At 37.0% G+C, this 57579-nt stretch overlaps 4 protein-coding genes and 1 pseudogene across 6 annotated transcripts; all 5 read left to right on the top strand.

Moving 5' to 3' along the window:
• Window positions 1-1650: 1650 nt before the first annotated feature.
• Window positions 1651-10318, top strand: LOC131319362 (uncharacterized). Of its 2 annotated transcripts, none has more exons than XM_058349582.1 (4): window positions 1651-2173; window positions 3702-4407; window positions 9305-9674; window positions 10180-10318. In XM_058349582.1, the coding sequence occupies exons 1-4, from the start codon at window positions 1882-1884 to the stop codon at window positions 10216-10218; spliced, it is 1407 nt and encodes a 468-aa protein (XP_058205565.1). In that variant the 5' UTR covers window positions 1651-1881; the 3' UTR covers window positions 10219-10318. The 2 variants fall into 2 exon arrangements, with proteins under 2 accessions (XP_058205565.1, XP_058205563.1); XM_058349580.1 differs by having other exon boundaries at window positions 10177-10315.
• Window positions 10319-10412: 94 nt separating this feature from the next.
• Window positions 10413-13118, top strand: LOC131319363 (protein LITTLE ZIPPER 4). Its single transcript, XM_058349583.1, has 3 exons — window positions 10413-10552; window positions 10884-10964; window positions 12638-13118. The coding sequence occupies exons 1-3, from the start codon at window positions 10494-10496 to the stop codon at window positions 12882-12884; spliced, it is 387 nt and encodes a 128-aa protein (XP_058205566.1). The 5' UTR covers window positions 10413-10493; the 3' UTR covers window positions 12885-13118.
• Window positions 13119-16056: 2938 nt separating this feature from the next.
• Window positions 16057-29928, top strand: LOC131319361 (probable sodium/metabolite cotransporter BASS4, chloroplastic). 2 transcript variants are annotated; one of them, XM_058349578.1, is made up of 14 exons: window positions 16057-16315; window positions 16402-16507; window positions 19866-19973; window positions 20149-20216; window positions 20974-21052; window positions 22392-22450; window positions 22564-22632; window positions 23856-23969; window positions 24329-24350; window positions 25647-25714; window positions 26332-26417; window positions 29277-29406; window positions 29519-29620; window positions 29700-29928. In XM_058349578.1, exons 1-14 carry the CDS (start codon window positions 16124-16126, stop codon window positions 29772-29774), a joined length of 1278 nt encoding a protein of 425 aa, XP_058205561.1. In that variant the 5' UTR covers window positions 16057-16123; the 3' UTR covers window positions 29775-29928. The 2 variants fall into 2 exon arrangements, with proteins under 2 accessions (XP_058205561.1, XP_058205562.1); XM_058349579.1 differs by lacking the exons at window positions 16057-16315; window positions 16402-16507 and adding an exon at window positions 18989-19363.
• Window positions 29929-41823: 11895 nt separating this feature from the next.
• LOC131319359 (uncharacterized) lies at window positions 41824-53209 on the top strand (annotated as a pseudogene).
• On the top strand, window positions 46674-53255 carry LOC131319357 (uncharacterized). The gene is made up of 5 exons (XM_058349572.1): window positions 46674-46969; window positions 50075-50349; window positions 50449-50660; window positions 51805-52072; window positions 52525-53255. The coding sequence occupies exons 2-5, from the start codon at window positions 50086-50088 to the stop codon at window positions 52819-52821; spliced, it is 1041 nt and encodes a 346-aa protein (XP_058205555.1). The 5' UTR covers window positions 46674-46969; window positions 50075-50085; the 3' UTR covers window positions 52822-53255.
• Window positions 53256-57579: the final 4324 nt, after the last annotated feature.

The following is a 57579-nucleotide window of genomic DNA, read 5'->3' as shown; positions in this document are numbered from 1 at the left end:
TGGGCATTACCCATAAAACTTGATGGCTTAAATGTCCAAATAAAAACAAATAAAGCCCATAAAAACCCCTGAAAATATTGTAACTTGGAAAGTGTAATAGTAAATGATTTATCCAAATAACATGCCAAAAAATGAACAAAAGGGATGGAGCAATTGGTAAATTTTATTCCTACAGAGGGCACGAACGGAGCAGCTCGCAAACTCGACTCGAAATTTTGGCTCATTTAGTAAACGAGCCAACAAAAACTCGGTTCGTTAAGTGAGACTCTGCTCAAATTTTTGGCTCATTTAATAAATAGGGAAAATTTCAAAAAAGCCCCTGAACTTTTTGATAACTTGCAAAAAAACACCTGAACTTTCCCTATTAACAAAAAAACACCTAAACTTAGCATTCCGTTAGCAATTAAACCCCTGCCGTCCAATTCCGTCAATTTTTAACGGATGGAGCTAACGGAAGGCGTTAACTTTTTATTTATTTTTACTTTTTACATTCAAAAATTACTTTTAACTCTTTCTTTTTTTTATTGGTAAATAAATATGCAATAAAGTTCTTTTTTTTTCTTACTATTTATCAAAAATTACTTTAACTCTATTTTTTACTATTTACAAAAATAACTTTAACCACCATCTTTTTTGTTATTTTCAAATTTTACCTTTCCCCTTCTCTCTCTCTCTCTCTCTCTCTCTCTCTCTTTAAAACTTTAACCACACTTCACCAATCAACTGCCAAAGCTCTAGCTCTAATTTTAGAAATTCAAAATTATTCTTTTTTTTAGCATTCTTGTTTTTTATATTTTTTACTTCCAAAATTACTTTTAACTCTTTATTTTTAGTAGTAAATAAATATGAAATAAAGTTTTTTTTCTTACTATTTATCAAAAATTACTTTAACTCTAATCTTTACTATTTATAATAATAACTTTAACCCATTTTTACTATTTATTGCATATTTATTTATGACTAAAAAAAAATGATTTAAAAGTAATTTTTGGAAGTAAAAGTAGTAAAAAAAAGAAAAGGTTACAAAGAGGAGGTTAAAAGAACTTTTGAATTTTTGAAATTGTGGCTAAGGCTTTGGCGGTTGGTTGTGGGGTTAATTGGTGGTGTGGAGTCGATTCTAATAAGAAAAAAAGGGAGAGAGAGAGGGGGGGAAAGGTAAAATTTGAAAATAAAAAATAGGGTTAAAGTAATTTTCGATAAATAATAAGAAAAAAAGAACTTAATTGCATATTTATTTACCAATAAAAAAAGAAAGAGTTAAAAGTAATTTTTGAATGTAAAAAGTAAAAAAATAAAAAGTTAACACCTTCCGTTAAAAATTGACGAAATTGGACGGCAGGGGTTTAATTGCTAACGGAATGCTAAGTTTATGTGTTTTTTTGTTAATAGTGAAAGTCCAGATATTTTTTTGCAAGTTGTCAAAAAGTTCAAGGGCTTTTTTGAAATTTTCCCTAATAAATAAACTGAATTTTAGCTCGACAAAGCTTGGGGCTCGTTTACACTTTACGGCCCTCATCGGCATCCCAACTGACACGCCATCCCATACCTAATTGCCGCTAGTCCGGATAATTGCCACTAGTCCGTGTCAGTCAATCAGATTCCACAACGGAAATTTACTGTATATAAAAAAAAAATTCAGATTCCCCAGCTGCCCCAACATCTCACCCACTGCCACGTGCGACGTCGAAAATCACACGCTCCAGCCGCCCCTCATCGTCGACAAACCCTACCCCCCACGCCACCCTCTCTCTCTCTCTATCCTCATCCCCGCCGCCGGAATCCATGAACTCCGTCAACCCCTACCTGCCCGATCCCTAACTGAACGTCATTCTGATGGTCGATTCCGTACGGAAGCACTAGAAGAATACGGGTCACAAAGCCATGGAGGGCTCTGTGGAGGATCTGGGAGCTCCTCCGGATTCGTGGGAGGTGGCCGACATGGAGGCCTCCCTTGGCAGGTTGATTCTATCTTCTTCTTCCTCCTCCAAGAAAGACTCTTCTTCTGCTCCGCTTTCGAACGCGCCGCCGCCGCCGTCTTCTTCTTCTTCGTCGTCGAGCTCTGCTTTTCGTGATGGTTCGGGTCAGAGAATTGGGGGTGTTGCCGAGGACGTCGTCAACTCGGTGGACCAGTTTCTTCGCGAAGCTTTGCAAAATCCTCGTGAGAGGATTTCTGGTAAAGTGTTAACTTGGGTAATCAGTTAATTGCTCGTTTTTCACTTGATTGGACTCGGGGGTTTGCTTTGATATGGTTCATTATTTCTGTCACGTGTGGTTTTATGTAATTCTGGTTAATTGTTCGTTTTTTAGTTAATTGGACTTAGGGTTTGTTTTTAATATGGTTTGATTATTTCTGTCACGTGTGATTATGGATTTTTGGAGGACTGCTGGTGGTGATTTTAAATGGTGATTTTGGCACAAGTTTAGTTGGCTGGTTTTCCCCAGCAGTTCGTGTTTTTTTCTGACTCTCCAAGGGGTATTGATGTTGCTCTATCTGCTCAAATTCATACCATCGTGTCATGACCTCATAGATCTAAATGTATGTGTGTATACTATATATGTATACATATAGTGGTGCTACCCCTACTGCTGAACCGACTAACAAACGAACCGAACAGTACATTGTTCAAGCTTGGTTTGAGAACTTTGAAATATGTTGAGCTTGGCTTGTTTATGAGACGAACCGATCTCAAAAGAGCTTTAATTGAGCTGAACACAAACCGGGCTCGAGGAGCTTGAATTTGTTAGACATTGTAAGTCGAACGAGACGAGCATTAGTTTGTCCGAGCTTGGTTCAAAAGCTTCATGAGCTTCAAAAAAGATGCTAAAGCTGGGTTTGTTTATGTGGCAAACTGATCTCTAAACGAGCTTTTAACGAGCTAACATGAGCTCGAGATTGAACTCAAGCTATTCGGTTTGTTCTCAGTTGTAGACCCAACTGCCCTACAAATTGGTGTTCAGACAACTCAGACAACAGTCCGGTCTTCGGAACAGTCCGGTCTTCGGTGGTTCTGTTTACCTGTTACTGGGTGCTGTATTTAAAAGACATGACAATATGACATAAGGCATCCAGCCTGTGCGATGACTTGATATCGAAATGCGAATTGTCGAATCAATAGCAAATGTGCTGTCAATTTTTTCCTGTTGAAATTTGAAATCACGAGTACTCAGCAGCCCACCTGCTTCTAACGCCGGCCAGATCCTGCATGAATGATCCATTGCGCCAAAAAGTGAATGAGATGATTATGTCATTGAATGACGTAATATATTCGCACTCGGTATATTGCTACAGGTATAGTGATTATTAAAAAACAGAAGACCTCCATTAGATGGTTAATGTGCAAAAGTATATTGGTATCTGTATAGAAATATATGGAAGATGTATTGAGGTTCTGTAGCATCATGTACGTGTTATCCAGCACCTATTGTACAGTGGTTTGAGGAGCGTAATTGTAGGAAATTTGTGTATTCGTCTAGAGAAGCTGCTATAGACGCTCTCAAGACTGTCACGATCCTACATGTTCCTGAACTTGACACTCTTCTGCTCCTAGTTGTGCACCCGTATCGTACCACGAATTGGTTCTCACTTCGGGTGGTGTTTTTATACTTATCTTCTTTTTGCTATTATGTGAGTATCTAATTGACCTTAAACTGGTAATATGTGAGTGTCTAATTGAGCTTTTCTTTCTTTGAGTTTTGTTCAGTTCTAAGGATTGAGCAAGATGTTGAAAAGTTTATTTTAGATCCAACTCAACAGCAAATGGAGTTCCAGCAACTTCCAACTTCCTATCTACGGTTGGCTGTACACCGTGTTGCCCAACACTACTCACTGCAGTCTACAGTTTTGTTGGACAATAATTTACCTGATGGTTCTGGTTCCAGAATTATTGTCCACAAGACTGCCGAGTGCCGGCTTCCTTCAATTCGTTTGGCAGACATCCCTGTGAGCTTGCCATCAGAAGAGAAGGGTGCCGTCAAAGTTGCTATTAAGCAGAGACCACAGAAACGGTCACCAGCTGTTAGCAGCGCAAATTTGCATTCCATAAAGGCGAATAACTCGAGAAGTGTGGAAGAGAGGAAAGAAGAATACAATAAGGCTCGTGCTCGGATATTTAACTCTAGTAGTTTTAGTGGGGTTAGTGGTGGGATAACAGAAAATGTACCAAGGTCACTGGATAATATCCAGACTAATACGTTGGGGATATCAAAGGTGGAAGAGAAATCTGCTCCAGGAGGATCTGATATTAACAGTGGCAGGGGTTTGGTAGATTCTTCAACAAGTAACAGTAGGTTAGCTAGAAGTAGGGCAGAGGAGCCAGTTGGTACATCTAAAACTAACAACAGGGTTGCTATTTTTCGGGACCGTGAAGTTGAACGCAAGGACCCTGATTATGATCGAAACTACGACAGGTATGCTTTTGTTATTCTTTTCCTCCTGGCTCCATCTCTACCCCTTTTCTCCCCATTGTTGAGTAGCATCATTATATGCAATGTTACATTATTTGTTCGGCTTAGCGGAGCGGATATTATTGATCTTTTGTTGAGCAAAAATATATACTACGTATCTTTTTTCACCAGTTTCCATTCAATTTGGAGCTGTTTTCATTATTTTCATTAGTGGTATACTATGTATCTTTTTTCACCAGTTTCAATTCAATTTGGAGCTGTTTTCATTATTTTCATTAGTGGTGGCAGAAGTCTCCTCATACAAAATTAAAAGAGACATTTTAGTTTAAAAAGTTTGAATAAGTTAGATAGGCCTATTCAGGTTATTACTCCAACATGATGATAGGCATACAGCGACGTACATACGTGGGTACATACAGGCTTGTATGTGAATGAAGATTCGTAGGTACAGTGGGTAACATATGTTAATGTGTGATATATGTTTACATGCATAGCAAGGTTCTTGTGAATATTATCTAGGTGTGTCGGCACTTATAAAGTGTATAGTTTTGCATAAAGCTAGTATAGGTTAACGTTTATGTGGATATGGGAATATACTATCTATCTGTTATTCTGTATTAATCTGCATATACATACAACTATAATATGTTAAAGGAATCAACCTTCTCTGAAGTGTGAGGTTGGACTGCAGATAGCAATCCGTGTAATATCGTCTGTCAAAAAGTGTTTTTAGTGCTTCAAATTTGTTGGAAGACTCTTCCCAGGAGAAATGATTCCTCCTTCCCTGGGAAGTCTCGTTAAAATCTGAACCATTGATTGCCAAGATGGACGGCCTAGATGCAATTGGAGAGAAACCTCTGCAGTCCAATGGTATAGAAGCTGGTAGCTCAAATAGGGGTATAATGAGACAAGTGTATGCTGGAGCATGGGTTGTTAATTACTGTTATCAGTGGTAAAGTATATCTTTCTATGCTGGTGCACATGTATGAATCAAATTATATGTGAAGATGTTAATAGGTGTGCCCACATATTTTACACATACATGGCGTGCTATGTTTTCTGAAACCGAAATATGGAGTTAGCAGCAACCGTTTTGCTTCTAAAAGCAATTTATCCCCATTTTTCAGGGCTGGCCCTTTCGGGCACTTTTTTCCTAATTAATTAATCGGGTCTGTCACAATGCCTATCTAGACTAGAAACAGCACTATGCGCTGTTGGAAAATATATATATATATATATATATACACACACACACACACACACACACTCAGGTTCATATAAGGGATCCCTTAAATTAGGTTTCGTGCGGGACTTTCATCTCAGCCGTTGGGTAGAATTACCAGACTCCACACACGGTTGAGATGGTGACGGTGAGGATGGTGATGGTGAGACTAGTGGTATATCATCCAAAGACAGCATTCTACACACCAAAAGACAACAATAGCTATTTAGGTAACTACACTAGAAAAACAACGTTCTACACTATTTGTCTACACCAGAGAAAGAGATATACCTTTGAGGTGGTGGTCGAAACATAGGGGTTTCATTGACGCTAGAAATTTCTTCATGTTCCATTTCTGCTTCAAACATATAAGATCTGTACAAGAGTGCAAGATTCATATTCAGTAAACTACTATGCCTATTCCATAGCTAGTGGGCATAGTTTACGATTTATAAGCAACAAAAAATAGCCTAGTCATCCCTACATGTCAAATTGGTGAAGTTAATCATTTACCTTAGACTATATCCACTTAAACAACGTGAATTCAAGGATGGAAACAAGTAAAATTGATTGAAAAAGCACAACTCTTCCGCCCTAGTCGACCAACCCCGCTTTAGAAATTCACCAAAAATTGTATACTTAACCGAACCGAATCACTTGATTCCAACGCCAATCCCTTCTTAACTTAAATATGCAACTCCGGTCAGCATACCCAAATCCACCCATAATGTTCATCATGCCCAGAAAGGTAAAAGAAGACAGCCACGCACAGATTTGCACATCCAGGAAACAGCCGGTATACAAAAATTCATAACTAATTCTGTGATTATCGGTTTTTCATGATCTTGGTACCAAAATGTTCGTATTGAAACGTACTTTAACTGTTATGAAGACATAAAAAATTGATTCATAGCAGAAGGGCTCCCAAAAGACAGATTACCAAAACCCACGAAATTTTCAGCATACCCAAATCCACCCATAATGTTCATCATGCCCAGAAAGGTAAAAGAAGACAGCCACGCACAGATTTGCACATCCAGGAAACAGCCGGTATACAAAAATTCATAACTAATTGTGTGATTATCGGTTTTTCATGATCTTGGTACCAAAATGTTCGTATTGAAACGTATTTTAACTGTTATGAAGACATAAAAAATTGATTCATAGCAGAAGGGCTCCCAAAAGACAGATTACCAAAACCCACGAAATTTTCAGCATACCCAAAGCCACCCATAATGTTCATCATGCCCAGAAAGGTAAAAGAAGACAGCCACGCACAGATTCGCACATCCAGGAAACAGCCGGTATACAAAAATTCATAACTAATTCTGTGATTATTGGTTTTTCATGATCTTGGTACCAAAATCTTCGTATTGAAACGTACTTTAACGTTTATGAATACATCAAAAATTGATTCCTAGCAGAAGGGCTCCCAAAAGACAGATTACCATAACCCACGAAATTTTCAGCATACTCAAGATTTATTCAAGACTCAAATCAAGCAAAACAAAAATTCAACACTAAACCAGCTTACAAATAAAGCACAATTTTTGGAGCAACAGCCCTAACCCTTCAAATCAAGCAAAGCCCTAAAAGCCATAAATCTAGAGCAGAGAGAGAGAGAGAGAGAGAGAGAGAGAGAGACCTTGAGGTGTTCTTCTTCTTCGTCGTCGTCTGACTTCGTCGTTGGATCAAAATCGTTCTTCGTTCTCCTGTGTTCGAACACAAGGGGTTAGGGTTTACGGTTCTGTACGGAACGAGAGAGAGACAGAGGGAGAGAGAATGAGAGATCGAGAGAGACCTTGAGGTGGTGTTCTTCTTCTTCGTCGTCGTCTGGCTTTGAAATCGTCTGGTCGTCGTCTGGTTTCAAATCGCCTGTCTCGCTTCTCTCTCTCTCTCTTCTGCGTATCAAAATGAAAAAAGGGGAAAGAAGGATCCGATGCAGTGGCGCCGTGGCGGAATGACCCGCGTGTTAACTTTACCCATGACCCGCCCGGCTATTACCCGCGAATCCCTTCTTTAAAACGCCAGCCGTTGGATTAGATCCAACGGCTGAGATGAAAGTCCCGCACGAAACCTAATTTAAGGGATCCCTTATATGAACCTGAGTGTGTGTGTGTGTGTGTGTGTGTGTATATATATATGAGTTAGGTTCCGGTGAGAGATCCCTCATTTTATTAAAATGCGGGACTCCCCTTCCCGATTGAATTTCGATGATCTGAGCCGCTCAAAGTGATCAGAACGTGATTTTAAGGGTCCATGTGCGAAATCAGCAAAAAAAATGACCAGGAAGGGCTTCATCCGAGCAGTTTTCATTGAACGGTTCAAAAAAAACTGCTCGGATGACGCCCTTCCCGGTCTTTTTTTTTTGTTGATTTCTAGCAGGGACCCTTAAAATTACGTTCTGCACACATTGAACGGTTCGGATTTTCAAAATTTGATCGGGAAATGAAAGTCCCTCATTTTAACAAAATGAGGGATCCCTCACTTGAAAATTCCTCTATATATATATTTGTTGCTTAAAGTAATTTATAGTTGTCAAGCAAACGTTAGTTATTAGTTTTTCGTTGTTATCAAAGAGAGCAAAAGGCAAAACTCATGAAAAAGTGTTACTAGGTAGGATACTAGCTGATGTAGCTAGTCTCCTAATAATATTGTGAACATAAGTGACGGCATATGCCTTTTGATTCCTAATTTATCCCTAGAAGTAATAACTTTTGATTCTTTCAAAGTTACTTTTTATGAACATAACTGAAGGCATGTGCTACCCATTTTTGTTTTATCTGTATGCATGAGTAGGAGACTAGCTGATGTAGGAATAAGGAAAGTTTGGTGTTTTCATAGAGAATGTAAGGATTAGGTTTACGGTGTAAATAAATTGGAGAAACGGGATCAAATCAGGGCTGTTCTGGGTGCTCTGAACTGTACGCTTGAACACTAACTAGGGTTGCTTTTTACACAGAAAAATAAAAAGAAAGAAGTCAATTACTAATATTAATAAGACTACTAAGACCATTTCGTAGTTCGCTCAGACACAATCCTATCCAATCTTTAAACTAAGCCAATTTCCATATTTTGCACATTCTTTAAATTTACTTTTCCTTGAGCTTCTGGCACCCTGCATCACTAGCATCGTGTCTCAATCATCACCCGATTTCTGTACCTCAGCCTTTGGTGTGCAGGAGTACTAAAAGCCTAATAGTTGGTTCCATCTCAGTTCTGTGTTTCAAACCTTAAGACTGCTTGGGTTTCATGCAGGGCCTTGTTTTGGTTTAATATGTTGATGGCTAGATGGGAAACCACCAGCTATTTGCTTTAGTGGTATCTCCCGCCATCCCCCAAATGCTTTCAAACACTGTTTGTAGTTTGTACATGTTTGTGTTTATCCTACTAATCATTGATTCATTGCAAGTATGCAACTAGATATTCCTAGTGATGGACAATACATTATTAGAAAATGAACTTTAGAAGGTAAGTAAACTACATTGGCTGTTTATGGGATGGGGGACTGGTATCTTCCTTATTTAGTCCACTACCTACCTGCAACAAAATGATAATAGAAGCCGATCAAAGAAAACAAAATGATATTAGAAACATAGACGTGCAAAATTTAAACTTCATTTCAATGCTCTGTTGTTGGTTATGCTTTGTGGAATGAATCACTGACTGCTTTATCAGATACCTACAAAGATTTGACCCTGGATTTGGATTCAATGGAGGACCATACACCATTCAACCTATGTACTCCCCCGCAGTGAACTACAACACGGAATTCCCACAACTTGGATCTGGTCATCAGCCTTCTATATCTTCTGAACACCACCCTCGGCCAATCCCTCAACATCTACCCGGTTTATGGGCTCCACAGTCGACCCCTGCTGGAATTAGTTATGGTCATCTTGATGTCATGATGACCCCTTTCAGTCACAATCATGTTGGTGCACGCTCCACCTCTGCCTTATATTTGCACTCAGCTCAATATCCTTGCCAGCACCCTGGAATGCCGTTCATCAATCCTCGTGAACAGGTTCACCAATCCTTCTCACAGGTATGGCCATGTTTGTCCCTTCTCTCCCTTTTACTGTCAATATGAATTCCTTCTTAATTATGACACAGCATCAGTTACATTGAATATAGTACAAAGTTTTTCACAGTCACAGCCCAATCCCAATACCCAAGCGATTTACGTATGGAAAATATGTGGAAAAAGATAATTGTGATAATCTAAAAAGTAATGGTGGTGTTGAAACTATCACTTTGAAGGAAGAAAGTACATCGTGCTGTTGTAATCTATGGAAGCATACTCCTATTGTACCACAACTTAGTTCACGTGGTGCACTGTGTTCCCTTTCCAATCCTTGTAATGGAAAAAGCAAAACACGATATAAGAGTGCAGTCACATCAACATTTTGATGATTCCTAGCTGCAGTTTTAGGCTTTCAGCTAAACAGAAAGCTACTGCCACTGTTGAATGATAACGCTACTCCCGACTTCTCAAATGATTACATGATATTGGTTTTTTGTTGCATGTTTCCATGAAATCTCGTCAGCAGCAACCTGATGCAAGTTTTGGATTAGCCCGGCCCCGATAAGGGGCGGGCAATGCCTGCACCTTGCCAAGTGAACCAACTTTATGGAGTGCAACCATGTGTAAACCCAGCTGGCAGGTGTGCAGGCATAAGCAGCCGAGGTGGACTGGAATGGACAGTTCCTAAAAATATGCGCAACCTCTTCGATCCAATTCCACCAATCTCGGTTTTGGTATGGGCTTCTTCGTATTTGACGAAGCTCACTGGTCGGCGGCAGTTCCCTTGATGAGAGCTCCTAAAGAGCTTTGTTGGGGCATTGATGATGACGACGACGATGAATGAAGTTAGGAAAAGAATTGACCCAAGCGGAGAAAGCATGTCTTCTATTTGGAGGAAGGTATGATGCCCATTTGCCCTGCTTTATCTTCTATTCCCTCTGTTCCCATCCATGGCTTCTATTCCCTCTGTTTCCATTTATAGCCTTTATTTGGGTCAACATATATTGTATTTATATGAAGGGAAATATCAATGTTTTCCGCCAGTTAAAAGATCTCAACTATTTCTTGTAGACACCTTTCAAAATCATCTAACCCAAAATGACTTCAAAACATTTGACGACGCTTTTCCGATGTCCAAACTAGTGAAATGGACAAATGAATGGGGACGGAGTATCATTTATGCTATTTATATCCTCAGATTCAAGTTTTGTTTATTTTATCCTGTTACAGAACCATAAAGTCCAAAAAGCAAGCAGGTAAAACGATGTTTCAAGAGAGGCGGCTCGCAGTTTCAAGCCCTTTGACACTCTGGTAATGTTGTGCAATCCTGCTGTCTTCTTTCAACGGAGCTCGGGTCGTCACTCTTTGCTGTTTAATTGCAAAAATCACATGAGAACATAAAAACCGCAAACCACATAACGTGCACTGTATATACGTTACTTGTATGTGCTGCTGTAAACTAGTTATCTGTACCAGTATTTTCTATATGGTTTTGCTATTGGAAAAGAATTTAAGGTTGTGGTAGAATGTGGCTTTTGATGAGGCAATTGCTTTGTTTTACATGCATGCTACTTGTTACCACAGCTTGGATTCACCCATCGAAAAGTAATTACGACTGTCGGTACATACATACATACATGTGTATATACATGCATATGTATGTATGTATGTATATGTGGGCATATATTACGTTCAGAGTTTGTTATGAAGGTGCCCTGTCCTCTTCAGGTGTTTTTCGTGTTAGAGCCCTATACAAAATGCATGTGGTGCTAGCAGAAGTGGCATTGTCTCCCCTTTCCCTCTCATTCTTGCGTCTCTCCTTGTTGATATACATTCCCACTGTCTCTTCTCTCTCTCTCTCACACACACACATACAGTGGCTTCTAGCAAGTTCCACGTGCGGAGCCTATAAAAGGTTGTCTTTTCTGCTCAAAGCTAAGCTGTTTGTACACATGATGACGGTTAAAGTCATGAATATGAACAAGATCTTTTAGGAAGAAAGACAGACAAGAGGGCTTTGCATTTGGGTGCTTGTTGTTTTGGATGAACTATGGGGTGGTGGTTTTGGGGTTGCTTGCCACCCATTCCATGTCTTCGTCCATCTCTCTCTCTCTCTCTCTCTCTCTCTCGGAATATATATATATATACGCGGATATAACTAGTCTAAACTCCACAACTTTTGCCCCTTTGGGCCTTCTGATTCGAAAGTTTGGAAGCTTGGTTCTCCATCAGTCAAATTTTCCAAGTATTGACGACGGTATGTCTACTTATCTAGAAATTCATGTGTTCATAATTCTCTTTCCACCTGAAGTTCTTCTCTCTTAAATTTTTTTTTGCCAAAAAAAAAAATTGGGTTTCCTATTTTAATGTGGCAAAAAAAATATTCGGTTTATTTTAATATCTAAACAAAGTGTTACTTGGGAAGCGGATTCTTTAAGCTTAATGGTATTGCAGTATGTTACCTGCCCATATTATTGTGGTATGAAGATGTAGGTTCTACAAGTTGGACGTGAGGGATAGCATACAATCAGTTATGTGTTTAGTTCCAAAATTATTCATGTAAAACTCATTTTGAAGGACATTATGACCATTTTCTTCACATCTTGTATTTCCCAAGTGTCTCCCTTTTCTAGATTTTTGTAGTTTATTAGTAGTATCTAAAATGTCAGGGAAATATATGAGGAAAACTTTGGTATACTGTTGGATTGCTCAAGTTGCAGTTTTGGAATGACGGTGTATTGTGTACCATGTTTCAGAACGTGTGATCCATTTCATGAGTCTCTAGGTTATTGGCAGGGTGTGTACGCATGTGCGAGGGCAAGATATATTTTGCATCCTTTTGATTGTTATTTGTTTAGTTTCGTTAAAAGATAGACAGGTTCCGAATTAATGACATTTCTCTAGTTGATTCTCGTAGTTTTTCCTTTCTCAAGGCAAATATCAATCAACTGGCTACATCTGATTTTTCTTATGGATGGTTTCAGGGAGCAATACAAGCATCTTATAGGCATGGAGAAGCTGAACTCTCAGCTATATTTACAGAACTGTCACATAATCAAAGAAAATGAAAGGCTAAGGAAAAAGGCTCAACGGCTCAACCAGGAGAACCAGGCCCTATTATCCGAACTGAAGCAGAAACTCAACAAAGCCAAGTCCAACCCCAAGCCCAAATCAGAACACAACATTTGCTCCACTTCCACTTCAAGCCCAATGAATTCCAACAATTTCTAATCACATGATTAACAAGACCCAATGTGAGGGTTTTGTGCAAAATATACAAATCTTTTCTCTGATATAAAGCACTCCCTCCGTTCTAAAATGGTAGTACTCTACAAAAAAAACGTGCAATTTTCGGATAAAAAAGTAAAGTACTTTTCTTCTCACAAAATTAAAGATCTAGATTAGTTCTTCAATTTGGGGCAAAAATTGTACGTATTTTCACGGGGGACTATCATTTTGGGACGGGGGAGCTTTGTTATTATCGGATAGTTTATATCTTTTCTATATCTTTGTTTTTGGTTGCTGATTTTGCCACTCCCTTTTTTGTTAATGCCACTCCTCTACAGGTGTATTTTTGGTGCAAAAATATACTTACAGGAGAGTGGCGTTAACAAAAAAGATAGTGGAAAAATCATTTCCCTTGTTTTTGGAGGCAACATGAAAATATGAGCTGCAAATGATTGTACTGTACGAGGAATAAACAAAGTACACTATTTTTTTTTTATGGTCTCTCTCTCTCTGCGCGTGTGTGAAACAAGAATTAATGTTCCAATGGCTAGAAGCCTAGGAGCAGAATTTACCAATCCCCATTTGTTTTTCTTGTCAATGCTTGAAACTTGGAAGGTACAATGCATACAATAAGACAATTGTAACCAAGTCGTGATAGCTGGTGCATCTACGCATTTTCACTGCATCATCGTTTTAGATGGAGACATGCATTTCTTATCTCTCGTATTTTTCCAATAGTAATTTAGGGGTTATATATATACACACACACACACCACGAATCAAGTGAGGAATCCCTCACTTTGTTAAAATGCGAAACTTTCATTTTCTGATCAAATTTTGAAAATCCAAACCGTTCAATGTGTGCAGAACGTGATTTCAAGGGTCCTCGCGAGATATCAGCAAAAAAAATGACCGGGAAGGGCTTCATCCGAGTAGTTTTTTTTTGAACCGTTCAATGAAAACTGCTCGGATGAAGTCCTTCCCGGTCATTTTTTTTTGCTGATTTCTTGCTGGGACCCTTAAAATCATATTCTGATCACTTTGAGTGGCTCGGATCATCGAAATTCAATCGGGAAGGGGAGTCCCGCATTTTAATAAAATGCGGGATTCCTCACCGGAACCTGACTCTGTGTGTGTGTGTGTGTGTGTGTATATATATATGACAATAACTGCACATGGCGCGCGTTTATTTTGTTATAGTATAATGGATTTCTTGTCATTCTTGTTAGGATAAACCTCGATCCCACCCGCAACGGAAGCGAAACGAACAAACACGCACAAAGGCACACAATATTTACGTGGTTCGGCCTTAATGCCTATTCCAAAGGAGATAGAACTATTTTCACTACTATATTAAATGAGTTACAATGAGATAAAAGAATACTCAACCTGAGCCCCAACTCACTCAGCGTGTTGGCCGTGGATATGTTACCTACTACCTGCATAAAAGCTTTCCTTCCCCCTGTGCACGAGTGGATAATATTATTACTACCATCCATGTGGATTTTGTGACTTATTAATAGGGGTGAGCAAAATCCGTCAAACCGCGAATCCAGTCCAAGCATACATTAAGATTAATAATAGGTAGAGTAGCCTCTAAATTTTTATTAACCAAGTTTGGGTGATTTAGATGAGTGATATGGGATCGATCGTTGAATGAAGCTGTACTGTACCTTGTTAGATGTAATTGAAGATCTGCTTAACGATATGACCGGGTAGTGTTGTGGCGCACTTATGTCCTCATCTTTACGTTTTCGAATATGTATGTCTGATATGCGTACTGAGCTTATGATCACTCTTCTTTCAGCTGCAAGGGTAGAGGACGGATCCGTACTTTATATTGATCTCACCCAAAGGATTAGGATTTCCTCCCTTCACTTGGACGGATTATTTAACAGATACACACCCAGAGAAAAGCATTGACCATACTGGGCCTTAGTATAGTTGTTGTTTGTGGTTTATGTTCAACAAAAGCAAATGAGTGCTGCAAAATGTACGAGCTAGCTAGCTAGCTAGGAAAAGATGAAAAAGATCGAGATCAGTCCTATTTGTTGTTTGTCAAACTGGAACATATATAAGATGCAAGTAATGGCGAATTCGCGAATATTAACTAAGGTTTATCACGGATCAAAAAAAAAAAACACTAAGGTTTATCATGTGCTCTCATTGTTTCTGACACCAATTGGCGAGGTTTTCTGAGAAAAATCATTTTCTTCTCTCGCGAAACCTCTCTGTCCCCTCCACGTCAAATTGGGCAAAAATGGTGATAGTGTTCTCTTGACTTGATCTTTTTGAATTTGGAACAAAGGTTCCTTCCGGTTCAAAATAAACTCCGATGATTATTCTTTGGACAACTCTATTCAACTTGGTAGTGTGGTACTTGAAGATTGTTTTTGGATCTTGAATTTGTAGACGAAACAGACAAAAGGAGAATAAAAAGCTCTACAAATTCCTCTTCTTTTTCTTTCCTTGCTTTTTGTTCTTTATTAAATCCCTCCATAAATTTAACATCTCACATAGGCTATGGCGTAAAGAAAATATATAAAAAAACCTCCAGCTCCCTCCATCAGTGCTTCAAATTTATAATATGATTAACATATTTAAAGAAATTAGTAAATATATATATATAGATTTACTAATTTCTTTATCTAATCTACATTAATTACAGTACCAATAATAACAACAATAACAATCCAATAATATGTCACTTGCCATTGCAAAGTTTATAGGATTAACATTGTAATTTATTAACTTGTCCTATTGTTATGTTTTAGATATTTTTTTCATATGTCAATGTGAGTTTTGAATATATACCAAAAAAGAGCGCACGAAATCAAAGGATTGAAAGTTTGGAGGGCTATTTATAAAGTTTGGAGGGCTATTTATAAAAAAACAAAAAAAAATATTTAGAGAAGTAAGTAAGTAATAATTAGTTTTTAAATAATCTCATGAACCAATAGAATCAAGATCATGACGCAATGAAGTAGATGGTTAGTAATCGGCAATCACTTACGTAAATTATGTTTGAAACTAACAGTAACGAATGATAATAATAGCAATAATAATAATAGCAATATTAATAAATTAATTAAAAAAAAGCAAATTTATACTAGTAGATGTTTTTATTTTTTGATCCGCATACTAGTAGATGTTTGCTCAACGACATTCACAATATCATTTTTCTTGTTCTCCTGGTAGCGCGCGCTCTCGCTCTCTCTCTCTCTCTCTCTCTCTCTCTCTCAATGGCAGTAACTCTACGAGCTCCCAGTCTCAGACCTACATCGTCCAAAACCCTCCCTTATCCCCGCCGTAATCCGCATTTTCCGGCAACTCACGTCGGTTTCCTTCTGCGCCACACTTTCACTCTCAACCCCAGCCCATTACTCCTTCCCAAAACCCATTCATTTCCAAGCCCGGCTCACCGCTCCGATCAGGTATAATCCTTTCTTTTTTTTTTCTTTCTTCCTCTCTATCTTGAATTTTCAACTTTGTCCTCATTGTTAATCGCATTGCGTTTCAGGTCGGTGGTGATGGAAACCAATCTCGTGAGATTATGGGGTCTCCCGAGGCCTCGATTTGGATGAAGAATTTATTAGGGTTTGCGTTGAATAACTTTCTTCCGTTAGGTATTACTGGACAAAGTTTTCAAATTGGAATGGTGTATCGTTTTTCTCATTTTATGAATCCTGTTGGGATACATATCGTGTAGGGTTTATCCGACTTTCTTCCGTCAGATATTACTGACAATGTTTTCAAATCGGAATACGTTGTGTCGGGATATGTATATGTATCGCGTAGGGTAAGATACGTTTTACATAGAATAATATAAAATTAAAAATATTCATACCAATTAACACACTAAAAATCTATTGCATATATTAAAAAAGAAGTTTTTAGGATGAAAATCTAAGTTTTCCAAGTGGGGTCTATCACATTGAGGTGCTCTAGTGTCTTGGCAAAGGGAAGGAAAAAAGAGTTATCTGATTGATGCAAAGAAAGATCGATGTATGTTCTTTATTCAACTTGAGCCCTAATGGATTGAGGTTGGATTTTCTTCAAATGGTTTGAATGTGGCCATAATTAGATCAGTCGATTTGGAACGTGTTTGGAGTTTTGCTTCCTAAAAATAAGGTTTGATTTTAGTCAATAAGAAATCGTAGTAGTAGAATACATACCTTATCAAGATACACAATTATATCGTAGGATACGTCATATCGTCAGATTTCTACACAAAAAGGATAGGAGGTGGGATACATATAGTTTTTCTAAGGAGACCGGAGATGATACAAATCGTAGGATAAGTTCCCGTATCAGAGGTTTTTAACAACCATGTACTGGAATGCTACTGTGTTTTGCTGTTTGCTGTTTCATTAGGGTTTGCTGTCTACCGCTCACACCCAGTGGGCAGTGGTAGCATGCATATAATGCCAAATAAGTTTAAATTTCAATGCACATCTCACGGATATTAATACACTTTTGCGAATATCAAGATACTTTTTTTGAAGTTATCCATTGCGCCAAGGGCTGTAATTAGCACCCCCAAGGGGTTGGCCTATTGGTCCCTGAGACTTAGGGGTTTGCTCCCTCCTAAGGTCTCAGGTTCGGAACCTCTCAGGTGCTATCAACTACTTTGGAGCCAGTCCGGAGCTTTACTTTGGCTTTAATTGGGCTCCTCGCAAGTGCGCGGTAGGATTGGGGCCCCAAGATTAGTGGAGGTGCGTGTAAGCTGGCACAGACACGTGAGTTATAAGGAAAAAGGGCTTTGCTTAGCATTTTCCTTCTCATTATTATGGTTGTGCTATATGTCATATTACTGTCTTTTTTGTGTTGCTTTAAGATTATCATGATTGCTGGAGTGATATTGCATTTTCCTTCTCATTATTATGGTTGTGCTTTATGTCGTAGTACTGTGTTTTTTCTGTTGCTTTAAGATTATCATGATTGCTCGAGTGATATGTTAATTATGCGGATGCATATAATTCATCGCCTCGTATTTTGTTTCACCTGGAGGACTGGAATAAGAAAGTGGTTAAACTATTCTGTATACAGGCTGGGAACTGTATCATCTATTGTAGGAGAGGTGCAAAGGACCAAAATGTATGAAAAGGGAACTGGAAGAGTTGATGTGAATGGTTGGGCTGTCATGTCCCATCCAACGGTGTACTTGAGCAGTGGTGGATATTCAGAAACTTGAATTTCCCAAATAAGACCAAGAAAACTACTCCAATGGATACTCACATAAGAATTGGAAGAGAACTTTTACATTGAAAGAAAACATGTAGATACGTCGAGTTTTCAAGTTTCTGTAGGTCATAATCATTAATTAATGACGTCATAATGTTGTTTTCGTAAGTTATAATAACCTCTTAATCGTGTCCTTGCTTGTATCGATTTATGGAGTGATGAAATCTTTTTGTAGTAGAGAGATGGATGTATAAAGGGTGTTCAAAAGTTTAGTGGAGTGGGCTAGACCAGAAGCGACAAGGTGTTTATTTGGTTTTCCAAGGTAACTAACCATCATCCAAGACAAACATATGGACGCATAATATGGAATGTGTCAAGTGAATACCCAGTGGCCATGTTTGACTGACCGGAATAAAAATGAGAGGAAAAGATATTCGACAGAATGAGTAATCCCATGGAGCTAATAGAGGGGATTAGCAATTATACCACATTCCTCCAGATACTGGTTCATAACCTGTTTTGTTGTATGATTAGTTATGTAACAGATATGGAATTCCTCTACCAAGTTATTGCATTCAATTCAAGTACCGGATATGATTTCCTATGGAATTATAATCTAGTCTCTTGTCCAATCCAGCCACTGAAACGGAGTGCCATATTGTGTATATGGTGCCCCTACTTGCAGCTGTAACCATCCTTTTGGAGCATTCAAGAGTTACATGTAACTTCAGATTCTAAAGAGGGCGGAAATATAAGTGGAAACGAAAGGTGTGATACCCATCCTTGAAACCAAAGCTCAAAGGTTCTCTACCCTGCCCATCATAGCTCAGAATACCTCACGTAATATCTACGGGGTACCAGCACAATCCTTTTTTCTGTGTCGTAAAACCAAATCTTTTCCCAGTTTAGGAGAATGGATGTGCGAGTTCAGTCATCAAATTAATGTACTTTAATATGCATAAATATCCTAATCAAATATCTAGTAGTAAGGTGATTTCTGTTATATAGGTGAAAATTGGTTTTGCATCATGCAAAAGGTGTTAGCAATAATCAAGGACCGGCTATGGTACAGTAGTTATATTTGTCTTGTCATTTGCACGAAATGGATGATTGCTCCAAACTTAGTTGCAGGGAGCTTCCAAAGTGGGTGCACTCTCAAGACGGGAACTCAAATTGGTGCTCCCGTTGAGACGGGAGCGTGCTCCAAAATATTATTGGAGCTTCCACGCTAATCTCAAGGAAGAAATTCGGAATTCTCTTTGCAAAAAAGTGCAAGGAAGAGGAAAAGGAGAAAAGAAGTAAGAGAGATTTAGGACTCTTGTCATGTATTTGACTTATATATGTGTTTAGTCCATAAATTTGATGTAAAAACTATATTGGGCGGTCTTTTCGTACTCATGTTTCTGTATAACAAATACTTATATCCACGCTCCTTTCGGCTCTCCTTACTTATGATCTTCTACATACCCCGCTCCCGCTCCCGTTGCCGGTTTATGCAACTAAGCACCAAAATACTGTGGCTTTATCAACTAAGGTACTTTGACAAGAGAGCTTGTTGATGTGTACCGTGTCTATGCCTCCTACATTCTAGTTGATATGGTCTACGCACGGCATATTGACTAAAAGGGTCTAATAGATGACTTCCCATAGAAGCTTTTAGCTTTTTTGTTTACTTGTGTTGAGAGTCAGTATTGTGGTTATCATGTATTCTTGTTTATAGTCCATGACGGGTTATGCTATTGTTGTCACGTGCCATTTTTGTCGCCTAAGTTGAAGTTGTCTTTTCTAATGTATGTGCAGCTCTTGTTGGTGGAGTGATGTTTGGCCTAGTGAATCCTAGCCTTGGTTGTCTAGCTGACAGATATTATCTGTCAAAATTTAGCACTTTTGGGATATTTATTATCTCTGGTAAGTTTCCTACATGTAATTCTCCTTATGTCTCTTGGGGACACCCCATCGGCTTGAGTTACATCTGCAACAAATAGACTCAAATTTTTTGTGTCAGTACCTTAGTTATGGGACAATCTTACCTATCTGCTATATGAATTTGGATGCTACCTTTTCTAACTTCTCCTAGTTGCAGGCTTAACGTTGCGTAGTGATGAAATTGGTGCAGCTGCTGAGGCATGGCCAGTTGGAATTTTTGGGCTAGTATGACCTCAAATTCTTTAGTGCCACTATGATATTTGTGGGTTCATTCTCCAGAAAGTTTCTTTCTTGTCCTGCTTTAAAGGAGAGGAGGATTTGTGGGTCTGTGTCTGCTTTAGGGATACCAAGTCTCTATTCGCAATTTCACACGATCCCTTGATGAATAATATTTAATGTGATTTGTATGTTATCAGTATTCTTTCAGTTTCATTCGTTCCTCTTTACAATACAAGCTTTTGTGTGTACAGGAATTAGGAATAATTATTGAGTATAAATCATCGTGAAAGTTTGGTCATTTGCATTCGTATAGTTTTGTTTAGGAGGGGGTTATTCATCTCATCCTGATTCTAATTCTTACATTTGTGACTTTACTACAGAAATCCTGGAGACATGTATCCATTCTCTTTGATTTATATATTTTTAGTTGGGTACTTAAGTTGCTAGTGCCTGAAAAGAATATACTATTCATCAAATGATGCTACCCTCATCTGGAAGCAGATTCTGTAGAGTGGCTACCATTCATTAAGTGACGTTACCCTCATCTGGAAGCAGATCCTATAGTCTGAAGCCACCTCCTTTTATAAACGAGTGCTTGAATTATTCCTTCTAGGATAGTAAGTTAGGATCTTCTGTTTCGGTTTCAATTGATGCTGAGTTATACGACTTTAACATATTGCTTCTGCTTCTCTCTCTATTCTTTTCCTCTTAATTTCAGTTGTTCTTGGTGAATATTAAGTGGTTGCTCTTCTTGTCAGTGTAGGGTTCTATCTTGTTGTTTACTCCCTTTTTTTCAAAGCTTATTTTACAACTTCAGCTCCAGCCTCAAGAATTTGTCACAGGTACTACAAATGGACCTGTTTTGAACTAAGTTGTGTATTTTTATTTTGGGATGAACAACAAATAGATGCAAAATAAAATGTGTTGTATTTGACATACAAAACAATATGAACTACTGTTTTATAAATCATGTTATGGTTATTCAGGGAAGTACTTCAAACTAATGGCTCGGGATATATTGTCACTTTTTGCATATATTGCCAAATGTTTGGTCTATCTTGACTCTCCGCATATATTGCAAATGTTTGGTCTATCTTGACTCTCCCATCCTCCTTTGCCCATATCCCCATGGGGATTACATGGGTAGTACTTGTTTTGCTGCTATTGTAATGGCTTATAATCTTGTCAGAGATGTTCAAGTTAATATAAAGCATGGAAAAGAGTTAAGCTGGTGTATGCCTTCGGAGTCCGAGCTCCACATGCTAACTATTTTTGGTTTTGGTTATCGTGGAATAATGTTTAGTCCTCTCTGTGATCATAAGGTTCATCCTTCCATCTTTTACGGTAGGAAAGCTTAAGGCTTTATCTGCTTGATCTGTTTCGCTTGTACATTGAACTACCCCTTCCTGATTATGCGGCATACTAGAGTGGGGGCTAAAATGGTACGTTTCATGTAGTTATTATCCCATCTAATTCTCTTTGATTGTGAACTTTGTTGGCTTCTTGTCCTTAATTAATGTTACATGGCTAGTCTTGCATATGTCCAGTGTATAGGATTTGTTTTTTTACATCGGAAATGATGATGAGTCAAAACAAGGATAAACAGAAACTAAACTGATATTATTGTGTAGCTACCCCCTTTTTGCGGGATTGGATGATATGGTTTATTTTCTTTTCAAGGAAAGGAAAATAATAGCGTCACATTACGTATTACATTAAAATTCATTTATTGATGGGGAGGGTTATGTAACTTACGATACAAGTTATGTTAACAAAATTCGTATTGGGAAAGTTTTCTATTTTTCTTGCAAGTCCTCTTTGCCCTTTGTGTTGAGTCTATTGGCACGATAAAATGTAAACGTCCAATGTTAGATAGCTTGATGTATATTCTGGGTCCATTTTCTAACAACTTAAGCTTTTGGGACAAATGGTAACTTAATAGTCTCGTCTTCTTTGATAAAAGGGAACTCAGTAATCCTGTAATGGTGTTCCTACTTGATAATAAAATCGAAAATGGGTGGGCTATAAACCCACAAGAGAAAAGAGAACACCAGAGTGAGGGATGGATGTACGAGGCATTGCATTCCAATAATTGTGTTCGGGCTGACAAGAAGTTAATGAAGTCGTCTTTGCTATTCTGTAGTTTCTTTTCAAATTTATTAGTGTTTCTGCTTTCTACAGGACTGGCAATATTTAGCTGTATGCCAACAACGTTATCAAGTGGAGTAGCTCTGACTAGGGTATGCTAGTTTTCTGTGATTATGTTTTTTCACTTTTTTGGCTATGTTTATCAGCGAACCCCAATAGAAAAGGGTAGCAAGTTTGACAATGGAATTAACTTGTTGAAATACAGCTTGCTGGAGGGAATTCAGCTCTTGCCCTTGCTATGACTTTGGTATCTAGTCTGCTTGGAATTTTGGTTGTAAGTTGGTGGAACTATGTTATACATGTCATTAGAACATCTTGTTCCCTTTATAGACTTGTTCAAAGATATTTTTGCTTTTACTACCATTGATATGAGTTGGTATTCACACCATACATAAATCTCTTTGTACTGTAATTGAAGCATTTCTGCTAGTTTCCATAGAAGTCCCAAATTTGACGTGTCTTGATTTTGATCGCATTAAAATTCAGCCCTAATGTATTCTGCGTTTTGCGAACTTTAGTCTTTGTTTTGGTGTTCCATTTTTGTGTTAAGATGAAAAGTTGGGCTTCAGTTGCCATTAAGAAATCTACCTCTCATTTGGTCTACCTTTAGAAAAGCTGTAGCCAATGCTGGTCTTTTGTGATCGAGGGTAGTGGCAAGACTCGATTGGCTACCCTCAGAATTGAACCAGGATTCTCATGCGTCTGTGCTTTTACTGTTTGCACCTTAAAATGGCCTTTAAGTTCAAGTTTTTACATTTATTTATGTGCAAAAATAGTATGTGCATATGTGTGTGTGTGTACACACACACAGCCACAAACATACTGTTACCCTTATGTGTGTAAATGTATATGAAGCTCTATAAACTCATACTGATTCTTTTAACAATCCATTTGGCTTACAAGGTTTTGATTAGGAGTTATAATTTGTTTTTTTTTTTTGGAAATTGTGATGGTATGCTCTTATTGTTATCAGAGTGACAACGCTAAATTTCATCTGAAATTCTAGTGTTGTTTGTGTTGGGAGTCGTCAATTTCTGCGTCATTTGTACTATTCATTTTTAGTCGACACCTTATGAAACAGAATATAACTCAAGGCTTATAGAGGAACAGTTTGCATGAGATGATAGGAGACGCAACCAATTTGATGATGGAAGTACAGTTTCTGCTCTTTGCCTAGTGCATGCAGCATTATCGCAGCAGCTTCTATATCAACATATTTGAAAGCAGCATACAATGATAATTTTTGGCTGATATCAAATGAGTTTATGCGGTGAATAGTTTGACTCCTTTGTTATGCTCTACCATTATGTGTACAAGTGCTTGGCTGCCTCTGTGTGTGTGTGTGTGTGTGTGTGTGTGTGTGTTGCTGGAAACCTTGGTTTATTTCGAATACCTATCACCCACCATGTTTCCTAGACTTGGTGTATTAACCTCAATACAAGTCTTTCTTATTCAAATTAACCTTAGACTTGTACTTAAAGCAACTCATTTTTTTAGGTTCCTTTTTCTATCTCAATGTTCATAGCTAATGGAGTTGGTGTATCTGTTCCTACCGAACAGTTGTTCAGAAGTCTTATTCTAACACTTCTGGTGCCTCTTCTTGTTGGGAAGGTAATGTTCTTGCTTCTTTAGTCGAAACACGGTATATAATTTTGACATCAAAGGAGGCTTGCCATTTGATTTTAACGAACTATTTAGTTCTCAAGTGCTTTGGAGCAAGTAGTCTTGAAAGAACATTTAAATGTTGTAGCGCTTGTGTTTAAACCAGTCTTAGACACAGAGCACTATCTCCTTGCAGTAGAAGCCATTATACTAGCAATTCTAAAACTGCTACTGATGCATTTTTAATTTGAATTACTGCATGTAAAGGAGGTCATTTGCAGGAGTATGCTCATGTTACTTCCTTTATGTTTGTTCCTTTATATGTTGTTTTACACTCTCCTGGATTAATTTGTGACTCCAATCAACAGGTTTTTCGAGAAACCTTCAAAGGTGAGTGCTCTATATTCTTTGCATGATTTAGTCCTACTTGGTCCTCGTGTTAGGAGGAATTTAACATGTAAAGCCTAGCTTTTGCTCCCAGGCTATTTCTGTAGTGATGCAATACTTTTCATTAAGTTGTGTGACACAATACTTATTACTTTAGTAGCAACTTAACTTTTAATCTTTCCGCCCACCCATTTATGTGGAGGTCATTCCTTATTGCCATTGACACATTTGGATTTGTCATGAAGTTGAATGTGCTGTTGAAATGGTAATTGGAATTGTTAAATTTTTGTAGTATGTCAATTTTTTCTTCTATCTGTATTGTTTATATTTACACTTAATTGTGCAAAATGTCTTACAATGAGCGGTAAGCATATATTTCCCAACATTGATGCCGATGTTAATGTTCTATGCTTCTTTTCCAACCTGTACATTCCTATTGTCCATTCTTCTCTTGCGGTAATGTTCATTTTTCTTTATTAATAAAGAGTACCACAAACGGGCTCCTGATAGTGTGGTGAGATTTCTGTGCTTAACTATGAAGAAGTGAAGAATTATAGTAGATAGATTGATAGACCTTCGTAGGTATGATTGGTGACAAGTAAAACCTTGTTTTGCTAGGTTTGATAATTGGTCAGTCGTAGGACTTGTAAGCTCATTTTAGGAGAGGTTATGACCTAGCAATATTTCCAACTAGAGTCCAAAAATTACAGCCAACTATTACTCCTTTTGGAAATGTCTTGACTCTTGAGAACCATAAAATTTACTTGAAATTAAAAGTTGTTTTCTCTTGCTTCTTTTCTTTGTTCTTTGGAAGAGACACATCTTGAGTAGAAGTTTTATGTTTCTCCTTAGTTTTTTATTGGGGTGGGTTGTTGTAGTGGGTGTAGGTGTAATGACCCAAGGGGAGTGTTACAGTGGGACTGTACTTGTGGTCTCAAGTGTGGGAGAGGGACCTCACCTATTTGTAGATGCAATGTCAGTTATAACTATAAGGTCGTTTTGCAAAATAACTTCTCTTAAACTGCCAATGATAATTAAAGTAAGCATTTCTTACACGAATACCTTTTATCTTATACATCTTGTATGTTAAGTGACATAAGTGAATATAGAATATGTCTTTCATAGTTTCATGTGTTAGTTTTGGATTAAGCAACATGTCATAAGTCACCGACATGTACAACGCGTTGGTTCTGTTATCCACTTCATCAGACTAAATAGTACACTTAGCTGTTAAGATAACACTTGTATAGCTACCAAAACCAGTTCCAGTTATCAGGTCTGATTCGAATTGCACTGCAGGCTTGGCAGTCTTTATCGATCAAAATCGCAAGCTTTTGTCCATGATTAGTGCACTCTTACTCGGTTTGGTAAGCCATGAACCTTGGATTCAATTTCTTTAAATCTCAGGATGATCAATGTTAATACTTGTGTAATTGTCATCGTAATACATTCTTGGTTGTTTATTGATCGGTCATCGGTTGGCAAACTATGTAGCCTTTCAATATTGAGTGATTTAATGCAAATTTTAACTGGTTTGTTTTCCTGCCAATTGTCTCGGTATGGTTAGAGTTGTCTGTGTTTCTTGGAGAACCCAAATTATAGTCCAAAGTTGGGAAGCATAATAGTCACTTATTTCGTTCGTGAAAAATCTTCTGTAAGGAGAATCTTCTCTCTTCTCCTTTCCAATTTCCAAACAATGGCCTATAAAATACCTGATTTTCCTTGAAAGTCATTGACTAATAATAACCCAGTGAAACTCTTCCACAAGAAGTTTCACAAATTTCTCTCTCTCTCTCTCTCTCTCTCTCTCTCTCTCTCTCTCCCACATCCACCGCACACTCTTAAGGTTTCTAGTGTCCTTCAAAAGTGTAGGTTCAACGGTGGCTTTCATCCTAAGAATTGTTCATAAAGAAGTAGATCCATATATTGTTCTTCTCTTTTCATGTTTAGGGGTTGTTTTTAAATTTTTTTGATTTTTATGCAGGTGCCATGGATACAGGTGAGTAGATCAAGGGCGCTGCTGCTTATGGTTAAGCCTGCAGTTTTTCTTGTTGCTGTCGGGATGGGAGCGTATGTTCTCTCTAATTATTTGGCTCTTCATATTAAACTCTTGGTCTCTCTTATGCTTATTATAATGATTGGATTTCTTTTACTTGTTTTAGTTTTTTCCAGCTTGCACGTGTTAGAATCATTAGTGAGTTGGATTAGACAAAAAAAAATGCCGTCATTTGTCTCACGTTATCGCTGAAATTAGATATGTTATGGTAATTTAACCTACTTGCATCATGCTCTTGTTAAAGCTGCAAGCCTGCAACTGATAATTCTAACCATCTTGTCTGTATAGGATGCAACAACCCAAGTAGACTACTGGCACAAAACTTTAAAAAAATGCCTAACATGGCTCAAAATGCATTTTCAAGAGACAATGGCCTATAATGCTTAAGCTCAAATTACTAATAGCTGCCTTAATGATGCTCATAGCCTCATACTTGAGCGATGTGGGTTGGGATATCACTCCCCACTCAAATACGCTGCCTACTTGTCAAGTTGCTCATTTTCTTTCCCTGGTGGATGTCATGTGGAGTCCCACATCAATAATATATAGAAAGTGAATTCCATATATAAGAAAACGTGAGCAGCTACTGTATAACATGAGGTTAACCTTTTGAGCCACGTGGTTAGGCTAAAGGTAAACAGTTGAGTTGACGCGGGTTGTGACTGGTGGTATCAAAGCTTGCACCAACCGGAAGTGTGAGCCGGGTCCCTCAAGTGAGGAGCTTGAGGTGCTTGTCGTGCTTGGGTGGGTCCCACATGAGACGAACTTGACGTGCTTAAGCAGCTACTTGTCTCGTATCCCTTCGTGGGTGGAAATGATGGACCTTGGGGCGCAATGAGGATGTTGTGGTCCTAAGTGGGCGAGATTGTGGAGTCCCACATCGGTAATATATGGCATGTGAATTCCATATATAAGGAAACATGAGCAACTACTTTATAACCTGAGGTTAACCTTTTGAGCCACGTGGTTAGGCTAAGGGTAAGCAGGTGAGCTGGCACAGGTCGTGACATGGGATGGGGTGTGACATGTCAGATAGCAGCTCGTAAGCAGGCACATGGTACACTACCACAAGCTTGATTCTATGTTGCTGAGTGACTTAATTTAAGAGCCATAACATGGCCAAAACGACTAAGCCTAAGTTACTAGCAGTTGTCCACATGGTTTATGATATATCAGACTCGCATCTTCTACTTGAGCGATGTGGAATGGGAGATACAAACAACTAGATCAGAAGTTAGTATTGCATTTACTGAAAGAACAGGTCGATAATCCCAGCTTCTTTGATCAAATTCAAATTCCTAATGAAACCCTGGTGAATCTGCTGACTGAACAAGATTTCCAAACCACGGGGTTGGTATCCCCTTTACTCACCTCTTACTATGAAAAAGAGTCCCTTCATGCTTTTAATTCCTTCGAATTTTTCAAGGGCAGTGCTAATGCCACGACAAAACCTTTTAGTGCCACGACTGCTTGATGTGCACTGACCATTACAACCTCTTCAGTCAAATAGGAGTAGAACAGTCTCTCTCTCTCTCTCTCTCTCTCTCTCTCTCTCTCTCTCTCTCTCTCTCACACACACACACACACACACACACACCCCATTTTTCTCGCTGATGTACCTTCCAGTTCCAGCTTTCCTTCCTTTCCTCCCCCTTCCTTTCTTATCCGTTTCCAACAGTTGCATACTGCGAGTCCGGACCTCTCAGATCCATTTCCTCAATTCACTACCATGCACCACGGGACCCGCTTTTCTCCCATGCTCCTCTAGCCTCTGTAATTTGAAAGTTGAAATCAACCACCACCGGACGACATTGAAACTCCCCACCCACCTCTTTCTAAAGATCTCGCAATCTATTTCCACTATTTTCTCTGTTCTAAATCTTTCATTTTTGCGCATGCGTGTGTGTTCGTGTTTTTGTTGGTGGGTTAAATTTTTATGTTTTGCATCCACAAATATAGAACAACGGAGAGAGTTTTAGTTTTAGGCATGGGGAATTCAGTCAATTCGACGATTATGAGGGATAAATCCAATAATCTAGTCATACTCGGGACGAAAAAGTTGTGTCAAATTGGAGACCTCAAACTCTCGCCATTGTAAGTTGTGATCTCCGACGATCGCCCCTCTAGAAGAATGCAAAGTAAGAGGTGAATCAAAAGGGTGAAACAAAACTGGAGCAGTCGGCAGCGGTAGAAGTAGGTCGGCGGTGAGTATGTAAACAAAGGTGTAAATAATGAGAGACAAGGAGAATGGTCAAGGGGTAGAATTGTACGACTTCTCAAAACATCGTGGCCCTAAACAAAGTTGTCGTGGCATTATCGGTGCCCTTTTTCAAATGGGATGTAACTGAGATTGATTTTGGTATGCCCGTAATGTAACTCCCTCGCATCAACAATATAATCCGCTTCTCGGTTAAGTATCAAATATGTTCTTATGTGCTTTACTCGGGATTCCAATGTTTCAGCAATTTCACCTTCCGTACTATTACTATCTGACATCTCAATTAGGTTGAAAACCTTGAAAATGAGTGAGTACCTGCGATATCTTATGGTTCAAGATTGAATTGGTAACTGAAACTTAGTGTCAGGTGGTTTCTACTTTGCTGTTTTATCAATCAAAATTCCTTCAGTTAAGAGAGTACTAGAAAATGTCTTATTTAGCTATTAGATGCACCCTCTTTTTCTATTCTCACTAAACCCCCATGAAAACTATATATGTCAGGCTCTGTTATTTTAGATCTGGTAAGACTTGTTTATCAAGTAGGCTGTGACGATCTAACAATATGTACTATTGACATACATTTGTGGGTATACAGGGCGTATCGGGATTTGAATTTCGTAGCTTCAACTGACAGGACTATGATCTCATATTGCAGGCTTCTGCACCTCATCCTGTTAGCTTTTAATGCTCTTTCAATACAAGGACTCTCGGCCGTTTCTGGTGGTAAAAAATCAGTGTTTGCAAAGAGAGAGAATGCCAGTGCTCTTCTAATTGTGGCAAGCCAGGTGACATAAGATTGGTTTGAGCTTTACATTCTCCAACTGACCAACAATGATTTGTTTTTTCCTGCCTTTTTTTGTGTCAATTTTGATGCTGTTGTGTGTTTAATTTTCCTAGAAAACTCTGCCTGTAATGGTAGCAGTCGTCGAGCAGCTTGGCGGTGCATTAGGTGAATCTGGTTTGCTGGTTCTTCCTTGTGTAGCTGCTCATCTGAACCAGGTAAATGCTATACTTCAAATTTTCTCGCTCTCTTTCATTCTTTTGTTTTGATTGTAGCTGAAGCGAGCTCATGATGTAGATCATAATCGACTCGTTTCTCGTAAACTTCTTGCTTCGGGAGGAGCCATCTGTCAACAAGGCCAAGGTAGCTTGAGAGTTAGAAAAGAAATCATAAAACATATACATGGTTGTTAACGCATCTTTGATCTGCTTTAGGGAGTGTATGTACATAAAAACCAATATTTTCAATCTTACTCCATTTAATCAAAATTTCTAAAAGAGCATTCTCTTGCTACATTTATACTTAAGATAGTGATCGGAGTCTACCTCAATTGTTAGTATTGTCAAATTCCTTTATACTTTAATCATCGTCACATCATCATTGTGTAGTCAATGACTTAGAGGATTACATAATCGATAAACAAGAAAACCTTATGGATTTATCTAGAATAGCAGCGTGCTGTTTTTGATTTGGGCTTAATCTGGAAAATTGCATTGCAAAACCGTCGATGTTTGGTTATCTTACATGGAGATGTTGGTGCGAAAGATCTGCTGCCTGCCCCCAAAATTAAAGAGCTAGGGTTTTAGAATTTTAGATATCTAGAGAAGTTTTTATTAGTATATGTTACTCAATACCAAAAGCAGATGGCAAGAAAATCGCGGCTCATGGAAGCAAGCTAAGCTCCCTATGTAAATGCCCTTATCCTCTCATCTACCGAAATGAGGTTAAGTGTAGTGCCTTCTTTTTTGGGGGCAAAGGCTCGGAGCATGATAATGCCGATCATAAACATATCATATTTGCGGGAATGCGAATTGAGAACGAGAGTGTATAGCAAGAATTGAGAGTGGGAGGATGTTATAGATGCTTTATTAAACACTTGATAAAGCACTTTTAATGGAGAATTGGCAGAAACAGTAACGTTATTGAAAATCAGCTTTAACATTTTTATTTTGTATCTTAAATAAATAAGACCAATTATCATGATATTACAAACAAGGAAATTGGAAAAAAGTTACAAGAAGACCCAAAGATTTGAACACCTTTATAAAGCATCTCAAAAAGAAGCAGCCGGAAGAAAGGAAAAAAAAAAAAAAAACAAGTTCTGGGTTTTGGGATCATCGTTGATCAGTTAGCTCATGGAAGTGGCGGTGAAAATAATCACACTTTATGAGATGCTATCCTTTCAAGCCTCTAATGCGGTCCCGCTGTGATAAAGTAAGCAAGTCTCCCTCGGTGGGGGAGGCTGCTGCCTCCTCCCCTGCCACACCCACCCACCACGGCCTGAAAACCACTCTCCTTTTCAAGAATAAGCTTCCCCTTTGTCCCCTCTGGTGTTTTAGCTCCACCGATCAGAGCGGGTGCTCCTGCCTTGCCTCTCCGCCATCTCTCTGCCTAGTCGCACCGCTGCTGCTCCGGCGCTCCATTGTCCTCTGTTCCAGCCATGTTCAGATTCTTTAAAACCCAGCTTCGGCTGGGATTTCCAAAACCCGTTCGGCCTCCCTATTCCATTTTTCCCTTCCTATCCGATCGGTTTCCTCATCTTTTTCTCTTTTGAATGGATCCGACTCCCCACCTCGTCCTCCCCTTTCCCATCGGATTTGATCGGGCCTAACCCGTGCGCGGCTGGGTTTATTTGGGGGATTTTGTTGTTTTTTTATGTAGGTTGCAGGGAGATCCATGATGAACAGGAGTATTGCGGAGCTTAGTTTTATGACTACCCAATCTGTGTCGGTCACCGTTAATGGGTGCGATTCGGCCAACGGCATGGTCGCCTTCGGTTGATGCGGTAGGCTCTCTGGCTTGATTGCTCGTTGTTTGTGGACGCTAATCTTGGATGGGTTCTCTTGGATGCAGTAGTTTAGGTATTGCTATTAGTTTTCAGTTGTAGTTTAAGGTGGCGGTGGTGGGTATTTACCTTAGGTTTTTGATTGTTTGTTGTGGTGGTGTTTTGCCGTGGTGGGTTTCGGCCGACGTGGTGGTGATTCGCCGTGGTGGGTTTCGTCGTTCTTGCTTAGTTTCTTTTTCAATAATCATGGTTGCGGTGTGGGGCTGCATTTTCTCTATCGATTCTGCGCCATAGTTGGCTTTTTCGGCCATCTAGTTGCATGATGTTTCTTCCATGCACGCGGTGCTCTCTACCGGAAAGTGTAAAAAAGGCCACCATTAGATTGGCATTGGTCGCACTAGGTTGGCATCGATTGGTCTCTGTGAAAAGTATCGACAATTGTGGAACTACCATGATAGCTGGATATCGACTCATCGCATGCGCGGCTCTGACTTCTACTAGTCTGATCAATTTATCGCTAGACTTGATTCCTTCATTTGATTTGGTTGTGTATTTTGTTAACTTGTGTGCAATAGGTTTTTCCAGTTGTATTAGAGGCACGTGGTAGATTATAATCCTTATCGTTATCAATGAATTTCTAACATGTTCCAAAAAAAAAAGGGCTCTGCCTTAGTTTTATTTTCATTTGAAATTTCTAGGCACAACCAAGTGAGTAGTGGTTAATGTAGAAAAAAGTGTGTGGATATATGAAAAATATGTATAGATATCTATGAAAGTTGATTTTTGCAAAAAGTGCATTGAAATCCTATTTTTTTTAGCACTTTTTGTGCATTATTCACTGCAGTATAGGTTGTGATTAGCAAAATCGTATTTTATTTAGTGGAATCTTTCTTTAGGCTCGGATATTTGACGCTACTCAAAGGCTACACTAACAAAAAGGCGGCGCTAACTAGGAAGTCTATAACTACAATAACTCAGAACAACAAGAACTCCTAACTCGATAGGTACAACAACTCAAAAACGGCATACGAGGAAGCATAGCTACTAGAACTCAAAGCAATTGAGTTTAAATTCTATCCACCTTAGGTGGAAACTTTCACCATTTGTGGGCCTTACCGTGCGTATATTGTAATAATCTGAATCGTTCATCTTGTAGGACTCGCAGAGTAGTATATCTCTTTGACTGTCTATTTTATAAAACAAAATTCAATTTTTGATGTACCTATCGATGTCTGATCAACCTGATTTTTTGTGTAGATATACTGCTCCACGGGCCCTAAGAGATGAACAGTTCAGATTATTGCACAAATTGCATGGTGGGGCCCGCAATGGGTGGTGAAAACCCCATGGTTTTTACCTTAGGTGGAAAGAATCTAACTCATTTGAATTATGCACGAAAAAAATCATGTTGGTCATATTTCATGTTTGTCATTTATTTTTCTCTAACAAAAATGTAATCTAACTGTATGTCTATTGGTGCAAGCAACTTGTTCAGTGCCCTGGTGTGTGGTGCTAAGGTCCATGACTTATATAGGTCGTATATAAAAGTGGGGTGGTGGCAGGAAAGCTAACCCTCTCCAATATTGGTGGCAGGGGGAGTGCTTAGGTGAGCCCTATGGAAGGTTGTGGCATGTGGGTGCTCTAAAAGGAGTCCCCTTTTTTATGGTTTGTTTAGGCTTGTTTTGTGACATCTCATCTCACGCCAAAAGTTAGTTCACAAAATCCTTTAAAATGAGTTGCACTTTTGTTCTCTATTTTTAATGTGTTCGTGTTGTCAATTCTTAGTCCTTATTCTTGAGAATTTTAGTAGTTTGAAATGTGATTCAAATGCGCTTTTGTACTCGCCCGCGTGAATTACGTGACTCAAGTCAAAAGTCTACATTGATGACTTTTAAGAATAGAAAAATTTGCTATCAAGTTTACTTTTTCTTACTTATTACCTCAAGTCCAATGGTAGTATGATTTTTAAATCCAAAGAATAGAGAAATTCGCTATCAAGTTTACTTTTTCTATTATCAAAAAAAAGTTTATTTTTTCTTAGTTATTACCTCAAGTCTAGTCTCAAAATCTAGTGTTAGTATGATTTTTAAATCCAAAGAATAGAGAAATTCGCTATCAAGATTACTTTTTCTATTTTCAAAAAAAAATTTACTTTTTCTTACTCCATCAGTCCTCTTTTTAGAGTCCAATACTCCATTTTGGGCTATCTCTCAATAAGTGTCAATTTTGTAAAGTTAATAGGTAAAAGTTTGTAAATTTTTTATTTTGCCCCTAAAAGTAGATTTCATTTTAAAAAGTTAGTGAGTAAAAATGTAATGATGATGTCTCCATAGAAGGTAAAAAGGGAAAATGGAGATAAAAATTGATGTGAAAGGTATAATGATGATATCTTTTTAATAAGTTGGAATTACAAAGCGGGACACTTAAAAAAGAACAGAGGAAGTACTTTTTACCCCAAGTCTAGTGTTAGTAGCTATCAAGTTTACTTTTTCTTACTTATTACCTCAAGTCTAGTGTTAGTATGATTTTTAAATCCAAAGAATAGAGAAATTCGCTATCAAGTTTACCTTTTCTATTATCAAAAAAAAGTATACTTTTTCTTATTTATTACCCCAAGTCTAGTGTTAGTGTGATTTTTCCATTCAAAAATATTGAGAATTTTCTGAATTATTAAACTTTGAAGTTGAAACATCACCATCACCCACCAGTAAGGGTGTAAACGAGTCGAGCCGAACCAAGTTTCAGCGAGCTCGAGCTCGGCTCGTTTACTAAACGAGTCCCCTTAACGAGCCGAGCTTAGTCATTTACTAAACGAATCTTTTTAATCGAGTCGAGCCTCCCTTAACGAGTTGAGTTTTTGTCGAACAAGCTGAAAACTTGAGCTCGGCTCGTTTACTAAACGAGCCGCACCTTAACTAACCAAACTGAGCTGGGCTCGCGAGCTGCTCGGTTCATTTACAACCCTATCCACCACAACAGAAAAGAAAAGGTAAAATCATAGAGTTTACGTTGAAGTCCAATCCAAACACAGAGTAATTTTATTAAACATTGAATCAGAAGAACACAACATTCCGTTCAGTTTGGGATTTGAGGGAGGTTTTTAAGAGTAATGAGTAGAGAGATATATATAAAAAATATATTGGAGACCATGCGCAGGGGTTTGTAGACCCCAAACGAACAAGCCAGAAGTTTTTTTAGATCAACCTATTTACGCAAGGGTCCATCTATTCACAGCCCGTTGGACTGTGAATAAACGAAGAAAAAGAAATGAGAAACGGACTCTAATGCACTTTTTACACTTTTCAATATACTTTCATACATTTTTGGTAAATTTCTATATATTTTTAAACCTTAATACTAAGAGCATCATCATTGTAATAAACAAATGAGTGTGGATAACCAAATTTAACAACAATACTAAAAGAAACCACATTGTACTAAGCAAAGTTATAAGTCTTTTAACAAATAACCAAATTTCACTCATTCCATAATCAAACTTAATAACTTTTACCAATAATCAAACTCAAAACTCAAAAACACCCTACATTGGAATCGTCTCATCGAAACGAATAATTTAGTGTGGTCAGATGCGTGGTTGGAACTCGTTTGTGATTGGACAAATGTGCATTGTGTATTGTGGGGTTTTTTTTGGTTAAGGATGCAAAAATAACCAATGTGGATGTGAAAATTGTTAAATTTGATTATGGACTAAATAGATAATCAAATACTGACGTAACTTATTTTGATTATTGGTTTTGATTATTACCATTGCGGATAAGAGTCCATTAGGCTATTAACAGACATTATATTTTAGACGCTGCTATTCGCAGTCCTTTATTTTCTCCCATAACCCGTTAAAAATTTCCAATTATACTCGTGTAACGCCCCAACTTTCCGAAAGCAATATAAAATAAAATCTTAAGAAAATTTGCTAAATAAATATAATTTTTCAAAATAAAGTTTAGCTATTACAGTCACAAGATAAATTTACTGATTAAAAATACATTAATTTCAGAGCCGACTCTAGGCTTGATACAAATCCGAAACATATTCGATCTTCGTTCCTGATATTCTTTCCGTGTTGAACTGTAACATCTTTGAATCCTCTCCATTGAATCCTGCGCCCACTGGCAATTTGATCGCCGAAGCAAACGATTTGCCAAGATACAGACGTATCCGTGAGTGATAAATCACCCAGTAGAATAATCCAACCCAACTACCCCCCTTACTTTACAGTTGGCAAGCAGCAGGATAATAGTAGTGCGAAAAAGTAAAACAGAGTTTGTTCCACATAAACAGTTTATAATTATCCATTAACTTGACGTGTAATCTAAGATCTCCTCCGCGGGATCTTTCCTCCCCAACCGCTAGCTATGCCCTGTCCCATGAGCTCACTTTCTTTTGCTGTCGCGGATTGCACCTAAGTTATGTACCCAGTGTGTATCCCTCTCATTACAACAAAAGAAAGCTTATCATGCCCGAATAATAACTAGGGTTCGCCTATCTTATTGCACCACATCACAATCATCATATTCATCACTGGGTTTACTTTGCCGGTATCAATTCATCACTGGACATCCGCCAATTTCAATTCATCACTGGGCTTACTTTGCCAGTTTCAAACCATCACATCCAACTCATTACATCTAAAAATCCCGCCTGCAGGCATTCTAAAGAAAACAAAACTTTCCAATTCATCCATTACCTAGCATCGTCTAAGTGAACTCTATTCGCATACCACCCCATGTCTCTAGGGTCCAATCTAGCATTCAATCAAGCAGTAGTGTAACATACAATTAATCAAATAATAAACAAAAAAATCAATAAATAACGTAATCACGCATCTTTTTATGAATGGGCCGTTGCCCTTAATCTCGTGTGGACAAGATGATAATAGGTAAGAACTTTTTTTAAAAAAATTTTAAAAAAAAAAATTTTTCTAGGCTCTCATTAATTATTTATAAGTAATTAGATTAATTAGAAACTAATTTAATGCATTAATTAGGTAAAAATATTAAAATAATTAACGTGACCTGATTAAGAGTCCGAGAGGTCCTATGCAACCAGTTGAGTATCAAAAGTTGGGTTCGGAGGGTCGCGGGATTATTTTAAATAAAGACGTTAAATAAAGTGACCGAAAGTGAAGTAAATAGATAATAAATAATTTACTAATTAAAATATGTTGAGATTAACAAAGTTTCATCTTCGGAATGTAGGGAGTCTAAATAAAATTATTCGGGTATTAATAATATGGTTTATAAGGTCGTAAGGAATTTTTGATTGGAAACTCTATAGAAATAACAATAAATAGTAAATTAAATAAAAAAATATTAATTTAACAAGATATCATTTTTGAGATGCAAAGAGTCTAGAAAAAATTAGTTTGGGTGTTAAAACGTTGTTTGGAAGGTCGCAAAGAGTTTTCGTTAGTAAACTTGATAGATAACTAATAAATAATTCAATAAATAGATAATTAAATAACAAATATATAATCTTAACAAGTTATGATCTTTGAGGTGTGAAAAGTCTAGAAAAAATAGTCCAGGCGTCAAAAATAAGGTTTGGAAGGTCGCAAAGTTGTTTCGAAACATTTAAAATTAATAAATAGGAGTATTATTAATTTAAAAACTTTAATTAATCAATTCAATCTACCAGATAAATTAAACTGATATAATTAATACATTTTATACTAAAATGATATTATATTGTAAAAAAATAATATCAAGGTAGTAGTTTTTCATAATATTAATTTCATAAAGATTTTAAAATAAATATCATAAGGGTTATCTTCTTCGTAAATAATTACAAATAAAGTATCGGACTCAAAAATAATATCAAATTCGTGAATGTGGCAGAAAATGCGCATTGAACTATATTTTTTTCGTTCGGGACATAAGGTTAAGCATATAAACACTTATTATACTTGGAGAAAGGGTTGGAATGGATTATAATGCCTTGAATTGGATCAGATTGATTTAAAAAAACGAATCTTGAATTTTGGGGAAGAAGACTTCGGGTTCTTTGATCGGGAGACTTTGGGATCGGATTGAGGCCTGTTTGGGGATGCTCTGAGTTGTAGGAGGTGATCGGAATGGTTGAATTGAGTTTCGGTTGGGCGTAGTTATGAAATCCACTTTTCTCTCTTTTTCTTTCTCTCTCTCTCTAAAACTTCATTGATTGGAGCTTGGATTTCTTCTATTTTTCTCTTCTTTTCTGGTCGGTAGAGTGTGAAAAATATCGTGATATTTTCGTGAGTCAATGGGGTGGGGTATTTATAAGAGAATTTTGGTGGAAGAGGATAAGAGTGAATTTAATGGGGTTGGGTTTATGGGATATGAAATGGTCGAATTGGGCTTGATTTTAGGGTTAGGGAGGAAGTAGAGAATGAGTAGCAGATGGAGAGATGGAAGGAGTTTGAGATGAGGGAGGAGAAGGAGTGTGCATGCAAGCACGTGTGTGTAGAAAAAAATTTTAAAAAGAATGCATGTATATATTGCATGCATAATTGTATTTAAAAAAAAGAATTACACTAAGGAAAATAATTCTAATAATATTATATTTAGGAAAAAAAATTGGGTCAAAAATTCGGGTCGTTTCAACTTGACAGTTAGTTACCGAAATTGAGATATATTTTCAGCATCCAATTACCGAAATACAATATTTTTTTCAACAGCTATTTACCGAAAATGTATGTTCAGCCGTTGTTTACCGAAAGTTGAACATATTTTCGATATGTAGTTACCGAAATATAATCTTGTTTTCACCAGCTACTTACCGAAATGTTATGTATGATTTTTAACAGTCATTTACCGAAATGTAGTGGGCTATGTGAGAAAATAAAGGACTGCGAATAGTAGCGTCCTATATTTTAACAAATGCTTGAACTCACGGATAAAAAAAAATGCCTTAACTCTAAACAAATCTTTTAGAAAAATTACCAAACTGCCCCTAAAGTTTTTGCAAATTATGATTGCCCCCTAGCGTTTGGAATTTGTTTGACATCATCGAATCTTAAATGCAATGGACCATATTGTTCTTTTATAACTTGTAAAAGACTGCAGATGTGTAAAAATAGTCTTCCGAGGCTTAAAAAAAAGATAAGTTGGTCTACTCTAAAACAATGGATATTTGTAATTTCCCAAATGTGGGTTACACCTATTTTGTGACATACCACCCTTTTGATACCCTTTACTTTATTTTTTTCGGTAGCTAAATTCTAGTACTCGTAGATGCTTTTATGAGCTAAACTGGGTCTAGAATCTAGATCTACTAGAAGCTTATCTTTAGTCAAAACAACGAACAGGAAAAATGCAATGTTCAAAAGTTAGCGGCAGAGTGGGTAAGTGCATTACTCCAAATGCTTACCAAATTTATCTTGTCCTTATAAAAAAAACTGTAATAGTCCTTGTAGTTAAGTGTTTGTGTCAATTTGGTCCCTGTAGTTATAATTGGCTCGATTTACACTCTGTACTTTTCATTTTGTTTCAATTCGGTCCAATTACTAACTTCCGTTAGTTCGCCGTTAGTCCTTTAAATAGCAAAATCATATGGCCCCCTTTTTTGGGGTTAAAACAGACCCGTTCAGCTAAATAAGTGAACTTCCTTATTTTTTGTACTTATTCAATTTTTTTTTAGTATTTGTTAGTTTTTCATCAATTTTTTTGAGGGTTATTGCATCGTCATGACAAGAAGAATCTAAAAAGTAAAAAATTATTATCGAAATTCAAATTTTTTTGAATAAAGACGAATAAATTGGCTTTGATTTATTTTTCAACATTCCTAGTCAGGAATCAGTGTATGGGCCAAGTGTAGGAAAATGAATGGAATGACAGGGCACTATTTTTTGTAACCACTTGGGCTGTTAAGTTAGGTTTATTGTAACCTAGTTGATTGGTTTGTTATGTCTATGTATTAGGTTATGACATGGTAAATTTGGAACTGAGTTTATAGAATATTCTGACTTTTGGACATGGTTATTTATCATGTTGTGACTTTTGGATCTATATCATGTTATAACTTTTGGACATGATTCTATATGCATTTTCAGTACTATGCAGAAAAATAAGGCATCTCAGTATTTGTTCACAAGTTGAACATGTAGACAATATCAGTGGTTATGATGCCTCATGGCTGATCATGAAATTGTTGAATTCGATAGCAACTTTTTGTAGAAAATTATAACCAAATTTTCTTCCCAAGTGCCTCCTTATCAATGGAGAATGAAAGAATGAGCTGTGTTTTGGTTCAGAGGTATATTAGGGCAAGAGGGGAATGAGTAATCCTATTTAGCTAAATAAGCCAGCTAGTTTATTTTTTTTGTCCTCATTCAATTTTTTTTCGTATTTGTTAGTTTTTTCGTCATTTTTTTGGGAATTATTGCATCGGCATAACAAGAGGAATCTAAAAAGTAAAAAATTACGATCGAAACCGAATTTTTTTGAATAAAGACAAAAATAAGCCAATTTTTTCGTCTTTATTCAAAAAAAAAAAAGGATTTCGATCATAATTTTTTACCTTTTAGATTCCTCTCGTCATGACGATGCAATAACCCCAAAAAAATTGACGAAAAACTAACAAATACGAAAAAAAATTCAATAAAGATAAAAAAAATAAGCCAGTTGGCTTATTTAGCCGAACGAGTCTATTTTAACCCCAAAAAAGGGGGCCATATGATTTTGTTGTTTAAAGGACTAACGGCGGACTAACGAAAGTTTGTAATTGGACCAAATTGGAACAAAATGAAAAGTACAGAGTGTAAATCGAGCCAATTACAACTTCGGGGACCAAATTGACACAAATACTTAACTATAGGGACTATTTCAGTTTTTTCCCCTATTTTTTTTAGAGAAAAAAAGTTTTGTGAATTTATAAACATTTTAATGCAATCCCTTAAATATAGGTTTTATGAAACAGGTTGTTCGGTATGGATTTTGAGGGGAGGGAGGATTTTGGGATAATGACATAAGATAGATAGAAAGATAGGAAAAATATTAAAAACCGTGCACAGAGAGAGATAAAGAAAGATTTTAGGACCACAAGAGAACAAATTCCCAACAACAACAAAAACAAAGAAACCTCTTTCCCAACTTCTCTGTTTTATTAACTAATGCATATTATAGTCAGATGCCCATTTTTAAATAGTCAATCCTACTTGGTGGAATACGTTTTTACCAGAAATGATACCCACATTTATTTTCACAAAACTATCCAAAAACGCAGTTAATTTCTTAGGTAATTACTCTCGGAATTTAAAGTGATATTGACCCCGAAATGGATATTATTGGGTTGAGTAATTGGCATTTTTTTTTATAAAGTTATTTGCACAAAAGCTGGAAGTGCTCTTGCTGGGAAAAACAAATCGAAAATCAGCTTTCAAAAGCACCTTAAATCGGCCTAGCTTCTCCAAATCAAATTTTACAACCTTTTCTACTTCTTAGAATCTCTAGAATTTCAAAATTGGTTGACAAAAATCTTGCCAAACAACACCAACTGTTTCACTATTTAGTACTCATAGCAAAAAATAAAAATTGCGAGATACTGTAGCATTTTATGTGATTGTGGATCCCATTTATCTCAATAAAATATATATTTCGAAATCACATCAAATGATGTCCAATACACCAAAAATTTTGACAAATTTAATTTTCTAGATGAACTTTATAGAATAAACGATTTCGATCATTGATGTGTGTCTGTAAAAGCTCACAAAAGAACATAATGAGTCCAAATCATAGACCGAAAATATCTCATCCCAACATGCATATAAGTATACTTTATATATATGTTATAAACAAAGTGGGTTTAAGGTTTCGTGCGCAATCATTCTATTTAAAAACTAATATATTATATAGTACTTATATGTGTCTACTATTATATTGGAAGGGATCTCTTCTCTCCGTCTTATGAGCCGTGATTCCTATTTTCAAAGGAAAAAAAGAAACTAGAACAAGGAATCCAATTATCTCAACATAAATGCCTGCAATTTTTGGTGCGACAAATATTCTCAACAGTTTTAATAATAAAAGGGTAATTTGATACTCCAGGAGGAAAGAGTAAGGCTTTGTTTGGAAAATGTGGAAATGATGGAAAAGGGAAAGGAAAAGGGAAAGAAAGTTTAAAGATTTTCTCTTCCCTGTTTTGTTGGAGAGGAAAGGGGGAAACAAAATGGCAAAATAGAGTTTTAAGAATAGTAAAATTTCCCCCCTCATTTTCTTCTATTTTCCTTTTTAATTATTTTCTCTTATTTTTTCTTTTCTTCCACAAGTTCCAAACATAGCCTAAATTTTCTTGGACACTTCTTTTTCTAAGTCCCTAGAATTGAGTAAATTAGATTTAACGTATAATAATAAATAAATAACTCAGACCTTTCATATGCATGTCCTTTTTTTGTTTAGAGCAGAAGGAAGATTATAAGGAGGAGTGGATAAGCAAGAAAACTCCAGCTTCGCCCTCAAACTAGAAGCAGAACCCATCTCCACATCAAAATTTCTTTCGACTTCTCTCACTCTCCCATTATGGGTACTTCATACGGTACGTACATTCTAGAGTTGGGTTTCAATTTTGTTCCTTTCAGTTCTGAACATTACCCTTTTAATTTGCTTCATCTTTGAAGTCATAATTAGATTCTTGTTTATATTCTACGATATATATCTTGGCCTATGTTTTTGTTCGATTCTGGTGTTTGTTTGAGAACAAAATTTCATTGGGTAATTGAATTCCATTCCTGTTCAACTAGAAAGATGGGGGAGGGGGGGGGGGGGGGGGGGGGGGGGTGGAAAATCTATGTTAAATTACACCATTGTGGTACCTCTGCGTTCGAATTGAGCCTCTATTGTTGCTTCATTCTAGAATGAGTTTGGTCAATCAGTCCATGTTTAAGGGGAAAAGGGTATTAGTTTAATCATGAAACAGAATAAAGTTCAAAGTTTTTGTGATTTTGTTTTTTTGGACATTCAGTTTATCGCTGGGCATATCGATACTTGCTGGTATAATTGCATTTGAAAACTGCAGGGGAAATGATTCCACATTTCTTTGATTGTAACTATGAAGTATGATGAATTTCTAGCCAAAAGCTGCCTTGAAAAAGCATCTTCAAGCTTTATTACTTCAAAGATCTAATATCTTTTTGTTGTCGAATTCAGAAACTCTTTCAGGGATATACAAGACAATTATAGTGGTGTTGTTGATTGGATTTGTAGCCTGGACATTTTAGGTCATTGTCCCTCCGCAGCCTAATATCTGTGGGTCCCTAAACGGTCCACCCATCACAGCAACCAGAATTAAGCTTAGGGATGGAAGGCATTTGGCTTATGCGGAACATGGTGTCCCCAAAGAAATGGCCAAATATAAGTTTGTCTTCTTCCACGGATTTGGCTTTGGTAGAAATGATGGATCATTTGTAACCCCGGTAGTTTCAAGCACCGTAGTTGATGTTCTTGTTGATTGTTTTGTGAAGTTTTTTTCGAATGATTTCGACTTGGTGTTGGGATTCTTTCAGGAAATAACTGAAGAACTAGGAGTCTATCTTGTGTCTTTTGATAGACCAGGATATGGGGAAAGTGATCCAGATCCAAAGGGAACCCTGAAAAGTACGGCTTTTGATGTAGAAGAGCTAGCTGATCAGTTGGGACTTGGATCCAAATTTTATGTGTTGGGTTTCTCCATGGGAGGACAAGTAGTATGGGCTTGCCTGAAGTATATCTCCCACCGGTAATATTTTTAAAAATTTACTGCTTAATTTCGATTCACGCTAGGGGAAATTTGAATTACAATAATCATGGGAAAATACTGTCAACAGACACAGACCCATGGTTAGTTGTTAATATTATCTAAAATGATATTGGAATTCGTATGGTGTTTAGACATAGAAAAAATGATTGAAGCGGATAGAGGACATCTAGGCTGTGTTTGGGTCAAGGATTTGTGGAAAGATTTATCAAGAGGACAATGTTAAGGAACCAAAGAGATCAATTTATCACTTGTTTCAATTTTCTTGTTATTTACTTTACCTTTATCTTTTTGTTGATAAATCCCTTCAAGAATCTGGATCCAAACAAGTTACAAGCCTAATATAAAAATTAGCTGCTAGTGTCAAGTTGGCTTGCACAGAAAGGATTGTTACTATGCAGTTGGTTGATTGTTGGTTGACCATGATTCATTGCAGTTCTCAAATTTATATTGTGGTATGAAGCATACCCACTTCCCTCGTTTGAGGAGTTCTTCGGAGTTCTTATCATAATCGGTTAACATGTCCCTAATTATGTCGTTCCTTTTGGGCCTGATTGTTTGCTTGATTTGTGGTCATTGGTCACCATTAAATATCTGTTAGATATGAAATTCTAAACAACATGTGACTATGATACCTTGGGAAATGTGGTATTACTATCTCCACTATTATCACAATGAGAATACATTTCATGTAGGATTACGTATCATTTCCATGTTATGCCAATTAAGGAAACGGGTCCTTTGGGAGTAGAGATGCGACGTCTTTAAGGTTGAACTTGCAGCATTTAGATGAATCTTGACGAGGGGCTACTATGTAGATTCTTGTTCAGACCTCGTAGACAGTTTGGACTTTCACAAGAGGCTTTTACAGTGTTTTAGCTTCGCATGTATGCCTTTGGGTGTTCCATAATAATTACTTACGTCCCAAACAAATCTGAAGAGGAAAAGTTGAAGCAAAACAAGAATAGACATTGCGAATCACTAGTCACAACCTTAAACTTATTGCACTTTTTTTTAACATTAACTATCTTAAATTGATTGACTGTGAATTTTACTATTGTTTGGCTATCAATTGTTTGTGAGTTGGGCAGGCTAGCAGGAGCAACACTAGTTGCTCCAGTGGTGAACTATTGGTTGCCTGGTTTTCCCAACAATCTAGCTAAAGAAGCCTATTATGAACAACTTCCTCAAGACCAATGGGCAGTAGGGGTTGCTCACTACACCCCTTGGCTTACTTGCTGGTGGAACACTCAGAAATGGTTCCCTGCCTCTAGTGTTATTGCTCAAAAGCCTAAATTATCTCCCTCAGACGTGAAAATTCTGACCGCGATGTTTGCTCAGCAAGAAAGGCCAGAGGTACTAACTTTCCTCTCCTTTTATAATTTGGAGGGAGGTCTCAAACCTCGTGTGCTAGCATCCTTTCATGCTTGTGCTATGTTATAATTACAGTCAAGAAAATGTGTATGGCATAATCAATTATACAGAATTTGGTATTAAAGTACTTTTTCTTTTGTCCTTGTCTTCACAAACGTAAAATTGAAAACACGTTTACGACCATTTTTGGTCCAACCCCTAACCTCCTTTAGGGCACCCCATCTCTTCTTCTTCTTCTTCTTTTGTGTTTTCTGTAACTATCATTGTTGCCAAACGCTTGTAGGTGTCAATATTTGGATTTCACAGCTATATAGCAAGTGCAAGACAACATAGTAACTTTTGTTGAGAAATTGAGATTGCTAGTTTGGACTTTGGAAACATCATAGCTAAGGAGAAGCTAAAATTGATTATTGTTCCTATCCAGTTCGAACTATCTATGGGTATTAGGTATCCAAAAAAAAAAAGGTTCTTGATCCTTTAACTTAATTACTTTATTTTCTATTTTTCTTTTTATTATTGAATATATATATTTGTTAACATAAAATATAACCGAAAGACATAAGCGTTGTCAAGTGCATGATACACAATATATCTACTTTTGTTTGCCAAGGAATTCAGTGAAGTTTACCAATCAACAAGGATTTGTTTTGGCTAGAGCGCCCTAATCTGCTATTTTCTGTTTAGTGTGCTCTTAATGAAATATTTTTGTAGTTATTTATAGTTTATTAGTTAATAATGAATGTGTTACCTATCTGTTATTAACCAGGAAAATGTAACGCAACAAAGGGTATACGAGTCGCTCCTAAGGGACATGATGGTTGGATTTGGGAGCTAGGAATTTGATCCTATGGATCTCGCAAACCCTTTTCTAGAGAATGAAGGTTCCGTACACTTGTGGCATGGCAATGAAGATGGGCTTGTTCCGGTTACACTGCAACGTTACATTGCGGGAAGGGTTCCATGGATTCACTACCATGAAATGCCAGATGCTAGGCACTTCTTCCCTTATGCAGATGGAATGCGAGAGGCAATCTTCAAAACACTCTTACTTAGGGAGAAAGAGCCCATTGCAGAACAATTCCCTCGTATATCTCAAAAATTTCGGCATTGTTGCCCTGAACGTGAAAATTTTGGATACAACAGTTATTTGTAATGCTCCTCTTACATGAGGTGAAACCTACATATACATGGGACCAACTTCATGTGAGAGAGTGTTACAAATAACTATTGCGTTAAATTTTTTTTCGCCTGAACGTTGAAGGATCCATTTATATTGATAGAAAGGGAGACACAAGCACCAGTGGAAGAGAAGAAGTTGTCTTGGGATTGGTAAAGATAATTGAATGGTGGTTGTAGTTGGTTCACGACTTTGAATTAGAAACTTGGTTACATCATTTGTCGTTTCAGTTTCCAGATTCCCTGCCAACCTAAATTAATAGCTTTGTTTTCTATAACTCGGTATGCGGCTTAATAAATTGACTAGTTTGAAAGATAAATTCCCTCAATCCACCACGAAGAGACCCAATTAAAGTTGGAATAAAGTTTCATATAAATTAGCTCAACACAAGAATTGACAATTGATAGGCATATGCATGGGCGGACCTATATTGTGGCAAGCGGGGTTAGTTGACCCCACTGGGTGATAAATTTTCCAAGGTTATTTATTCTGTTTTGGGTATTTTAGATGTATTTGCCCCAAAGATCCCATACTTTGTGTGGTTCTTGCCATCAACTTGCTTGATGGCCACCTCCTCACTGCGGACAAGTGGAAAAGGCTGAAGGGCTGAGTGATTAGTCGCACAAACTGACTGAGACATCCTAAATTAACCCAAAAAATTCCAAATGGACAAACTCAACATTTCGTATGCGTCTCCTTATTTGACTAGTAGATTAGAGGTGAAAAGGAGTGGCGTGAATAAACTCGAAAATTTCAGCTTCTTTCAGGTCCGCCCAAACTAGAAGCAGAACCCATCCCCACATCAAAACTTCTTTATAAATTCATTCTCTCTCTGTAAAGACCCATATTTTAGGGCCGTATTTTTTTTTTTGAAATATTAAAATTATCGAATAATGGCACGGTTACTTGATTGGAGTTAATGTGATGTCATTATTTGTGAAAGGGAACAAGTGTTATTAGTGTGTGTGCATGTATACAAGTGTGGGTGAATAACGCGGAATAATTTTTCCTCTTTCTTTTTTTCTATGTCAGCCGACACACACACATTATCTCTCTCTCTCTCTCCAACTCTCATCCGGCTCTCTCTCGCCTCTCACCTCTCACCTCTCCCTCAACTTCTCTCCTCGATTTCATCTTCTTAGAGCAAGATTTCGGACAGAGTTCGAGAATTAAAGTTGTTCTACGCAGCGAGGGCTTTCCGAATATCCAAGAAAAATCATGATTGGACCTTGTGGGAGCTCGGTTGACTTGGTCAAAGATTGGGTTTTGCTCAAAGCCCATGAGGTAGGGATTTCTTACTCTTGTTATCCGTTTATACGGTGTTTATGTACCTAGATCGTATCTTGCTTCGTTGTTTAAGCTTGTTCCTTCCATTTCTGAAAATCAGCAGAACAGGGCCTGCGTTTTTGGGGTTTTACGCCTTCCTAAGCTCAGGATTGAATTTTGGTTCCTTCATATGAAATAGAGTAGACTTAGAGTCCGTTCTAATGCCACTGGAATCACCCGAAACCGTTGAGAATTGAATTACTGGTGGATTTTAGAAATCTGGTCATGAATCTGTCTCGTTTTCTGAGTTCGTGCCCGACTTTGAATGGCCATAACTTCCTCGGCCGATGTCCTTTTCATGCAAACTTTTTACCGAATTGAAGGTCTTGAAGTCAACTTTCCATTGCCACTGGAATCGCCTTAAAAGTCTTAGTACACAGAAAGTCAGGGCCTGCGTTTTTGGGGTTTTACGCCTTCCTAAGCTCAGGATTGAATTTTGGTTCCTTCATATGAAATAGAGTAGACTTAGAGTCCGTTCTAATGCCACTGGAATCACCCGAAACCGTTGAGAATTGAATTACTGGTGGATTTTAGAAATCTGGTCATGAATCTGTCTCGTTTTCTGAGTTCGTGCCCGACTTTGAATGGCCATAACTTCCTCGGCCGATGTCCTTTTCATGCAAACTTTATACCGAATCGAAGGTCTTGAAGTCAACTTTCCATTGCCACTGGAATCGCCTTAAAAGTCTTAGTACACAGAAAGTTATGATCATTTGAGTGGAGGTGTGTCGGTCTGCCAATGTCTACAGGCTATTCTAAGTTGTATTCGTTCCGTGTTATGACTCCCTATATGATTAGAACATGTTTAAGTCACTCTCGAGTATGACTACTTGTGTCATAATGAGACTCGTATCCTCGTGCCTCGTCTTGTTGAGTTCCTTAGGTTCCTTTGGCACTCGTTTTATAAGATTCTCGTTTGGAGCCTAGCTGGTGATGTGTCATGGAATCGTTATGGGTTCGGTACGTGGCATAGGACGTTGTGATAGATTTAGAGGAATAACGTAGATTTAAAATATTTATCAATGTACAATGGGGTATGCTTATGAGTTTGCAATATATTGTTGATGATGTATGAACAAATGTGACCTTGGAAAAATGTTGTCTTTTTGGATACGGATTGGTATTGCCATGTGATTGATTAAATGGCTTTGGATTCAATTGAATGATTTGATATTTGTGAAATGGAAATGTGGAATGATTGTGGATTACAAATGGACACTAAGAGAATTTTTAGGGCTCTTAAATGAGTAAATGCCTGGCTGGAGCTGAATGCTCATATTGTATACTTTCAGGGTTCTTAAATGAGTAAATGCCTGGCTGGAGCTAAATGCTCATATCGTATACTTTCAGGGCTCTTAAGTGAGTAAATGCCTCGCAGGAGCTAAAATGCTCATATCACTTGTCTTCAGGGCTCGTTATCGAGTAAGTGCCTGGCAGGAGCTTCGGCTCAGACTTTTAATGACACGTAATTGGTTTATGAAGTTAATGTGAGGATTTTGGTTTTGGTTAAAGGATTTTGATGAAAACCCTCCGGTATTCAGCCCGAATCAATGGAGCTCGGCCTACAATGGTCTTGAGTTTTCATTGAATTATTATGAAATCATAAGGAAAGGTTTTATAATGAAGGGATTTGATGATGATAAATGCGGACACGAGAAAGATTATAGTATCGTACGAAGAATGATAAGATGATTTTGAATTGGTTATAGTCTAATGTGGATTGACGTGAGTTTATTAACGTATCTAGTCAGAGAGGAAAACGGTCAGTGATATTTATGTGAAGTCTAGAATCTTTTGACTATAGTGTGCGGCTCGTTGGTAAACGTTCGTACTTTGAGCGTATCTGTCAATATTCACTCATTCATAGTGCATGATAGCTGGAGTATAGATTTCTCTACTGGGCTAGTGTAGCTCAACCTATTATTTTTAGGTTAAAAAAAAAAAAAAGCAAGGAAGTTGGCTTGATGTGCATCTCGTGCTTGTAGATCATGGGTTTCAAAGGTGTAAAGGGGCGATTTTATGCTTTTACCTTGAAAGATGTATTTTGAAGGATGATCTTTGTAAACTGTAATATTAATTAGTAATTTGTATAACTTGGGACCTTGAGCCCGAATTGTAATATTTGTTTTTAATTTGAGAACTGGGGAAAGAAATGTTATTTGGGTATTACCTGTACTTCAGCGAGGATTTTATTTATCACAAATGGTTATTATTTATGTTGAAAAACGAGGGCGTGACACTCTCTCTCTCTTTCCAGGTACATCAAAACTTCGTTCAGATGGGTTTTCATTTTTGTTCCTTCCAGTTATTAACAGAACCCCATTAATTTGTTTCATCTTTGAAGTCATAATTAGATTCTTGTTTATATTCTACTATATATATCTTGAGCTACGTTTTTGTTCAATTCTGGTAAACTGATAATGGGTGATTGAATTCCATTTCTGTTCAACTAGAAAGGGGGGAAAGTAGAAATAGTCAAGGATGGAAAATCTAAGCATTTGAATTGAGCCTCTATTGTTGCTTCATTCTAGAATGAGTATGGTCAATCAATTCCATGTTTATGGGGAAAAGGGTATTAGTTTAATCATGAAACAGAACAATGATTCATGTCCTTTCTTGGATGCTGTAACTCACTTATATTATTTGTGAGGAACTTTTAGAAAACGATAACAAGCAATTGAGATGACTGTGGAACCTCTCTTTTCGTGTTCAAAGTTTTTGTGATTATGTTCTGGATGCTGATTTTGGGGCTCCACTTTTGTACGCAGGCACTCCACTTTTAATATGAAGTTAACTCCATTTTTAACGTGAAGTTCTCTTCACATTAAGAGTGCTCGCCTACGTACAAAAGTCGAGCGCGAAAATCAATTTCCTTATGTTTTTTCGACATACAGTTTATCACTGGGCATGCTGATACTCATTGAGAAAATTTTGAGGAAACTGATTACACATTTGTTCAATTGCAACTATGAAGTATGTCGAATATCAAGCCAAAAGCGGCCTTATAAAATTATCTTCAAGCTTTATTAACTCAAAGATCTAATATTTTTTTGTTGAATTCAGATATTCTTAAAATGTTATCGTCCCTCCACCGCCTAATATTTGGGGTGGTGTTGATTGGGTTTCTAGCCTGGGCATTTCAGGCAATCGTCCCTCCGTCGCCTAATATTTGTGGGGCCCCAAACGGTCCACCCATCACAGCAACCAGAATTAAGCTTAGAAATGGAAGGCATTTGGCTTATGCGGAATACGGTGTCCCCAAAGAAAGGGCCAAATATAAGTTTGTCTTCTTTCACGGATTTGGCTTTGGTAGAAATGATGGATCATTCGCAACCCCGGTACTTTCAAGCACCGTAGTTGGAAGTCATTTATGTTCTTGTTGATTGTTTTGTGAAGTTTTTTCGAATGATTTCGACTTGGTGTTGGGATTCTTTCAGGAAATAACTGAAGAACTAGGGCTCTATCTCGTGTCTTTTGATAGACCAGGATATGGGGAAAGTGATCCAGATCCAAAGCGAACCCTGAAAAGTACAGCTTATGATGTAGAAGAGCTAGCTGATCAGTTGGGACTTGGATCCAAATTTTACGTGATTGGTAATTCCATGGGAGGACAAGTAGTATGGGCTTGCCTGAAGTTTATCTCCCATCGGTAATTTGTCGACAAACATAGTATTAATTTCTATTCACGCCAGGAAAATTTGAACGTAAATAATCATCGGAAAATACTGTGAACAGACACATGGTCAGTTGTTAGTATTATCTGAAATGATCTGGAATTCGCATGGTGTCTAGTTATAGAAAAAGTGATTGAAGCAGATAGAGGACGTCTAGGCTGTGTTCCGGTCAAGGATTTGTGGAAAGATTTATCAACGGAAAATGATAAGGAACCAAAAAAATGAATTGATCACTCTTTGCGATTATCTTCTTGTTGTTTACTTTACGTTTAGCTTCGTCTTTCCCTTGATAAATCCCCTTCGAAATTCTAGATCCAAACACAAGCCTAATATAAAAATTAGCTGCTAGTGTCAAGTTGGCTTGCAGAGGAAGGATTAAAACTATGCAGTTGGTTGATTGTTGGTTGACCATGATACTATCGTAATTCTTGAAATTTATATGTGGTATGAAGCATACCCATTTCCCTCCTTTGAGGAGTTCTTTCGGACTTCTTATGGTAATCAGTTATGATGTCCCCGGTTAGATCATTCCTTTTAGGCCTGTTTGTTTGCTTGATTTACGGTCAACATTAATTATCTGTAGGATATGAAATTCTAAAAAAACATGTCATCTATGATATCTTGGGGAATATGGTATTACGATTTCCATCATTATTACAATGAGAATACATATCATTTAGGATTACGCATCATTTCACTGTTATGCCAGTTAAGGAAACAGGCCCTTTGGGAGTAGAGATGTGATGTCTTCAAGGTTGGATTTGTACCATTTATATGAATCTTGACGAGGGGCTAATACATAGATTCTTTTTTGGACCTCGTAGACGATTTGGACTTTCACAGGAGGTTTTTGCAGGGTTTTAGCTTTGCCTGCTTCGCGTGTATGCCTTTGGGTGTTCGGTTCCATAATTTCCAGTTACTTACATCAAAAACAAATCTGAAGAGGATACATTGAAGCAAAACAATAATAGACATTGCGAATAACTAGTCACAAGACTCACAACCCTAATCTTACTGCAATTTTTGTTACTAATGTTTATTTTGAGTTCTAAAGATCTCAAGTTGATTGGCTGTGACTTGTATTATAGTTTGGACATCAATTGTATGTCATTTTGGCAGGCTAGCAGGAGCAATACTAGTTGCTCCAGTGGTGAACTACTGGTTGCCTGGTTTTCCCAACAATCTAGCTAAAGAAGCCTATTATGAACAACTTCCTCAAGACCAATGGGCAGTTGGAGTTGCTCACTACACCCCTTGGCTCACTTATTGGTGGAACACTCAGAAATGGTTCCCTGCCTCTAGTGTTATAGCTGAAAAGCCTAAATTATCTCCCCCAGACGTGAAAATTCTGACCGCGTTGCTTGCTCGGCATGAAAGGACCCCAAAGGTACTAACTTTCCTCTTCCTTCATAATTTGGGGGGAGGTCTCGAACCTCATGTGCTAGCGTCCTTTCATGCTTGTGCCAGGTTATGATTACAGTCAAGAAAATGTGAATAGAAGAATCAATTAAACAGAATTTGGCATTAGAGTACTTTTGGTCCAACCCCTAACCTCCTTTAGGGCACCCCATCTTTTTTTTTTTTTTTGTGTGTGTGTGTTTTTTCTGTATCTACCATTGCTGCCAAACACCTGTTGGTGTCAATATTTGGATTTCACAACTATATAGCAAGTGCAAGACAGCAGAGCAACTTTTGTGGAACAATTGAGATTGCTAGCTTGGACTTTGGAAACATCATAGCTAAGGAGATTTTCTGTGTAGTGTGTTCTTTATGAAATGTTTTTGTAGTTATTTATATATTAGTTAATAATGTCTGAGTTACCTATCTGTTATTAACCAGGAAGACGTAACACAACAAGGGGTATACGAGTCGATCCTAAGGGACATGATGGTTGGATTTGGGAGCTGGGAATTTGATCCTATGGATCTTGCGAACCCTTTTCTGGACAATGAAGGTTCTGTACACTTGTGGCATGGCAATGAAGATGGGCTTGTTCCGGTTACATTGCAACGTTACATTGCCGGGAGGCTTCCGTGGATTCACTACCATGAAGTGCCAGATGCTGGGCACTTCTTACCTTATGCAGATGGAATGAGAGAGACTATCTTCAAAACACTCTTACTTGGGGAGAAATAGCCCATTGCAGAACAATTCCCGTCTATCTCAAAAATTTCAGCACTGTTGCCCTGAACGTGAAAATTTTGGATGCAACGGTTATTTGTTAGTGTTACAAATAACTGTTGCATTGAAATTCTTTCGCACCGAAGGATTCAAGGATCCATTTATTAGAAGGGCATTATTGTTATGTATTAACTGTTTGACAAGTCATAATTCTTGTCTTGATGGTTGGCATTGGGAGTGAGGATTAGCTTATGAAACGCTTGGTAAGACACAATTTTCAAATGCTTGTGTCATGCTTGTATCATTTTTGTATAGAAAGGGAGACATGACAGGCACCAATGGAAAGAGAATTTGTTGTCTTGGGATTGGTAAAGAAAATTGCATGGTGGTTGTAGTTGGTTCACGACTTTGAATTACTAGTAGAAACTCGATTACAATTTGTTGCTTCAGTTTCTATATATATTCCGGGCCAACCTAAATTAATACTCCTACTAGCTTTGTTTTCTATAACTCGGTATGCGGCTTAATAAATTGACTAATCTGAAAGACAAATTCCATCGATCCACTACGAAGAGATCCAATTAAAGTTGGAATAAAGTTTCATATATACTAGCTCAACACAAGAATTGACAACTGATATTTATGCGTAAATAATATTGGTAGAGATTTGATTTTGTTTCAAGCGTTAAAGGCACCACGGTGTGTGTACATTGGGTTTTCTAAACCATATATAACGATACACGGGTTTTTCTATACCATCTATAACGCTCCATATAGATCATTCATCATTGACCTAAATAGCTTGTTGAAGCCTACCAACATGACTTACGCTGTGAGATTGATATCACATTTTAATTAGTGAGGGGCCGTTGGGGCCCATGATGAAACTGATAGATAAATGAAAATTTATTCTGTTTAGCTTGTCAAGGAAAAAAATATTAGACGCTTCTCAGGTACCGTGATTGGATGTCCCAACCTCCATCTCAATCACACAATCTTGTGGGACTCAGGATTTTAAGTGTATAGATTTAGAAATGGATGTATAGAGGCAGAGGGTGTTAGAGGACTACTTAATGGTGTCTTTCTATAGGGCTTTGGACGCTTGGCTTGAGACGAAACTGTGGGGTTTACCACCTGTATCCACTCCTGATAGACTCCCATAAACCAAGTTGATGGAAGTACGTTAATTACATGATTGGATCATATTTTGGAGGTGAGCAAAATAACCATTGAACTGCTAATCCAGTCTGAACCAATCCAAATTGGTCCATTTGGTTCAAATTTCAATGGTGTGGTTTGGTCCTGGTTTATAATAGCATGATATGAAAAACCAAGTCAAATGGTTTTGACATAATACATTTTTCAAAACATATTTTGACAGAACGCATTCTACAGTTGGCTCCCATACGCCCAAAATGCAAAACCCACAATTGAAAATACAGTATATAAATGCGGCGGCCAAATAGGCCCTTAGTTTATTCAAGTTTTGTTCATGTTGCCGTTTTTTTCCCTCAACTAACACGATTTTCTTTACTAAACGTATGGCCTTAGGCCATCCACAGTAGTATAATCAAATACCAATTGTTTTTAAAGTTAACAATGTTGGTGCAAAAGATTGCTCACAATGGTATAATCAAACTTAGCAACATCCTTAGAAATAATCAAACTTTTGGTTTTGGATAATCAAAACTAGCAACCTTTTTCAATAATCAAAATTTGTGGATCCTACACTACATATGTTAACTAGTTTCAAAATTTGTATACACGTGTTTCAACTAATATTTTATTCTTCGCCTACTCTTTTTTTTAATTAAAAAAATAAAATTGAAGAATAAAAATTTTATGTAGCCAAGCTTTTTTGCCTACTTTATATCTTTTTCACTTCGCCAACAAATTATTTCTCTTTTTTTTCCTCCAAAAGTAAAACTCATATCTTTCGATCTTCTACAATTCAACACATCGTCGCCGGATTAAGGTGTTTCACTCTTCTTTCCTATTTCTAACCCCCCCTCCAAAAAAAGGAAAAAAAAAGGAAAAATCATAATATGAGGGAAGAAAGTCACCGATTTTTTTTCCAAAATTAAGAGAAGGAATCGATATATTTTAACCCATAAAAAACGTAAATGGAGGGAAGTGAATGACGAGAAACAGAGGGGGAGAGAGAGTGAAATTGTAGTGGACCCCATATTTTGATTATGAACTAAAAGTGACCATAGTGAAGCATAACATTGTTAAACTTAGCAACCTCTTAAGTAAATAATCAAAAGCTGATGTGTCAACTTTTGGTTATCCTTTTTTGATTATACCACTGTGGATGGCCTTAGAGCATTCACAGTGGAATAACCAAAAGTTGTCACATCATCTTTTGGTTATGCAATGAAGGGTTATTAAGGTTAGCAATGTAGATGTCCACAATGGTATAATCAAAATTGAATAGCCAAAAGTTGCTACATCACCTTTTCAACTTATAAAAATCTAAAAATTATGACATAGAAAATAATTTTTTTTAAAATAGGTTTCAAACTAATAAAAACAGGTTATTAGAAAAAGAGAAAATAGTTTTTTGAAAGCTTTGATTTAAAAAAAAAAATTCAGGAAGAAGTTTAAAAAAAAGAAGTTTTCGAATAAAAAAAACTAGTTTTTGAAATTTTTTAAAAGAACAATTTTTGAAAAAAAAGTTTTAATAAAAAAACTATTTTGAAAAGAACAGTTTTTGCTAGAAAAAAAAAACAATTTTTGCAAAAAAACACTCCATAAAAAACTTTTTTTAAAAGTATTTTTCTTGGAAACATGTTGAAAATGGAAGAGAGATAAGGTTTTTGTGTAATGATGGTGTATTTGATTGAAAAAATGTGGGGGCAACTAAATTTGGTTATTGGCAAAAAGTTGCTAGTTTTGATTAATGGCAAAATTTGACGAGTTGCTAAGAGATTGCTAAGTTTGATTATTCCAATGTGAGTTCTTTTTTGAGCAAATGTTGCTAACCTTAGCAACCTTTTGGTTTTGATTATACCACTGTGATGCTCTTAGAGCATCCCCAGTGGAATAAGCACAAGTGAATAATCAAAACATGTCACATTAAATTTTGATTATCCATTTAGAGATTGTTAAAGTTAGCAATGTCAAATATCACATTGGTTATTTTTTGCTCATAATCAAAACCAATGGGACCATTACTTCCTTTCGTGAGTTTTCTCCAAACTTTTTCCCTTCATTTCACGTAAATTTTTTGAAAAACTAGTTTATGTTAAAAACAGTTTTTATAAAAAAAAAATATTTTTTCTTGAAAAAAAAATAGTTTAAGTTAAAAACAGTTGGATAAAAAAATAGTTTATGAAAAAAAAAAGTGTGAAAAAACAGTTTTGTGTAAATACAATTTTTTAAAAATTATTTTTTTAAAAAATTGAAGAAACAGTTTTTATAAAAAAAAATTCATATAAAGACGGGTTTTTTTTTTAAGAAAAAGTTTCTGAAAAGAATAGTAAGAATAGTTTTTTATAATTATTTTGAAAACATTGTTGAGAGAGAGAGAGAATATTTTCGTGTAATGATGGGTGTATTTGATTGAGAAAATGTGGAGATTACTAAATTTGGTTATTGGTAAAAAGTTGTTAATTTTAATTATTCAAAAGCCAAAATTTGATGAGTTGCTAAGAAGTTATTAAGTTTGGTTATTCTAATGTGAGCATTTTTTTTAGTACATTGCTAACTTTAGCATCATTTTGTTTTGATTATTTCACTGTGGATGCTCTAAACCACTGTGGATGCTCATCCACAGTGGAATAATCAAAAGTTGCCACATCATCTTTTGGTTATCCATTTAAAGGGTTGCTAAGGTTAGCAATATAAAGATCCACAATGGTACAATCAAAATTGAATAACCAAAACTTGATACATCACCTTTTTAACTTATAAAAATTTAGAAATTGTGACATAGAAAATAATTTTTTTTAAAATAGTTTTCAAACTAATAAAAATAGGTTATTAGAAAAAGAAAAAATAGTTTTTTAAAAATTTTGATTAAAAAAAACAGTTTTCGGAAAAAAGTTAAAAAAACAGTTTTTGAATAAAAAAAGTTTTAGTAAAAAAACTGTTTTGAAATAAAACTGTTTAAAAAAATTGGGAAAAACAGTTTTAATTAAAAAAAAGTGTAAAAAAACTATTTTTGCAAAAAAATAAAAACTATTTTTAAAAGTATTTTTGTTACAAACATGTTGAAAATGGAAGAAAGAAGGTTTTTGTGTAATAATGGTGCACTTGATTGAGGAAATGTGAAGACAATTAAATTTGATTATTGGCAAAAATTGGTAGTTTTGATTATCCAATGTCCAAAATTTGATGAGTTGCTAAGATGTTTCTAAGTTGGAAAATTCTAAAATCAGCCCATTGGGCTAACAATATTAAGTGTGTGAATGTATATTAAAGGGTGTAAAAAGTGCATAAAAATACGTGTTTTCCTTACCTTTTAGTGTGTTTATCATCAGTCCAGTGGACTGACAATAGCAAGACCGTTCTAAGTTTGGTTATTCCAATATGAGCTCTTTTTGAGCAAATATTGCTAACTTTATCAACTTTTTTGTTTTGATTATACCACTGTGGATGCTCCTAGCCCTTACATGCCACTCCTATTGTGACACTATGTAACTAGCTAACATGTAGAAATATTCCTAGTTTTTTTCTGTTTGTTTCCAAATGCTCTGTCTAGAACGGGAGCAATTTCTGTGTCATGTGCATTAATGCACAAAATGCGTGTTGTGCACCCATTATAGGATC

The sequence above is a fragment of the Rhododendron vialii genome, chromosome 3a (assembly GCF_030253575.1).
Source record: "Rhododendron vialii isolate Sample 1 chromosome 3a, ASM3025357v1".
Taxonomy (NCBI): domain Eukaryota; kingdom Viridiplantae; phylum Streptophyta; class Magnoliopsida; order Ericales; family Ericaceae; genus Rhododendron; species Rhododendron vialii.
The sequence above is the reverse complement of the archived record's forward strand: the minus strand, read 5'-3'. Positions and strand labels throughout refer to the sequence as shown.

Excerpts from the sequence above, each read along its gene's own strand:
- LOC131319363 (XM_058349583.1), top strand. The coding sequence starts at position 10,494 with ATGAAGTTAGGAAAAGAATTGACCCAAGCGGAGAAAGCATGTCTTCTA. Across the intron at positions 10,553-10,883 it reads TGTCTTCTATTTGGAGGAAG|AACCATAAAGTCCAAAAAGC; the intron begins GTATGATGCCCA and ends ATCCTGTTACAG. Across the intron at positions 10,965-12,637 it reads TCAAGCCCTTTGACACTCTG|GGAGCAATACAAGCATCTTA; the intron begins GTAATGTTGTGC and ends GGATGGTTTCAG.
- LOC131319361 (XM_058349578.1), top strand. The coding sequence starts at position 16,124 with ATGGCAGTAACTCTACGAGCTCCCAGTCTCAGACCTACATCGTCCAAA. Across the intron at positions 19,974-20,148 it reads TGGGATATTTATTATCTCTG|GCTTAACGTTGCGTAGTGAT; the intron begins GTAAGTTTCCTA and ends TCCTAGTTGCAG. Across the intron at positions 29,407-29,518 it reads TTCTAATTGTGGCAAGCCAG|AAAACTCTGCCTGTAATGGT; the intron begins GTGACATAAGAT and ends TAATTTTCCTAG.
- LOC131319357 (XM_058349572.1), top strand. The coding sequence starts at position 50,086 with ATGTTATCGTCCCTCCACCGCCTAATATTTGGGGTGGTGTTGATTGGG. Across the intron at positions 50,350-50,448 it reads ATGGATCATTCGCAACCCCG|GAAATAACTGAAGAACTAGG; the intron begins GTACTTTCAAGC and ends GGATTCTTTCAG. Across the intron at positions 50,661-51,804 it reads CTGAAGTTTATCTCCCATCG|GCTAGCAGGAGCAATACTAG; the intron begins GTAATTTGTCGA and ends TCATTTTGGCAG.
- LOC131319362 (XM_058349580.1), top strand. The coding sequence starts at position 1,882 with ATGGAGGGCTCTGTGGAGGATCTGGGAGCTCCTCCGGATTCGTGGGAG. Across the intron at positions 2,174-3,701 it reads TCCTCGTGAGAGGATTTCTG|TTCTAAGGATTGAGCAAGAT; the intron begins GTAAAGTGTTAA and ends AGTTTTGTTCAG. Across the intron at positions 4,408-9,304 it reads TATGATCGAAACTACGACAG|ATACCTACAAAGATTTGACC; the intron begins GTATGCTTTTGT and ends CTGCTTTATCAG.